General features: G+C 32.9%; 3 protein-coding genes across 4 annotated transcripts; 1 reads left to right on the top strand and 2 right to left on the bottom strand.

Moving 5' to 3' along the window:
• The first annotated feature begins 15,041 nt into the window (after nucleotides 1-15,041).
• Nucleotides 15,042-15,826, top strand: LOC114165165 (uncharacterized). Its single transcript, XM_028049827.1, has 2 exons — nucleotides 15,042-15,255; nucleotides 15,507-15,826. The coding sequence occupies exons 1-2, from the start codon at nucleotides 15,042-15,044 to the stop codon at nucleotides 15,824-15,826; spliced, it is 534 nt and encodes a 177-aa protein (XP_027905628.1).
• Nucleotides 15,827-22,054: 6,228 nt separating this feature from the next.
• On the bottom strand, nucleotides 22,055-30,952 carry LOC114166222 (G-type lectin S-receptor-like serine/threonine-protein kinase At1g11300). Its single transcript, XM_028050919.2, has 8 exons — nucleotides 30,310-30,952; nucleotides 28,885-29,661; nucleotides 28,030-28,152; nucleotides 23,572-23,726; nucleotides 23,268-23,478; nucleotides 22,892-23,132; nucleotides 22,654-22,804; nucleotides 22,055-22,558 (listed from the first exon to the last, which is right to left on the bottom strand). Exons 1-8 carry the CDS (start codon nucleotides 30,893-30,895, stop codon nucleotides 22,253-22,255), a joined length of 2,550 nt encoding a protein of 849 aa, XP_027906720.1. The 5' UTR covers nucleotides 30,896-30,952; the 3' UTR covers nucleotides 22,055-22,252.
• A 13,292-nt stretch (nucleotides 30,953-44,244) lies between these two features.
• On the bottom strand, nucleotides 44,245-47,337 carry LOC114167598 (uncharacterized). 2 transcript variants are annotated; one of them, XM_028052702.2, is made up of 5 exons: nucleotides 47,156-47,337; nucleotides 46,998-47,073; nucleotides 46,093-46,520; nucleotides 45,437-45,665; nucleotides 44,245-44,549 (listed from the first exon to the last, which is right to left on the bottom strand). In XM_028052702.2, the coding sequence occupies exons 1-5, from the start codon at nucleotides 47,171-47,173 to the stop codon at nucleotides 44,530-44,532; spliced, it is 771 nt and encodes a 256-aa protein (XP_027908503.1). In that variant the 5' UTR covers nucleotides 47,174-47,337; the 3' UTR covers nucleotides 44,245-44,529. The 2 variants fall into 2 exon arrangements, with proteins under 2 accessions (XP_027908503.1, XP_027908504.1); XM_028052703.2 differs by having other exon boundaries at nucleotides 45,437-45,662.
• Nucleotides 47,338-60,948: the final 13,611 nt, after the last annotated feature.

Raw genomic sequence — 60,948 nt, 5'->3', positions numbered from 1 at the left:
CATAAGACAACAAATTGAATGACATTAACCTTAGTTTAATTATAATTTTCGTTTTGCATCATTAATCCCACATTAAGACACCAATTATTGGCCAATTAAGGGAAAAAGAGAGAGGTTTTGTGGCTGGTTTTGTTGGATGGGTAGAGGAATACGAAAATCAGAGTAAGGTGAGTGTTTGAGTGAGGCATTGAAGCTAAGTTGAGGAGAACTAAGGAAGGCTATTGGAAGTAAGGGAGAATCAAGGGCTACTCAAGTTTTAAGCAAAGGAAACCAGGTTAGGGGAGCTTTACACGTTAAAATTTATGTTTAAGTGTGAATTGCATGATATATATTGTGAAATGCATGAATACTTCCCGTTCTACTTGAATTTTCGCGTTTCTGGAAAATTCCCAGAAATCGCCGGGCAGGCTACTCGTAGCCGCCAGGCGACTCATCACTGATATGCAAAAAATTGGGTTCTTAAAGAGGAACTGCCTGGCGGCAGAGTCCCGGCCGCCAGGCGACGCAAGGTTGCAACCCATTTTTGGGTTTTTCTTGATAAACTGCCTGGTAGTGATGAACACCTGCCAGGTGACGTAAGCTGTCTTGGTTCCATTTTTGGTTTCTTCGAGTTCTAGGCTATGTTTGATTAGTGGACCAGATGTGAAAGTCATTAATTAATCAATTGGAAGGAGAGAATTCGTAAAATTCGTGAGAAACTAAGGAAAATTGGAGGGTGGTGGCATACTCTTGTTTTAGGATTAAAAAAATTGGGGAATTGTAGATTTGGAATCAATTGAAGCTGGACATGGATTGGGATGGAAATTTTATATGTTGAATTACCATTAGAGTGCAGATTAGTATGTTAGGATTCGTTGAAGTGGTCAAATTTGGGTGATGGGGATTTGGGATTTGCGGATAGGTGCAGTAACAAGTGTAGAAAATTTCCAGAAAATACGACGCCGCAACATTGACATCAATGGAGTTCTGAAGGGGTCGTAGGAACCACCTGACGACACCCAATTAGTCACCAGGCGCCATACCAGAGATGTGCGTGGTGTTCTGTTCACGAAAAACGTTGTTTTTCGTACTTTTCGCGCAACAGGTACCGCCGAGCGGTATTTTAGTCTCGCCAGGCGCCACCTTCCTATTTCTGGGCACTAGGCGCCACCAATTTTTCTGGTTCGCGCAGTTTTCATAAAACTGCATTTCTCGGTTCGTTAACCGTCCGATTTGGGTGAAATTTTGACAGGTGGTCTATAACATGTGGTTCTTCACTTTGCACGGTTGAGATTGGATTTGGTGGTCAGTAGATAGAGATATACATTACTTAATATTGTTGATTTTGGAGTTTGTAAAATACATGAATAAGCCCTTGATTAGTTCAAGTAACTTCTAATGAAGCATAATTGGGTTATGTGGTAAGTCTCTATCAATTTGAATGTTCCTTTGGGTTAGTCACATATGGAGAATTGGTTTGGTGAAGGCATGGGTGTCAATATTAAATTGCATCGGTTCATAAGATCATGTGCTTAAAATTGTTAGAGTGCTGCTGCTTATATTTTGTTTGAGCGTGCTTGGGATGATATATATGACTAGGGGATGAATGCACATGTGAGATGCTATAAGGTCTAGAACATTATAGATGACAATGATTTTCATTAGGGGTACTTTAGAATGAGAGCAAATGAGAGCAACCTGTGTGAAGTGTGCTTGAACCTGAACTAAAACCAGTAATGTGCAAGTACTAGTGTAGCGATTGGCGGTATGTGTCCCCCATCAGGCGATCTGGAAGTGGCAGCGCCTGGTGGTACGTGTCCCCCGCCAGACGATTTTGCTGTAGCTGATTGGTGTTATACTTTCTATGATGTGCATGATCTACAAGGCTTCTAGGATATCTTAAAGGTCGACTTACTGGTGTTCCTTGAGTTGAGCTCAGAACGTATCCCTTGAGTTGAGCTCGGGATAGGGGTTAAGCACGTGGCATTCTTAGAGTTGAGCTCAGAATGGCATCCCTCGAGTTGAGCTCGGGATGGCGGATGAACACGAGGAACCCTTGAGTTGAGCTCGGGTTGGCGAGTGTTGCCGGTGTGAGTGTGCTGGTTGTGGCCAGTACAGATGGGTCCAGATAGATTGCCTCCTCAGTAGTTAGCTGACGAGTTTGGTAGTCTTGGGACGTTACAAACTATGTTTGTATTTGGGAACTCCACCTGGCGTTACGGTATACGATCCATAGCAATGGTTTCCCGCACGTGTTCTATCTATTGTGGCCGATAGGTATGGCAGCAAGACACCTTGGGGTACTCACTAGAAGACGTAGAACATGATTGACATGGTTGTGGCCATGTGGTGTGGAATCAGGGGAAAGGATTCCTTTGGGTGTGTTTGTGTGATATATATATATATATAAATGTGTTTATATTTATATGTTTGTTCTGTTAGCTCACCCTATCTGCTTGTGTTTGGCGAAGATCGTATACGCAGTATACGTGAGCAGATGGTGTTGCAGGTGGATCTGGTTAGGCATAGAGCCGGAGCGGGGCTAGTTTTGGGGAAATTTTCTCAAAGTTTTTACATGGTTTTATGATTTCAAATTATTTGTAATTATTAATATTACTAGACTTTTTGTTAATGGTAATAGTAATTATATTCAAGGATTTTGAAATTATTATTGAAGTAAATAAAGTTTTGAAATTTCCCGCGTTTTTGGGAAATGAATTTATAATTAATGAGTTTTTATTTTCTTATTTTATTTTATTATTTAAACCCGTAATATCCTGACGGGATATTACACTTGGAATGGGTGAGAAACTTAATTAATTAATTTATGCTTGTTTGGTCAGTTTAGATCTATCTAGAAATTAAATAAGTAATAATCATATGATAATTGATGAAGAATTCAACTATGCATGAACTAGAGAATCAATTTGTCTTTATATATTTGTTTTATTTATATTGCTAATAACAAACTCCCTTTTGGCTGTTATTTCATGTTTTTATGCTTTCTACAAATTCTTATAAGTACTAGTTTATTGAGATTCCCATTGAAATCGTTGGAAGACAACTTGGGTTGATTAACCTTATCTATACTTACATTTTAAATAAAGTAGATGCTCCACTGGACAATCTAATCAAGGATTAGACGATATACTTCTACTTAATTTGATGATAGAAACGACAATGATAAGTGAAACTTAATTAGTTGATCGAGAAATGGATGTTGTTTGTGTGATAAGATGAACTAGTATAAAAAAATCGTGTATACTCTATTTCTTTATCTTTTTGCATGTTATTATTTGTATTAACATAAAATGGGAGATGTTGAAAAATACAATTAACGAAAATTTTCTATAAAAGAAGTGAATATGTTAAAGTCCAACTCTTTCTTTAATACACTTTATCAATTAGACGATATTTGCAAAAGGTGTCAAAAAGTTTTAAAAACACAATCTCCCTCCTTTCTTATGTGCTTTCGTTGTTTTCATAGTGTTGAGCTTAGTAGTTGTTTGAGAAGATAAGTCGGAATAAGCCCATATTTATGAGAATTCAAGCTTAAATTCTTTGTCTTAGTTTTTTTTCTAAGTAGGAGAGATAAGCCTTACAATATTCTTCATTGTATAATGACACATCCATGTAAGGAAGTCTTCATTGTATATCCTCTCTAGATTTATTCCTTAGGTTTTAACACTTTTTCTCTATAGCCAAAATAGTTCAAGATTTAGAGTAAACCAATATAAAATAATTATGTCCTTCTTATCATATGGATGATTCATCATTAGATGATCTAGCATTCTAAAATGAAAAATAAAGTCTTGTGCTCTATTTAAACCACTTTCATAGTTTGATTGTTACTTTAGGAGAAGATCCTATGAGATTCATGGGAACCAAAGGACAAATTATAAATAATTATCCTTATTTTAAAGTAATCAAGTTTGACTATTGGAAACAAATAGATGTTAGCATTCCTAGAATACTTCCTCATTAATATGTTAGACATTGTGGAAAACAAATACTAAATTTTGTGTCATATTGATCAAAAGCCCCTACTTAATTGTGTTTGAAAAGATAAATAAAAGTAGGGGTATTTTCTTAACTCAAGTGCTAGGACATTCTTATGTACATCATCTCTAAAGAAAACAATGCTAAATTACTAGCTTTGAAACATATCAAAGAGATAAAGGATAATCTTGTAATTAATTATGATGAGAATAAAAAGAAATAAATTGAGTCTCTTAACATGTTAATGTGAAATTTTTCACATGGAAAAGGATGAAACTGGAAAAAACAAGTTAAACACTTGTATTCTAATAAAAAATTAAACTAAGCTTATTAGTACAATTAAATCAAAGATCATGAAAGCTCAAGAAGAATGATTATGCACCGAATCAATTTTTAATATGAGCAGAGAATGGAAAAGAGAGATTGCACAATCAATTTTATACTAGTTCACTCTTCCATAGAGCTACATCTAGTTTTCTAGCGACACTATCCAAGCTACCACTATATTAGAATGTTTACAATTACAAACAAAAAAAATTTCTCCCAAGACCACATATTTTGCACCTTACAAGATGATTTTTTGTCACCAATAATATCTTGTTAATGAGCTCCCATTGGAAACTCTATCTAGAAGCAACAGTACACTCCAAAAAAGACAATACTATAACACAATTTCATGTAAATGAATGTTGAGTTTCTCCTTTCACAGTTGTATGATCTTCATAAACTCTATAAGATCGTTCTAAGAAAATTTTTTATGCTTAAGTATTACTCTCTCTCAAGAATGCAATGTTAGAAATATTTTAATATAATTTTAAAAAAAAATAATTAAAATAAAAATTCTACTGCTACTCATGTTTTTATAGACCTTTAATTTATGGGTTAATATTTTTAATGTCTAACAACTATATTCTTATTACTATTTACTTCTTTGTCTCCCTTTTCTACCTATAAATACCACCTAGGTGCATGGCGAAAGACACAACAATAGAGACAACAAACACTAGAGTCTTTCTTAAAAGTGTTATTCTTTTCTTCTCTATATTAATGGTGTTCATAAGGTTCGGAGATCTTTTTGCTGCACTCGATCGATCTGACGGTTTGTTGTATCTTGGGAGAGAAACGCATATGATAAGAAACACATATGATTGTGTATTGTGTATTTGTATTGCCCTGTGCAGTGGGGGCATTTTCTATCTAAGGATAGCGCTATGCGTGCCTCAACCCAGGATATTTCTACTCCTTTCCTTGATTATTTTTTATTTATTATTGTTATTATAATTGTTGATCTTTGATTAATATTCATTGTTTTATATATATGTCTTTTAGTATTACTATTGATTTAATAATTATTATTATATCATTTTATATTTTTATTATTAATAGTATTATTTATGTAATCATTTTCTAACATTCTTAGAGAGAAAAGTTCTTGTTATTTCTATTTTTGATTACTCATTTGTATTCATTTCTAAAATTAAAAACAATATAGAGCTGAAGACTAAAAACACATTTTATGAACTAATGTGTTTGTTATGGTTATAATCAAATTAATTTCAACTAAGCCTAAAAATTTATGTATATAATTGTTTCTATTTGTATTGGTAACAATAAATGAAATTATGGATAAATAAAATTCCTTCTCATTGAATATTTTTTTGCGATATCTATAGCTAATGTTTTGACTGTTATATTAATTTATGCTTTAATATTGTCTATTCTTACCATTGTTAAAGATGTTATATATCATGTATATATTTTAAGTGTTTTGTATGAAAATAATTATAAAATAATTTGTCTTACTAAAACTACTATTGTGTTATGGAAAACACTTGAACTAAACTTTGCATTTACAAAGAAAAAAAAATTATCTTGATATTTATATGAAAAAAAAATGATTGATAATAAATATAATCCTTATCAAATTTATGAATTTAAAATTATTATTTATGACATGAAATTAAAATGAATTATTTTAATTGATATCATGTTTAAGATCATATAAATGCTGATAAAAGAAGAAATTTTCATATAAAAAATTGAAGGGATGGTCAAGTAAAAACTACACTTGTCTTCCACCAATTATTTAAAAAAAAAAGAAAAAGAGTTTTTCATGTTTCTAAATTTAGAAACTTTCTTGTGCTCAACAAGGTTATGAAGTGGTTTCCAAGTGCAATAAATTATTAATTCTAGACATGTGCTTTGGTTGGTAAATGATATTTTTGTGTTGATTTGTTTGAGTTAAGTATCTTTATCTTGTAATGAAATATTTATAAGTTTTCTTTGATTATTACAAAATGTTAAGTTGTGATCTATGACATGCTATTGCTACAATTGTTGAGAAGTTGAGAAATTATGGTTAAAGACCATTCAAATTATAAAATTTTGAGGTGCAAAATTAATTAAATAGAGAAGTGAGGGTACATGTCTTTACAAATGAGTGTTTTTATGTAAAATTCATGGTATAATTCATTAAGCAACATTTTCGCACAGTGTTAATCTAATGGTGCAATGAAAGAAAGAAACAAAATGTTCTGATATGATAAATGTTATTCTACAAATTCTAGCTTGCCTAACATTATATTAGTGAAATTTTATATCTTGTTTACCATATTTTTAACACAAAAGATTGTGATAAAACTTGTTATGAGTTATGAAAGAAAGAATAACCACATTTAAAATATTTCAAAGTGTGGGGGTGTCTTGCAATGGTTAACATACCAGTTAATAAAAAAAAATCTTGGTTATATATTATAAAGTGAATGAATATATACCTCACTTTTGCCATCTAGTGTAATATTATTTGTGTTTCTTCTACTTGTGACAATATGTCCAATTTCTTGAGATGATTGAAGGATAATGTAAATTGGATATGGATTTTGGTGACAAAATTAACTACTGGTTATGGTTATGTTCTATACTCTGGATGGAGGTGCACTATCATGAAAATATGTTAAAAAAGTTGTTGTTCTATCATGATCTACTATGCAAGCATAAATTATTCCTTTTTCCAATGCATCCTGATAATTAAATTGTTATATTTAAAGTTTTTAGTAAAAAATGTCAATGAAATTGACATATGAGAATGAGAGACAAATATATTAGAAACTTAATTACTCATGATATTATCTCTCTTGACTTTGTCAGTTCGGAAAGAAATATTGTAGATATGCTTATCAAAGGGTTGATGCATCAACAACAAGTATTTAAGTCGTCGAGGGGAATGAGACTATAGTCCATAAATTAGTTGCAACAATGGACACCCATGTCCACATGAATGGCGATCCCATGGAATGAAGTTCAATTGGTAATAATGAAGTTGTTGTTGACTAAAGTACACCAAATAATTTGATTAAATTTTATGTCTCATTCCTATGGCTATGTGTACTATAAATTGTGGCAATAATAAGGTTGACGAATGCGCATTATTATGCTTATTTTATAAAATACCTCTTAATAAACCCAATGGTTGAGGTATGTGCATTATTTTATAAAATACCTCTTAATAAACCCAATCACAATTATTGTAGGGGTGTGAGTCACAAACCACCTTTTGAGGGTTTACCTAGTGAGTGTGATTGTAGGGCCACCATTATAACATCCCTAAGAAATATTACTGATATAAAATAAATAAAATTCGAATTTCATTAAAGTCCACATTGATTATGAACTATTTCCCAAAAACACGGGAAAAATTGAAACTTTAACAATTAAAATCTGTAAATCCAAGAATCCATAATTCATAAAAACTAGAATAAAAGTCAACGGCTCCAGCCGGATTTACATAATATTCTCAAAAACAAAACAGTAAAAGTATACATATGTATCTACAAAATTATCCCATGATAGCCCCTGCTCCGTGTCTACGCATCTCCTGGCCCACCTGTCACATCATCTGCTCCCGGATAACAAGTTATCCGATCATCGCCACACACACACAAATAGGGTGAGCTATGTAAAATAAAACATAACAGATATATATGAAGTAAATATGCTTCCCCACCCAAACAATATAAGTACAAAACTCATAATTTCCAAAACACCCAACCATGACCTCATAGTCCTTCATGAGTCATATGCATGAGCTAGGTCTTGGGACTTCCCTGTGCTCCCACGAAACTGACTCATTCGTGGTCCAACCCTATGAGCCTATCTCGCTCATAGTCCTGCCCTACAGACTCCTCGTCTGTAGTGAAAACATCCAAGTCTCACACTTGGACCCTGGCACGCATGCAATCACCATACTATGGACTCCTCGCCCAATAGTAGCCGACAGGAACATCACAGTTCCTTGCCCATCATGCGCCCGACACATGCAATACCATACTAAGGACTCCTCGCCCAATAGTAGCCGACGGGAACTCAACCAGTTCCATGCCCATCATGTGTCCAACCACCGAGCACATCCCAAACCCCTAATGGACTTAGTCCTTCAAGCCCAACACACCACAACACATGCATATACAATCTAACCATAGTATAACAACCAAACACACTCACAAGCACATAAAAATGTAGTTAATCACATAAACTCGCTTAGGCTAGGGACCCCTCGCCCAAGCTAAGCCCTCTGCTTCGCTTAGGCTAGTTCGCCTCGCCTGGACGAGCTTAAAACAACCACAGCTACACTTTATCTCGCTTAGGCAAGATTCCCTCGCCTGGGCGAGTTGCACCATCGCTCAAAGCAACACCCTTACCTCGCCTAGACGAGGAACCACTTCACCATGTCATTTCACATCGCGACCTCGCTTAGGCGAATGTCTTTCGCCTGAGTGAGACAGAGTCGCTCAAAACACTGATACTTCTCGCCTGGGCAAGATATCGCGCTCAAAAGCGCTCAAGTCATCTCGCGACCTCGCTTAGGCGAGCTGTCCCTCGCCTGAGCGAGATTAAGTCGCTCATCACCAAACCAAGGTCGCCTGGGCGAGCAGCGCGACCCCAAATCAGACGTGAGGTTCTACAACTCTCGCCTAGACGAGATAGACTCGCTTGGGCGAGACTTGTAGAGTTCCCTCACTGTCACACACGAAATTTACCCAAAACCGTGTCAAACCATCCCCCAAAAGCATACTACAAAACATGCAATCAATACCAATGTATTTGTAATAGCAATTAGAGCCCAGAACCATACTTTTCTCACAAAATTGACAATCACATTGGAACATATAATGATCAATAACCAGAATGGTCAAAACCCTCCTCCCACAACACATTACCCATACATGTTCATGCATCAAAACTCAAATACCCCTTTTTCCAAATCACAATACATCAGGTACGAATTTTTCCCAATCAAACAGGACTCAAGTGGAACCTCAAATTCATAACACAAAACAGATTATTGACATAAGTAAAGTATAACTCCCCTAACCTGGTTTGATTGCTCAACAATTGTGAAGGCAGAACCCCCTTGACTCAAAACCCTTTCTTGCTTCAACCCTTGCACCTCAAAACTCAGTTCACCCTTTCCAACTCGTGCTCCTCTCCCAAACCAATTCCAGCAGTGCCAAAACCCTTCCCTTTACCTAATTTTTGGCTTTTATAGGTGCCTTTAAAATAGGTATAAAAAAATAAAACGAGTTTTGGGCCTTTAATTTCCTCTTCAATTTTACTTATTAGATAAATTCTCAGCCCCCTTGGTTGTGCCCAGGCTTTTCTTTACCCCTTCACATTCATATCACCACTATTAGTTAGCAAAAATAAAGCTTATTATTTGCCCACCAAGGTTTGAACCCATGACCTTCCACTAATAAGGCTATATCACAACCACTATACCAAGTCACATTTGGTGATACTCATAAATCAACAATATCTTACAATACTAATCACATACTCATACATATCCTTAAAAATCACTAACAAAAACAATCACACATAATTGGCATACATAGGACTCGAACCCAAATCCTCTCACACAATCAAAGTACTCTCAACCACTTAAGCTAGTACTTTTCCACGTCACATTATACCGCAATTAATGTCATAAAGACGCCCTCCTCCCGCATTTATTAATTAATTAATTATTTAATTAATTAATTTTCCCGGGTCTTACAACCATTGTGAGATATGGGCAAGTCTCTAAGTGTTACTCATGAAACAAGATACATGCACAATGCTGTAACGTGCACCCACTGATTAGAACCTATAATGAACACCGATATTGTATGTGTTATTTACTAAAACTCGATCATAGGGGATGTAGCTCAAGGCAATTAAGTCTCTACATTTTTTCGGGTGGAAGTTTATAAGCACTAGATGTAAGGGTCAAATCCGGAAGGTTCCTTACGCTGAACTACAATATTTCGTTTTAAAAGATAATATATTTTGTTTTATTTTTTAAATTATGTGGGGATTGTTAGAAATATTTTAATATAATTTAAAAAAAATAATTAAAATAAAAATTCTACTTACTCATGTTTTTATAGACCTTTAATCTATTGGTTAATGTTTTTAATGCTTAACGACTATATTCTTATTACTATTTACTTCTTTGTCTCCCTTTTCTACCTATAAATACCACCTAGGTGCATGGGGAAAGACACAACAACAGAGACAACAAACACTAGACTCTTTCTTAAAAGTGTTATTCTTTTCTTCTCTATATTATCTTTAAGACAATGGTGTTCATAAGGTTCGGAGATCCTTCGCTGCACTCGATCGATCTGACGGTTTGTTGTATCTTGGGAGAGAAACGCATATGATAAGAAACACATATGATTGTGTATTGTGTATTTGTATTGCCTTGTGCATTAGGGGTGTTTTCATTCTAAGGATAGCGCTATGTGTGCCTTAACCTAGAATATTTTTACTCATTTCCTTATTTATTTTTTATTTTTTATTGTTATTATAATTGTAAGGCCCAGTTTTCTGCCTTAATGTTTTAAGGGCTGTCCTTAGCCTAATGGGCCTAAGAGCTGGCCCAAGGAGTAAAAACAGATCCCATCTGCCTTAACGTTTCCACTTCCCTCACTTTCAGAAATAGTGCCTCCTTGCCTCCTTGAACAGCTGCGACGCTTTGCTAGGGTTTTGCCACAACCATTCTTCGGCTAGCTCAAGCCAGGTTCCACCCACGTAAGTCAACTTCGAACTCTTACGTCACCTCTGGGCAAACTTTTACCGTTAGGGTTTGGTAGTAACTCGTGCTTATTTTGTCTTACTGTTTATTTCCAGCTCTTTGGTCACCTTAGGACAATCGTGCTCGTTGTGTGCGTATTGGGGGTTTTCCACTTAGTTCTTCCAGGTAAGGGAAGCTAGGGTTTACGATTCACTTAGGATCTTCGCATGTTTTCTGAGTTTAAGTTATATTTTTTGAGGTGTGCTCATGATTTGGCTGTTTGATATTGGTAAAAATGTGGTTTCGATGTGTTTTCTGTGTTTTGCGCGAGAGAACAGTGGCGAGCACTGGTTTTCTTGCCCAAGCGAGCTTGCCTCGCCTAGGCGAGATTAGCAGAGGCTCGCCTAGGACCGCTGCTCGATCTGTCGCTTAGACGAGGATTTTTTTTTTGAGCGAGGAGTAGTCTCGCCTAGGCGAGAAGGGACTCGCCTGAGCGAGACCTCACATAGTCCGCTACTCCCCTGCTCGAGTTCTCGCCTAGGCGAGATGGGGCTCGCCTGAGCGAGAGGACTTCCCTCGCCTGAGCAGGACCTGTTAGCTTGGGCGAGACTGGGGGTAAGATGTGGTACTATTGTTGAATGTTGCATTGATGTGTGATAGCTTATCTAATCTAAATGCTTTATTATGAGGGATGATGCCATGATTGATATATGAGGTTGTGGTGGAAATGGTATGTTGTTTTGTGTTATATGAATTGGAAAGCATGAGTTGCATGATGGGATTGTTATACATGATGTTAATGTTATGTGAAATTCTTGATTGGTGGGTGGAACATGTATAAAGTGTGGGTAGGGCATAATTCCATGACTCTTGTAGTGAGAGATCTTGGTGGCGCCTCATCTGTTGGACGTAATTCCATGGACCCTTTTAAGGGGAGTTCCTGGTGGTGCCTCGACAAAAGGACGTAATTCCACGGGAGGTCGTGGTGGTGTCTCAGGGCTAGGGCGTAATTCCACGGAAGCCACGTGGTGGTGCCTCTTGTAAGGGTATAATTCCGCGAAGGCCTCGCGGTGACGCCTCATTGCTAGGACATAGTTCCACTGCCACGTGGTGGTGCCTCATTATGCGTATCCGGATAGTCAAGTCTTGGGGTCTCATATGTTTTGATAGCTCTGGTGTGATGCTTGTTATTTATGCTTGGCTTTGAGATTACATGTGGACTGTTATAATATGAAATGTTTGCCCCCAACTTGTAGGCTTCAAGAGGTGCAACAACTGTGGCAAAGAAGGACACTTTGGGAGGGACTGCCCCACCCTTGCTAGGGTAGTGACATGACCTCCAGTACAGACTCCTGCGTAGAACCAGCAGAGACACAGAGGCAACAGGCCTCAGGCGACCGGCAGAGTGTATGCCATGACCGAGGCGGAGGCAGCATGTTCATGTAAACTCGTTAAAGGCCATTGTTTGATAGTTGGAAAAGCTTGTTGTGTGTTGTATGACTCTGGAGCGACACACTCATTTGTGTCAGATGCATGTGTGAAAAAGTTAAGTCTGCTGGTGTGTGAGCTGCAGTGTGAACTTGTGGTGTCTACTCCGGTATCGGGTTTGGTCAGAACATCGTCCGTGTGTGCTAGGTGTCCGGTGGAGGTAGAGGGACGCAAGTATAAAGTGAATCTGATCTGTTTACCTCTACAGGAGTTAAATGTGATCTTGGGAATGGATTGGCTCTCTGCCAATCGCATTCTTATAGATTGTCGAGAGAAGAAGCTACTTTTCCCCAACTCAGAGGATCCTGAGTTGTTAACCTCTCAGGGAGTTGTGAAGGAACTACAAGGGGGTGCACATTGTTACATAATCTTCACGCATCTAAAGGTGGAGAAAGAGGAGGGGACGACCGTTATATCAGTCGTGCATGAATTTGAGGACGTGTTCCCGGCGGAGGTGCCAGGTTTACCTCCCAGTAAAGAAGTGGAATTCTCTATTAACCTGGTACCGGGAACCGGCCCGGTGTCGATGACCCCTATTCGGATGGCGCCGGCGGAGTTGGTGGAACTCAAGAGTCAAATTGAGGAGCTTTTGGGAAAACAATTCATACGACCTAGTATGTCACCTTGGGGAGCACCAGTGCTGTTGGTAAAGAAAAAGGATGGGAGTTCACGCCTGTGTGTGGACTACAAACAGTTAAACAAAATGACGATCAAGAACAAGTATCCCCTCCCGAGAATAGACGACCTGATGGATCAGTTGCATGGGTCATCGGTATTCTCGAAGATTGACTTGCGATCGGGGTATCACCAAATATTGGTGAAGGCGGATGGTGTGTAGAAGATGACCTTCAGGTCCCGGTACGGACACTATGAGTATGTGGTTATGCCTTTTGGGGTGACCAATGCTCCAGCGGTGTTCATGGACTACATGAACCGAATATTCAGACCGTTCCTAGATAAGTTTGTCGTAGTCTTCATAGACGACATTCTTATCTATTCCAGGACTTAGGAGGAGCATGCCGAGCACCTGAGGCTAGTGCTTGGCATTCTGAGAGAGAAGCAACTATACGCCAAATTGTCTAAGTGCGAGTTTTGGATGGATGAACTACAATTCTTAGGCCACGTTATATCAGCACATGGCATTGCAGTGGATCCAGCGAAGGTGGATGCAGTGGTTAAATGGGAAAGTCCCAAGTCAGCGACTGAAATCAGAAGTTTCGTGGGATTGGCTGGCTACTATAGGAGATTCATAGAGGGATTCTCCAAGATAGTGACACCTTTGACACAACTCACACGAAAGGACCAACCTTTCACTTGGACAGATAAGTGTGAGGAAAGCTTCCAAGAGCTTAAACGGAGGTTGACGAGTGCTCCTATCCTAATGATCCCCGATATTGGAAAACCCTTTGAGGTTTATTATGATGCCTCTCACCTAGGGTTGGGTTGTGTGTTGATGCAGGAGAGGAAGGCGGTGGCCTACGCTTCGCGGAAACTCAAGGTGCATGAGAGAAACTACCCCACTCATGACCTAGAGCTGGCAGCTATAGTTTTCGCCTTGAAAATTTGGAGGCATTACCTCTACGGTACACAGTTTCGCGTGTTCAGTGATCACAAAAGTCTAAAGTACTTATTCGATCAGAAAGAGTTAAACATGAGGCAGAGACGATGAATGGAGTTTTTGAAGGACTATGATTTTGAGCTGCTATACCATTCGGGAAAGGTAAACGTGGTGGCCGATGCTCTGAGTAGGAAGACTGTACATACTGCTCACCTTATGATAAAGGAGATGGAGCTATTAGAGCAGTTCATGGATATGAAGCTACAGGTGGAATTGGGATCTGAGTTCATCAGGTGTAGCAACTTAACTATATCTAGTGAATTCTTGGATTCAGTTAGGGAGAGGCAGTTAGTGGATGCTAGCCTGCACAGAGTTAGGGAGCAACTGGGGTCAGAAGAGGCAAATGACTTTACCTTGGGCAGTGATGGCATCTTGAGATTTCAGGGCAGGATATGTGTACCCGATGATGTTGAGGTGAAGAAGTTGATCCTAGAGGAAGGGCACAAAAGTCGTCTTAGTCTGCATCCGGGCATGACTAAGATGTACCAGGACCTCAAGAAAAACTTCTGGTGGCAAGGTATGAAGAAGGATGTGGCACAGTACGTGTTTGCCTGTCTGACCTGTCAGAAGGCAAAGGTGGAGCATCAAAGACCCGGGGGGATTATGCAGCCCTTAGAGATACCGGTGTGGAAGTGGGACAGCATCTCGATGGACTTTGTGACCCATCTACCATGGACATTTAGGGGACATGACACCATCTGGGTCATAGTGGACTGACTGACCAAGGGTGCACATTTCCTAGCAATGAACCTGAGGATGTCTATGGTTAAGTTGGCTCAACTGTACATCAAGGAGATCGTGAGGTTGCATGGGGTGCCTTCGAGCATTGTATCAGATTGAGATCCACGGTTCACATCATGGTTTTGGCAAACCTTGCAGGGTGCTTTAGGAAACAAACTCACGATGAGTTCAGCCTATCATCCTCAGACAGATGATCAGTCTGAGAGGACGATCCAGTCATTCGAGGACTTATTGCGGACATGTATACTAGATCACTTAGGTGCTTGGGATGAAGTGTTACCGTTGATTGAGTTCACCTACAATAATAGTTTCCATGCAAGCATTGGGATGGCACCGTATAAGGCTATTTATGGTCGGAGGTGCAAGACTCCCTTGTGTTGGTATCAAGATGGCGAGGCAGTGTTAGTTGGGCCATAATTGTTGGAACAGACCACCGAGAAGGTGAGGTTGGTGAGGAATAGGATGCAGGCTTCATAGAGCAGACAAAAGGCTTATGCAGACTGCAGGAGGAGACCCTTGGAATTCGAGGCAGGAGATCACGTGTTCTTGAGGGTGACCCGAACCACTGGTGTGGGAAGGGCTCCCCGTTCAAGAAAGCTTTCTCCTAAGTTCCTTGGCCCCTATCAGATCTCGAGGAGGATTGGGCCAGTGCGTATGAGATAGCCTTGCCCCCTCAGTTGGCCAATCTTCACCCTGTGTTCCACGTGTCACAATTGAGAAAGTATGTCTTTGATCCCTCTCATGTGCTAGAAGCAGAGGATGTACAGATTCAGGAGGATCTTACCATGGAGGTACCACCAGTGGCTTTAGAGGGTAGCAAAGTTGAGGAACGCCGAGGAAAAATAGTCATCCTGGTCAAAGTCATCTGGGATCGGAGAGCAGGCGACTCGACTTTGGAGTTGGAAGACGATATGAGGAAGTCACATCTGCATCTGTTTCCCTGGTAAGTCTGTATTTTTGAGGACAAAAATTTTGTTGTTGGGGAGAATGTAAGGCCCAATTTTCCGCCTTAATGTTTTAAGGGCTGCCCTTAGCGTAATGGGCCTAAGAGCTGGCCCAAGGAGTAAAAACAGATCCCATCTGCCCTAACGTTTCCACTTCCCTCACTTTCATAAACAGTGCCTCCTTGCCTCCTTGAACAGTTGCGACGCTCTGCTAGGGTTTTGCCACCAACATTCTTCGAGCTAGCTCAAGCCAGGTTCCACCCACGTAAGTCAACTTCGAACTCTTACGTCACCTCTGGGCAAACTTTTACCGTTAGGGTTTGGTAGTAACTCGTGCTTATTCTGTCTTACTGTTTATTTCCAGCTCTTTGGTCACCTTAGGACAGTCGTGCTCGTTGTGTGCGTATTGGGGGTTTTCCACTTAGCTCTTCCAGGTAAGGGAAGCTAGGGTTTACGATTCACTTAGGTTCTTCGCATGTTTTCTGAGTTTAAGTTATATTTTTTGAGGTGTGCTCATGATTTGGCTGTTTGATATTGGTAAAAATGTGGTTTCGATGTGTTTTCTGTGTTTTGCGCGAGAGAACAGTGACGAGCACTGGTTTTCTTGCCCAAGCGAGCTTGTCTCGCCTAGGCGAGATTAGTAGAGGCTCGCCCAAGATCGTTGCTCGATCTGTCGCTTAGACGAGGATTTTTTTTTAGCGAGGAGTAGTCTCGCCTAGGCGAGAAGGGACTCGCCTGAGCGAGACCTCGCAGAGTCCGTTATTCCCCTGCTCGAGTTCTCGCCTAGGCGAGACGGGGCTCGCCTGAGCGAGAGGACTTCCCTCGCCTGAGCGAGACCTGTTAGCCTGGGCGAGACTGGGGGTAAGATGTGGTACTATTGTTGAATGTTGCATTGATGTGTGATAGCTTATCTGATCTAAATGCTTTACTATGAGGGATGATGCCATGATTGATATATGAGGTTGTGGTGGAAATGGTATGTTGTTTTGTGTTATATGAATTGGAAAGCATGAGTTGCATGATGGGATTGTTATACATGATGTTAATGTTATGTGAAATTCTTGATTGGTGGGTGGAACATGTATAAAGTGTGGGTAGGGCATAATTCCATGACTCTTGTAGTGAGAGATCTTGGTGGCGCCTCATCTGTTGGACGTAATTCCATGGACCCTTTTAAGGGGAGTTCCTGGTGGTGCCTCGACAAAAGGACGTAATTCCACGGGAGGTCGTGATGGTGCCTCAGGGCTAGGGCGTAATTCCACGGAGGCCACGTGGTGGTGCCTCCTGTAAGGGTATAATTCCGCGAAGGCCTCGCGGTGACGCCTCATTGCTAGGACATAGTTCCACTGCCACGTGGTGGTGCCTCATTATGCGTATCCGGATAGTCAAGTCTTGGGGTCTCATATGTTTTGATAGCTCTGGTGTGATGCTCGTTATTTATGCTTGGCTTTGAGATTACATGTGGACTGTTATAATATGAAATTCCTTTACACTAGCTTACCCTTTTGCTTGCTTGTATGTTGTGTGTGGTCTCCTCTATTGCAATGATCATCAATTTTATTGATGTGAGCAGATGTGAGGACCCCTGGCAGTGGTATGGATAACAGGGATGCGACAGCTTGATGGATGGGATGAGTATTGGGCCCACTGTGGGGCCCATCACTGAAGGATTTTATTTAATTATGTTTCTTTTGTTCGCACAAGACTTAGTATAGTTATTTGCTTTTCCAGTGTACTTTGTTTAGGCCGTGTGGAGCCTCTTTTATGTAATATGGGGAAATGCATGGCGTACTGTATGCCTGCATACTCCAAACTCCGTACTCTGTGATTATTTATGCATGTGACGTTTTATCAATTTGAGGTTATCCAGTTTTTGGGACGTTACAATAATTGTTGATCTTTGATTAATATTCATTATTTTATATATATGTCTTAGTATTATTATTAATTTAATAATTATTATTATATCATTTTATATTTTTATTATTAATAGTATTATTTGAGTAATCATTAAAATCCAAAGAAAATTTTCTCTCAAAAACTTGTGTAAAAAAGAAGTCAAAATGAGAGAACTATATATAGATTGTTGATTATATACTTTAATGGATTAACAGCTTATTTTAATTTATTAATTTTACTCGCTCGCAAAATTAATACGTTAAAATTGTTGTAACAAATTAAAATAAAGTAGTCAAAAATCTCTGAAATCACATAAAGTTTAATCTATTAAAATATTTTTTTAACAGATTAAAATCTTTTTATTATAGTTGAGCATGGGTTTATGTAATTTTAATAGATTAAAAAGAATAACTAATCAATTAAAATGTTCTCTGTTAAACAAATAGGAACATTTTAGTAGATAGAAAACATATTTCATCATCTTAGTTAAGCTCTAAAACAATTTCAATAGCTTTTTAAAGCTACTTATCAAATTAGACCATGAAAAGGAAACTAAGCAAAGATACATTCTAATCAAAACAAACTTCTCTAAACAATAAAAAGCCTTTGTTATCGTCAAAGTCTTTCAATCTCCAAGGCAAGAAGTTTTGATAAGGTTGGATTAAAAAAATCTTCATATCTTCATCAATGTTTTGTGTACTACAACATCAACCTTGCAGCCATTAATTGTGACCGTAGAATAAAATCTTTCGATTATTATATCTTAATAATACAGAAAATCAAAACAACTTGGATTCATGCTGAATATTCTTTTTCGTTAATCTTTAATTTGACGATACATGTTATACAGATCACGAAAGGAAAATATAAAGAAAACACAAAGTGCATCTCGTGGATTATAATCATATATTTCCTTTTATATGTGAGTATTTGAATGAGATTGTTGTTATTAGATGATTCATTTTAGATTAAAATTTGTGTACATAGTCATATTATTTTGGCATTAATTTTAAAGAATACATAGGATTTTTTAAAAATATTATCGCATTGGATATTGATTTTACTTTGAAAAACTTGTTGATGAATCTATTAAATATTTTTATTAATTGTATTCAGTTTTACCATTTAGGAAAATAACCGTATCCTATATATTTTCTTATTTCGTCTAATGTCATGAAAAACCTCAGTATGTATAAAAACTAGACAAACTATTATTCTCTATCATAAAATGTCTTATTTATTATCAAGTTATTTTAACCCTTTAACTCTGAATTGACAAATTACTATGAATTTATTATTACTTGTATATATCTTAATTAATTTTTAGTGCTTCAAAACTTAATTTTTATTTGTTATTATCGATCCATCATTTTTTTATCTCTCAAGCACTACAAGAAAAAGTTGAATTTTTCATGGATAATTATCCACAGAATAAAATTCATATGTAAATTTTTGTCACCTTCAAATTTACCTATAGATTTGTTACTATTAATTAAAAAAGAAAAAAAAAGGAAAACTGGATTCATAAAAGATTTACTACTGAAGGAGGAGAGTGAGAAAAGAAAATTCATGGATAAAATTAATTAATTCATGGGTAAAATAAGAGTTAAAAAATTAAATTAAAAACAAAAATGTTAATCTTTCCTCCAAAATCCCTCAAAGAGGTATAAATTTTCTACACATTTTCTCCGAACTCATTGATGCTCGAAATGTATTTGAAAAACAACAACATTCTGAACAAGACAAGAGCAACAACCACCACCGAACCAAGAACACAGTGAGCATGCATAACAAGAAAATGAAGATGATGATTATGCTAATTATTAGGAACTTAAAAAATTTTGACTTTATTTTGATTATATATAAACTTTGTTTAGAGTATATTTGGATCACTCATGTTAACTTCTGAAACTTAGATTATGTTTCAATTTCATTTTCAATTTGGTTGGTATTTTAGTTTGATTAAATTTGATTTTTGATTATGTTTGATTTGGATAGTGTTTGAAATTAATTTTGAATTGTCTTATAGTTGAATAATATTGTGTTTAATGACAATTGAATATTAAAATGATTGGAGCTTTTAATGCATTGGTATAATGATAACGTTTAATATATATATATATATATATATATATATATATATATATATATATATATATATATATATATATATATATATATATGCTTTTGAATAAATGTATATTAACTACCCACGAATTTAAATTGGTAAATAAATTTTATCCACGAAAATTTAGTCATGGAAAATTATCCATGAATTACAAATTGTAAAAACTTTTATCCATGACCTTTTTGTGGTGGGAATTTACCCACAAATAATGGTCTGTCAACATTATCCACAAAAAGTAAAGCCATGGAAACTTATCCATAAAAGGTGGTTTGTTTGTATTACTCACATAATTTGATTGGTGGGATCCTATGATGCACCGATACTTCAATTTGTGTCACATATCCGTGTCTGGCACATATCTGTATTCCATACTTTAAGATACTTTAGCAATACTTATCAATGAAGTATCTAATATATAAACCAATAATAATTTTATGATGACAATAATTTATAAAATTTATGTTGAAAATATTTAATACATTTGATTTTAATTTGGATTCACACAAGAATAATCATATATTTCTCATTTTTTGTTAAAAAAAATTGTACATTTTTCAATATGCATATATCACGTGTTGTGTCCTATTATTTTCAAAATTAGCGTATCTTGTGTATCAAATACATGTCGTATATACATATCGTATTTGTGCCTCATAACTTACCGTGAAAGGTGGTCTGTATGTATTACCCACAAAATGATATTTTTCACGGACCAAAAATCCATCCAAATTTATCGACGCCACAATTTCATATGGATCTTGAGTTGTTAGTAATCCGTAGGTAATTTTTTATTACCTACAAATTTTTGTTGTAGGTAAATGCAAATTTTTTTGTAGTGATAAGACATGAGATCTTTTTTTTTTTCAATCTTCATTTTAGTTTATTTCCATGTAGATTATGCATATAAATATCACAAACTTATTTGAGTTTATATCCATGTGCTTAAACATATAAATGTCGCAAACTTCTTGAGATGCTTGGAATGAACTTGTGATAGGTTACCCATGACCATCTCATAACAAAAAGTTGAAGAGCTTAAAAGTTTTTTTTTTAAGTTTTTAAAATAGGAAAATCTTTGGCAATAAACATGAGAGGGTAAAAATTACTCAAGCAACTTTGTCTTATATTTATCAACAACTTCTCATTGAAGGTTTAACCAGTGATCTTAAAGCTAAAGAACTTATGACAATATTGATCTCTTCGAATCTTGGTTTCATCATGGTGATATAAATACACATTTTCTCCTTAAGATGATTGATTTAAAATGCATTGTGAGTGGTGCCTTAAGAAGATGGTAATCATGCTTTTTTTTAACTAAACCAAACTTAAGATTTTTATCTTACCACTTTTCCTTTCCCTCTATGTTATCGAGAACAACACTACTATTAATAATTTTCCAAAATCTTATACCTTATTTTATGAGTAAGAGGATTATGAACTTTTGATAGATATGCCTAATATATATATTAGGTTAAACTAGTTGTTTTCGCCTTTAATAGCATTTGTGAACCTAATACTTACGGATTTGGTGGTGCTTTCTTAATCAATAATTATAAGATATTGTTGACAATGATGTATATTGAGTTGTTATTAAATTCTTCAAATAGGAATTAATACTTTCTGAAGTAAATTCTACTCTAGTTTCTCTTATCCCAAAAGTTGAACATAAAAAAAAAAAACTTGTTAGTTTTCGAAATTATAGGTGAAAATGTGCTTATTAAATTTGATATTACAAAATCTTTTAATACACTTTATTAGTTTTCAAAGGCTTTTAGTTTTGAACATAAATGATGTAATTAAATTAGTATACCTTACATAACAAGCTTGTGGTGTATGTCTTTAACACAACTAATATTGTTTCTTGGACCCTGTGGACTCTTTGCTTGAAGATTTTATCCTTCGATTTTCTATTTTCATATTTATAGGAAATATTTTTGAATATAAATTATCCAACTATCGGGTGAATCATAAATAAAATTTTATTTGGTAGAATTATTTGTCTAATTTCATGATATGTGATATCTCTCTCTCTCTCTCTCTCTCTCTCTCTCTCAACAATGGTTTACATGTTACAAATAATGAAAGAACCAAGGACTCTCAATCTAAGACAAAATATGAAAAAAATAGACAACAAAATGTACAAAATCATTGAAAATAATGTCAAAATATACAACTAATATATATTTTTTTCAGTAAGTTGTAAATTTCTAAGAATATTTAACTCTTCATCATTTATAAATAATTAAATTACATAGAATTTATACGAGTCAAGAAATTTCATGTAAGATTCCTAATAGTACTTAAATTTAAACATTGATAATTTCTCAAGTATACAATAATAATTAAGTTATAACTTAAACATAATAAATTATTGTTAATGATAAAAATGTTGAACCTAATTGTTATCTACCTTGAATTTCACTTAGAGTTACATTGTTGTTTGAATTAAATTGACTTTTTTGAGAAGACTCCGAACTTTGACAATTTTGTTTTTGAACAAAAGCAACTTGTCTTGGAGGAGGAAGATGTGTAATCTCACTTATAAGCATCAAAACCACAGTCGATATAGATGGCCTTTCTTTTGTAAGTTCTTGCACACACAAAAGTCCTATGTGTATGCACTTCAACATACTTTTTTCAAACATTGGATCCCATATCTCTGGATCTATTATAGTTATAATGTTGCCTTCATTCCATAGTCTCCATGCCTAAAAAAAACAAAACTTCATTAGCAAAAATAATAATCATTTTGCTTAATTTGTAGAAACTTCATTAGAAAAAGGAATAAGTTCTGGAAACTTACAAATCCAACAAGGCTAAGTGATTGCTCATCATTATGAAAACTAGTATTTCTTCGTCCACTTACAATCTCTAGTAATAATACTCCAAAGCTATACACATCTGATTTTTCTGAGAAAAGTCCCTCCATTGCATATTCAGGTGGCATATAACCACTGCATGTAAAACAAATATTATAATCAACAAATAATAAACTATTTGATATTGAAAAAATAATGTATAGTATTAAAAATGCTACTTACTAAGTTCCAACAACCCTTTTTGTGTTAGCTTCATCATCATCACCTCCTCTAACAATTCTTGCTAAACCAAAGTCTGATATTTTTGGATTCATATCATTATCCAATAAGATGTTGCTTGCTTTAAGATCTCTATGTATAATTCTTAGTCTTGAATCTCTATGAAGATAAAGTATTCCTCGCGCTATTCCTTCAATTATGTTGAAGCGCTTTTTCCAATCTAAAACTTTCCTTTGGAGTGGATCTAGAAAACATAATGAATACATGAAAAGGATGAAAAAAAAACACTAAATGTTATATAGAAGTTAATAGTATATCATAATTATTTAAATCAAAAAAATACCATTAAGTAGTAGTTTAAAAAGAGGCAATAACTAACCGAATAGAAATGAATCCAAACTTTTATTTGGCATAAACTCATAGACCAACATTGGTTCGTCTCCTTCTATGCAACATCCAAGAAGTCTTACTAGATTTCGATGTTGAAGTTTAGAAATCACCACGACTTCATTCATGAATTCTTCCAATCCTTGTCCAGATGTTTTTGAAAGTCTTTTTACAGCAACTTCTTGTCCGTTCTCCAATTGTCCCTAAGACAGTAAAATGTCATTAGTACTAATTTATATATTATTATTATTATTAATTTTAAAAATAATAAAAATATTTTATACAAAGAAAATTACCTTGTATACAGGACCAAAACCTCCTTTTCCAAGCATGTTACCAAAGTGAAAATTGTTTGTAGCATTTGAAAGCTTTTCAAACTTAAATAGGGGTAACTCTTCCAATTTAGTAATTTCCTTTTTCTTTCCGGTAATCACGTCTTCAGGCACACTTCCTGAATTAGCAATATACGAATTGGTAATACAACAAAAAGTAACTATGTACAATTCATAATATTTTTTATATTTGAAAATTTAGTTTTTTACATGTAATAATGAATATGATAGTGCTCATATTTAACAATTAAATTGACAAAAGAAGTGCATTTAAATTTCATTTTAGTGTCAATTAACTTTCATAACTATTTAAAATAAAATTAATGAATATATAGTCAATTCACTGGTCTAAATTAGTTAGATGTAAAATTTCTTATCAAAGAAAAATAAGTCATGAATGATCTTGATTATGCATCGAAATGTCAAACTTTATTATGGAATGACAAAGCTAAAATGCTTTGGTTCAAGGATGGGTTAATTTTTTTTTTCATTTTTGTGATTAAAAGTGTTTTAATGCTAGTGGGATTTATAGACTTGTGGAATGAGGTTTAGTTATGGAAGATCCTAAACATACTGAGGAACATGTTTCACATTCTACAAAAATCTAATTTTGTCTTATGTATTTTAGGCAAAACATTATTGCCAATCACATTCCTAATGTTGTTTCAGAGGAAGGGAATATATTGTTGATCAATTATCCTTCTAATTACGAGACTAAGTTATTTTTAATATCCAATAGGGCAGCTAGTCCAAATGGTTTTGGTAGCTTTTGCTTTCATGCTTGTAAGGATATTTTAAGGACTGATGTGTGCAATGTTGTCAAATAATTCCTTTCTCAAAATTGGGTCTTACTTGGGATGAATTCTAATGTTGTTTCTCTTATTCTTACATTTTCTAGTGTTTAATCTACTAAAAACTCCAGACCTATTGTGGTGGCTAATTTCATGTTCAAAATTATTTCTATTTTTTTTTCTTATAGATTGGCTACTATTGGTAAAAGGATCATTTCTCCTAATCAAAATGGCTTTAACAAAAGGAGGCACATTAAGGAAGGCATTGGTGTCACTCATGAAGCCATAAATATGTTGTCTAAGAGGGTTAAAGGTGGTAATGTTGTGTTAAGATTGACATCTCTAAGGCTTTTGATGGTCTTAATTTGGATTTTAAATTTCTCCTTTTGATGCTAAATTAGTTTGTTTTTCATCACAATTCTTTGATTGGATTATGAAAATTATCCATTTTTCTCATCTTTCTATAAGTGTGAATGGTAGTCTTGTCGGTCATTTCTCATCTTTCTATAAGGATCATTTATCTCCTTTATTATTATGTCTTGCAAAAGAGGTCCTTAGTTAGGGGATTTCTCATCTTCTTAACTCTAAACATATGTTGCTAATGGCTAGTCTGAAAGGGGTCATCTTTCCTTCACATGTTTTATATGCTGATGAAATTTTTGTTTTTTGTTAGGATAACAAAAGAATTCTTATCAGTCTTATGAATTTCCTCTATTCCTATAGATTAGCCTCTAGGCAATGGGTCAATTTTTATAAAAGTCATTTTTTCATTGCTAATGAGTCTTATGGTTTTAATAAGAGGATTAAGATGTTTGTAATTGTAATAGAGGTGTCATTCCCTTTAATTACCTCAAAGTTCCTATTTTTCTAGGTGCTTCAAAATCTAAGTTTCTTCAACCACTAGCTGCTAAAGTCAAATCTAAGCTTGCCTCTTATAAAGGGAAATCTCATAACAATTAATTAATTATATTATTTTAGGTTTTATGTCTTACTATTTTTAGGATTAGAAAATTCATCATTTTTCACTCATTGACACAAAAATTTGGTTATGTTTCATTGAGAAGTTGAAAACATATTGTTCTTTTAACCATTGATTAATTTGAAGTTTAATTATTAGTCCATGAGAGAAAGTTGCATCAACAAGACAATGTAGAGTTAACATTAAAAGTATTATCATATCATTCAAGTAAAAGAGATGGAGGATGTGGATCAACCAACAACAATAGAAGTCAAGGTAGAGGATATGGCAAAGGTCGAGAGGAAACTATGGTTATCAACAAAATCAACATCAACTAAAACAATCTAAAAAAAAAAGGGAATATAAGGAGGTGGTTATTAGGCAAAGTCAACTGACAAGACAAATGTAGAATGTTATCGGTGTCACAAGTATGATCATTATCATATGTTGATCAAATTTTCCAAATGCACAAAGTGGAACATCCAAATTCATAGAAAAGAAAGAAGAGCAATTTGGAGAAATCTCACTCTTGATGATTTGTCATGAAAGGGATTCAACCAACAAGAAATTGTGGTATTTAGACATCGAGTGCAACAATCACATGAATGGAGATAATTTTGTATTTTCCATTCTCGATGAATCCTTTAGAGGTAATGTGAAGTTTGGAAACACTTCTACAATCTCAATCATGGAAAAATGGTAGGTAACTTTACTAACTAAAAGTAGTGTTGCTCAAACCTTGTCTAATATCCTTTTTTCCCCATATTTAAAGACCAATTTGTCAAGTATCCTTTAGTTGAAAGAGAAAGATTACAATATCACAATTAAAGGAACTATGGGGATAGGGGTGGTTTGTCAAATACTAGATGACATATTGGGATTGATCACTCAAGTGGCTATGACAATACATCAGATGTTTCCACTTTACCTCAGTCATTCTACTTAATTATGTTATGCTACAAGTTTGAACAATCAAGCGCAACTATGACATTTTTGTTATAGTTATCGTGTTCTTGGAGGTTTACAAACACTTCAACAGTAAAATATGATAATTGGTCTTCCTTATTTTCTAGTTCAAAGGACACATGTGAGGAATGTATTCTCAACATGCAACATCGATAACTATTTTCCAAATGAAAATCCAAGAAAGTAAGAAAATTATTGGAGGTTGTGCACTTTAATATTTATTGGCCAATTAATCCTATTTCTAACGGAGGTAAAGAATATATTATCACTTTCATTGACGACTTGAGTATGCAAACTTAGGTTTACTTTTTGAAGGAAAAACCTAAAGTTTTATCAACTTTTAAAAACTATAAAGCAATGGTTGAAAAACAAGTAAGACAACCAATACAAGTATTGCAAAACTAATTGTGGGGGAGAATATAATTTGCTTGAATTCACAATGTTTTACGAGGAGCAAGAACATTAAAAGGAAATTGAGAACATCATATACATTTGCAACAAAATGACACATCCAAAAGAAAGAATCAAACCATCTTTAACGACGAGTCAAAGTTTCAAATTTTGACCAAAATTGTGAATTGGAACATTTTTAGATTTTGCAAGATACAACTGAATATGGAAGAAAGATACACATTCTTAATGTACGTGTTTAGAATTAGTAAGACAAAGATTCTTACTTTAAAAACGATATTAGAAAGTAATGTCACTTTAAGGTAAAAATTTGTTAGATATTTTAACCTTGTTATAACATATTTTACACTGATTAGTATTTAGTTGTTATGCTTTTCAATATTGTTAGGAGTTAGTTTCCTATCAGCTAGTGTGCTTTTTTACTTAAAGTCTATTTAAAAGGTTTTTCTTAAATAAATAAAGGGTTAAATATGTTTTTGGTTTTTCAAGTTTCAGTGAATCTTGGAATTAGTTTTTCTTCGAAACTTTATACCAATTTAGTCTTTCATCTTTATAAATGCGTGAATTTAATCCTTCTTACCAAATTTTGTTAAATTTATTTGATATTTTAAACGCATTTTATGATAATATTTGAGTTAACATTGAAGCAAAAATGTGTCAAACGGGGTAAACAATTCAAATACTATCATGAAATACGCTTGAAACGTAAGATAAACTTAACAAAATTTGGTTAAAATGACTAAATTCACGCATTTTTAAAGATGAATAACTAATTTAGTCAAAAGTTTTAAAAATGGACTAATTCCAAATTTTACTAAAACTTAAGGGACTAAAAACATATTTAACCCTTAAATAAATAAAGAGTATTTCTTTAAGAAGAATATCCTGTTGACATATCAATTATTATATTTATCAAATTTTGTGGAAAAACATTATACCATAAAGAAGAACTTTGACTTTAATATTTGTAATAAAAAAAATTCAACATTCACGGCAGAAAAGCAAGGTAGCACACATGGCTACAGCAACCTATTCATCGTATCTTCTTCGTACTATATTCCTGCTCATAAAGATTCGTTCAAATTTGTCGGGCGATATTATTTTAATGTTTTTGTTCCCCTTTTACCGAAGTTTCCCTATCATGGAGAATGAGTAATGTCCACTCCTTTTTTAAGTAATGAAAGAGAAATAATCTAAAAAAAGGGAGAAGATTGGAAAATAGTAAACGTGATAAAAAAAATTAAGGAAAAAAATTAAATGATTATTCAGATATAAATATAAACAAGACAACTTTACCTGTATGCTTAGGAGTAAATTTCCGCCACAAAAGATAAGCGCCGATTGCAGTTGCTAATGCTCCAATTGCTACCACAATACCGATTATTAATCCCTTCGTTTCTCTTCTCTTTTTACCACTAGCTGCATGTTATTCAGAATAAAATAAAATAAAATAATGTTATTTATTTCTTTAATTATTTATAAAATTAAGTAACGTGTTTTTTTCAACCGGTGAGATTAAATTTAATTTATATTTACATGGTCAGTTTAGAAGATAAAATTTATACGTTAGAGTTGACGAAAGATTTTCAACATAATCTAAAACTTTAACATGAATTTATATCTAATTTAACATAACAAAATTAATTTTATATTATAGCTTATGTATTATAAATTGGTTATCAACATATATCTCAAACATTTTCATGGTATAAAAGTTTGGAAGAAAAGCACTCAAGGAAAAAATAAGAATTAATATCAAGTTTTCCACTACTTGCTCGTGACGGAGTTTCTTTACTCCTATAGTACTTTGACTCTTCCATTTTTTTTTTACATATAAAGATAAAAGTAATATTTTTTTAATTTTAGACTTTTTGTTATATATTGATCTCCTAAAATTTTTGTACATTCACTTTGATATCTCAAAACATTTTCTAAAAACCATCATACTTATATTATATATTATATTATGATTTATATTTAATTACCATATAATCTTCCAACATCTTGATATTATAAATTATAAAAGTTGTTGTATACAAAACATCAAATATGAAAATGAGATCAAACAATAAGTTTTCATACTATAATTAGTGTAATAGAAGATATCATTATACCGATATAAAATATTGTGAGTAAGGAGAGAAAACATACGTAGAAGTTGTGATGGAACACGAATGAAGAGATCAACCCCTCCATAAGGAAATTTCTGCAAATCAATCAATTCCCTACTCCAATACATGCAACCAATGTAAGAATCATATGCATAAGCCAAGCAAGAGCAATTTGCCAAGCAATCTGCACCACATTTTTCTTGGTTTCCATCTGATCTCTCTGCAAAATCAGGCACTTTCATGTTATGTTTCTGCAGAAAACTATCTCCTTCTTCAACTTCACTCCCATTTCTCAACTTGCCACAATTCAGTGGCACACTCCTCACACACCCACTTGTCCAATTTCCACTGTTCCATTCCTCTGGCTTGCGTGCCTCAAACCCCTCAAAACAGCTGCAAATTGGTGCTGTGGAGTTATCACAGCTTCCAAAGGGTCCACACTTCCCATAAAAGTCACATTCGTTTTGATCCACCTCAAGTTCCAGAAACTTGGTTCTGTTCAAAAACTCTACCAGTTTCAGTGTGCCATGTGGGGTTATGGTAAGGATTCCAAACATGGCAGGTTTTTCGAAGTTGTAGGTTAGATATGCTGTTCCATTATCATTAGGCTCAAAACGCCACCCGTATAAGTACTCAGTTAACATCCTTGGTGATCCTAGGAACACTCTTCCATTCCATGGACCAGTTCTCCAATATGGCTTTGTTTTGTTGTACCAGAAAAACACCTCTGGTGCATCCAACCTTTCAAGGCTCCCAGTGAAGTACCCAGTAGAAGGATCAGAACTGCTTTTCCATGACACATACTCGATTTTCTCACCTGTTATATCATCCACAGATTCCACATCAGATATCTTCGTTTACATGTTCTTTTGTTTCACATGGCTGTATTATAGGTTAAATATACTTTTAGTATTAGAAACTTATATGTGAAATTATAATTCATTTCTTTCTTAGATTTATTTTGGTTCGTAAACTTTAAAAATAAATAAATATAATTCTTTTAATCTAATAAAATTAAATTTTTAGACTTGTTAAGTAGTGTTTGAGACTAATATTTGAGCCGAAACATATAAAACGATGTAAATAACTCAATCGTCATCCTAAAATACGTTTGACATGTCAAAACAATTTAACGTAATTATGTTAGAAAAATTACATCCATTCAATTTTTAAGTTTGAGACTAAAATGTATATCAAAATTTAAAATATAAACGAATTCCAATTTGAGGAAAAAAAAATAATAACTTCGAAGTTTGGATATTTTACAATGAAAGATATCATGATGAAGTATCTTAGAGTATAGTATCAGAATCAAGTCTTTCAATGAATATCTAGAAGAAAAAAAAACTGTGATTGAAAGAGAAAACTTGTGGATACTTCTTCCAATGGGTAAAAAGAAAACACAGATAGAAAGAGAGAGAGAGAGAGTAGTAAATGAAAGTATATATGGTGAATCATGGCTTACCAGTGATCCTATTGGTGGCAATTTTCATCTGTGGCACAGCAATATCAGCAGGGTGTGTGAAACTGTCCCATAATGGTGTTAAACTTGAGTCACCACGCAGGATCAGATTTCCTGAATTGTCAAGTTGAGCACTTGTGTTGGTACCACCAACTGATACATTTGTTGACCATATCACACTATTTTCTCCATTCAGCACCACAAGATTCCCATCCTCGTGGATTTTGAACACCCCAGATGAATCCTTCAGTGGTTCATCTCTATTTCCTACCCATATGATGTTGGTCTGAGAGAGATACCAGATTGCCACATAGCGATTTGTGGAGTTTTCAGGGCTGAAAAATCCAACCTTGAAATCACCGTTGCTTGAGCTTGTAATCTGAGAGTCAGAGTCGCTGATGAATCTGGTTGATGTGATGGTATCATTCGCAGAGATTGCACCTAAACAGAAGCTGGAAAATATGAGCAGAAACAAGTGATTGATGCTGGTTGGAAAACCCATGAATTTTGAATGTGGGAAACTTGGTGTTGTTTGAATGATGATTTTCTCTTTGTACCACTTTGGGTTTGATGAGGTTGATTCCACCATGTTAGTCTTCAAAATTCATGTTCATGTTGTGCACCAAACTATGTTCTCTTAAGGTTGAGTTGACTTTAGTTACGCGTTAAGCATGCTAAGTAGAGTGGAAAAAAAAAATCTGTATTCACACTATTTTATTCAGAAGCCAACTTGCATGTACCTTGTAACCCAAAATTAATAATTGAACTAAGACTACAATTCATTTTTATTTCAATTAATTATGAGTTTTTTTTGGCCTAATGAGATTGACAAATTAATATATATATATATATATATATATATATATATATATATATATAAAAGATGAACAATGTAACTGTTTGAAAAATTATACTAAAGTATGTTATAGTTAGTTTATAAGCAATAAGTGGAAGCCAAGAGACAATGTATGTTATTATTTGAGGTTACTTTTTTGGACATTAATCTATGGAACTATTGAATGGGTTCATTATTTTCTTTTTGTTTTAGGATATTCAGGATATTGAATTCCCATTTATCATTAGAAAAATAATTCTTTTCTTTTTTCTGTTTTTATAAGAATTGGACGGGACATCATCATTCACATGATCACAAACATTATATATAATAATGTGTATTAGAATTTAAAAATAAAAAATAAAATAAATATGATTACAATATTATTATTTTGAGTTGTCAAATAGGTATTATTATCTTATCTTGTTACTAATACGTACTGTCTTTATAAAAATTTCTCTTTGGAGGTTTAATAAATATTGAATAGATGTTTATCACCTTCCAAATTGAGATTTCTACTTTTCTCAAAGTAAGAAATTAAACAAAAATCACTTTGGTTAAGTGAGTTATCTGTTGGTAACTAAACTTAAATTATTAATCAAATATGACTATTATTTTATAAAATCAGCCAATCGAATTAAATCTACTTAAATTGAAAGCCAAATGAACTAGATAAAAATAATTCAATTCAATTTAAATTATAAATTTTCGAATTAACTTGTGGAATCCAACTTTTTTGAATAACTCTATTTTTCTATCAATTAATATTTTAACAAAAATAAATCAAACATGATAATTCACATCAGTCTAGACTAATTATTTCAAAATAAACCTTGTTTCTCGCAAACTAAATATTTTCTATGCACAAGTTTAAGAATAGAACGACGGAAATCAGGATATTAATTAATTTATTTTAGTTGACTCTTGATAATTTATTATTGCAAAACAAAAAACTCGATAGTTTTTTTATTTATTTTTGATGGATAAGAATTGAATTCCGATATAAGAAGAGTCACAATAACTTGTGCACATACTTAACTAACTGATTAAGACTCTTTTATACTTAATATATATTAAGGTTGTCATATGGAAATGAATTAAAACTATTCTATTTTAGCATAAACAAATAAATGCATGTTGTTGCTACCTTGTAATTATTTCTTGACTATGTCATCACTAAATACAATCTCATAAACTAATAAAGCACTAGAGAAATTACAACAATTGTTAGCAAGTTAAATAGTTTTCTGATATAGAGAGTCCACAAGAGAAAAGTGACACCTTAATCATTTGTTTTCTTTGTGATCCACCACTTTCTACGGGGCATTTTGTTTTGTTTCCCTCCCCAAAACAAAAACTTAGGTGAGAATCAACTTTGTTACAATGTCACTTCACTATGACTTGGTCCAACTTCTCTTTTTCTATTTCATAATAAAGAGATACAAATTTAAATTATGAAAACACAAATCTAGTAGTAATATCTCTATTATAGTTGTAGAATCAACAAAAGAATCACATGTAATTTTTTGAATTTTAAGAAAAAGTTCCGATAATTGAACAATTGGGTTATTAGTATCATGATTTAGAATATATATAAAAAAGTTAAATTTGTTTTGTTTTCATTTTTACAGATAATTTCTCTTTTATCACTTTTAAAATATGAATTTGTTCTTTTATTCTTCATCAATATATATTTTTTATTTTAAGTTTAAAATTAAAAAATAATTTATTATAATCTTATAAAAAATTGAGAGGTAAATACTAAAAGAAAAATTCATGATAATTAAGCTACAATTAAAATTGGTTATGAAAAATACATAGTACAATATTTTTTTCTTCTATATTCATATGAAATAAATATACAAAAGACTCGTGAGATAAAAAATAATATTAATTATTAAACTAAAATTTCATTATCAAGTGAGACAAAAGATATGTATTTCTTTTTAAGAATAAAAGAGAACAAATAAAAAATGGGATTAGAAATAATGAAAGAGAACAACATGAAAAACTCAAAAACAAATATAAAATATCTTAATATTTTTTTTATTTTTTTACTATATTTGGTTTCAGATTTTATTATTAATTAACATTAAATATTGATTTATAAATGAAATAAAAAATATTTAATTTAATTCTCATTGATTTCTCGTATAATAATACACATAATTTAAAAAAATTTAAAACACTATACATCATTAAAAAAATTTAAGAATTTTAACTATATAAATTAAAAAAAAATCAATTTTTTTTGGGAACCACTACTCCCTCTGCTCCTCTTATTCTCCACCACTGGGTGGTGAAATCTCTATTTTCTCTTTTTAATATATTTGTTATTTCTGATATAAAAAAATTCTAGAATTTAATATAAAAAATACAAATCACATAAATAGAATATATATTTAACATTTTGAGATATTAATAAGTCTTTATAAAATATTTAAATCTATAATTGAACTAAATTGCAAAATTAGCATGAGAAAGTGTTCTAAATACTTTGCCAAAAGAAAAAAAAAATTATCATTGAAACTTTCAACGAGTTATGCAAAAATTACTTTTGCTATATAAAAATAATACGTGTTTGAATGTGGATATTGTTTACTTTAAAACTTGGAGAGGAGGTTCAACGTTTTAGATAATATACTAATTCTCACCACATATCACGCATTAAGAAATTTTAAGGAAACTAACCAAGGTCATTACGACTAAGGTATTTATTTATGAGTTTAAAAATTGTAGAATAAAAAATATTTTTCGAATTGTGGATTATGATGTTTTGAAGGGAATTGAGAATTGGTTTCCTCATTTTCTTAGTTTGACTTACAAAGTATTTTAGTCCAGAAAGGGATGATTTTTTTTTTTTTTTTGTATTATTATAGATAGGGTGACTTAATTTTCTCTTGCGTCAATTATTAATTTTGACTTTTCCTTCTTGTAATCCATTATTTTAACTGTATTTTCGTAATTTTTAAAATAATGATTTTATTAATAATTTCAGAATGATGTTACAAAAATATTTTAAAACAAGCGTTTCATACTTTCGAGCACATGATTTACATAATAGAGTTTTTAGAATATGATTTACGGAGTAAGATTTTCGAAACACACAACTTGTATGAAATATAATTTTAAATAAGTTTTTGGATTAGAATTTTCGGAACAAAATTTTTATAATACATATAATATTTTGAAACCAGAGCTTTTGGAAATATATGAAATACGTTTCGAAGAAATATTCGTATATTTATATTGTGTTTAAGATTTTGAAATTCAATTTTTTTTTCCTGTAATTATTAAGACTGAGATGAAAAAAAACAAAAAACATTAACTCTTCTACACGCAGATTTGACTGCACTAATGGTAGACCTAGAGTGGACTCCAAGAGGAATGATGTAGAAATTTATTTTGAAGAAACTATGAAACGTAATGAGGTTAAATTATTATATGCAATTGAAAAGTAAAATTGGGAATGCAAACGATGAAAATGATTGAGTGGAAATTAATCCAAATTAAATCTGATTGGGCTAATTACTTGAATTAGACTTAGTTTTTCTTTTTAAACTATCAACGTAATTCAGTTATAATTGAACTTAGTTATAATTAATTAGATATAGTTAAATGGGACAGGTTGAGTAATTAGATTATAATTGAATTGATATAGTTAAACCACTGCAATAAGAATCTGATGAACTAATTTTTTCTCTTAATTTCTTTTTCAAATACCGAAGCAATAGTAAAAAAAAAACAAAATATGGATCTTTTTTATGATTTCAAACGAAATGATTAAGAAAAATTAACCACTTTGAATTAACAATTTAAAGATAAAAAAAAAGTTTCACTAAATAAAATAAAATGAGTTTTATTTGATACGAAAAGTGAACATAAACTTATCTATATGATGGACAAGATCCTTACACTGGTTAGACCAATCCAATAAGTCATATAATTAACTAATATCCATACAAGTCTCAAATTACAAAAGTATAAAATGAAATAATCAGACTCAATACAAACTATAAAATTTCTATCTTTATCCTCAAGTCTTTAATCAATATACTTATATACTTATGATACTCCTCTTTTCGAACTTCAAATTTAAATTTTTATTATCTTCAAACTAACGAGCAACATATGTGTTAGACGTGTCTCGTTGAAAATCTAAGTGTGAATCTAAATTGCACATTAATATAAATAAGAAAGTTGAACTGCATAAAAGGAAGAAAACTCATTGTCTTAAAGTTTTGAGTTAGAGGTGATGTCAATCCATTTTGTGAGTTGGGTTCATATTTCATTAATTAGTGTTATGTCCTCTCCGGTAAATCCTCCTCAAAAGACTCATTAGTGTCAAGTTATGCACTAAAATATCTTCTGGTATATGAATAATTGTTTCACCATTTTCATTCAAATCCATTTGCCCATCTCCATTTTGTAGAATCCGATCAACAAATTATTTTATATCTCTTGCACATTTAGTTGATTTGGCAATATTTAATCTTAAGTTATGCAAAAGTTTTAAAACTTTGCAACTTTTTCACAAATCAGAATAATTTATTATTGATTTGACAACATCATATCTCGATCACTTTTTCACAAAAGGCAAGATTTGTCTAGAGTCACTACCCAAAACGACAACTTTTCCACCAAAAGGTTTTTGAACTTTCAAGATATCTCTCAATGTTCTACCAAAAGCCTTAAAGCATAATCTATTCATCATTAGTACTTCATCCCATATAATTAATTTTTCTTCAATCAAAAGTTTGGCATGAAGACTTCCTTGAGTGATGTTGCAAGTTAATTCTTCATTTATTAATAATGGAATACAAAATGTTGAATGTGCAGTTTTTTTTGCCACGAAGCAACAAAGATGCAATACCACTTGAAGTTACATTCAACACAATTGTTCCTTTTGATCTAATGGTGGTTGAAAAAGTCATCCATGTGAATGTTTCTCCTGTACCACCATAACCATATAAAAAATAGGATTTGCCCTCCTGTGAGTCCACTACTTTCATGATGTCTTGGCAGACAACTATTTGCTCAATAGTAAGAGATTTCAACAGTGATTTGTGTTCTTTTGTCATGTCTTCTTCATTATAGTTTAACTCATCAATGATAAACCTGTTTTGGAATCGTATTGTCTCTAAAATATCAGGTTAGGGTAAAAAAAACACAATCTTTTAATGATCTACCATTTGAAATCAAGAACTTTTCAATTTCATGGAGACAAAGCTTATGTAGGTCAATCTGTCCAATGTGAAGACCTCCATAAAAAATTGCATGATATAAAGAAGACTTAATTACTCGAATAGTCCCCACTTTGGGAGGGGTGTGTCAATTTGGTCCCCGCTTTTCAAAAAGTTTCAATTGCATCCCAACTTTTGAAAAAATGCCTCAATTATGTCCATTTCAAATAAAAATCACTACATAGTCCCACCATAATGCAACAATACCAACTAAACAACACAACCAAAAAAATAAAAGAGACAATAAAAAAAACAACAAAAAAAAGTAACACAAACAAAAACCTCAACAAAACGCTAAACAACAACCCAAATTGCAAAAATAATCATACAAAACGCAAAAAAAAAGGGAAACACGTAATTTTTTGCATGTTTAACTAACCACCACACACAGGGAGAATATGGTGGCACGCGACGATGGCTAGCAGTAGGGAAGAAGGAATAGGAGCAACGGTGGGGCGAGAGATAGAGAGAGAACATGTCACCTTTGAGGAAAATGAATAGTTGTTGGCAATTGACGATGATTGGTAGTGTGGAAGGAGGCACGATGGTGGTGGTCCTCGACGGTGAATACATGGAAAGAGCAGCGCGGCAGTGGTAGGCATGGAACCTAAATGAACATGGCAACGCTCGACGATGGTTGACGGCATGGAAGGAGGCACGACGGTGGTGGCGTGGAAGGAGTAGCGGCAGCATGAAAGTAGCAGAGAGAGAACCGAGCAGGTGATCGAAGGTGGAAGACGAAGAACAGTGTTATCACGAATTTTGAACCCTAATTAAAGTTATGGCCTCGGTTCAATTTTGAATCGAGGCAAAAATGTACTTTTGGCCCCGGTTCCCTTACCACCCGAGGCCAAAAACCATGCTCCCAGTGGAATTTTACAAATATTAACCAATTTTTCATCTTCGAATTAGTAAAATCGAAGCCTATAAGAACTTTTGACACCGGTTATGTGGGAACCAAAGTATAAAATCATGTTCTGCTTTCGTTATTAGGTAAACCGAGACAAAAAAAAGTTGGCAAGAATTCCAAAAATGCCATCACGTCGTTATATGTTTCAGTTTCAGAAAAACCAAAACATATAACGTGATGCAAAATCACGAAAAACTGGTGCTTGTATAAAACTTCATCGAGTGTGTTGATCAATAAATAATGTGTTATGTGTTTCTTTTATTGGTATTTTATTTTCTCCCTTTTGAAACACTAATACTTTATTTTATATTGTCTCCTGTGATCTTATAGTCTAAAAAAATAACCAAACTACATTAAACATCCTATCATTTACAGAAGTTGCAAAATAACTTCAGAAAATTTTCTCTAACATACTGAAAAAATTACTTGTAACACTTTGTGAAATACTAGAAAATGGTATTTTAGAAGTGACAGAGGTTTAAAAAATAGTGATTCTCGATTATTTTAATATTAAAAGGTTTTAATATAAATAGAATCGTTCTAAAAGAGTTTCATTATTTTAAAACACATTATCTCTCTAGAAACCACTTTTCTAGAGCTCTCTGACTTCTCTCTAGGAGTTATGTCTCTCTAATTGTCTGATTAAAGAACCAAGATCATATAATTGATCCTCTCGACGAGCTCTTCAAGTTAGACCGATCAATTTTTTCGTTCGCGTAATTTGAGTTTTTGCCATCTTTTTGGTCTATTTCTGTTTTCTGTCACATGTGATCCTTTTCTGCTTGCATGCATCGTTTTAATCATTAGTATGATTACTGATAAGTGATCATAACTGTATGTCCTGATCGTTCTTGTGATGTTTCTATAGAGAATCCTATGAAGTTAGAGACATTTAATGTTTATAGAGCGACCTAAGAAGGATAACAGGTAAGGGAAGCTAATAGCTTTTAGAGTTAGTGAATCATATCTTGTATGATTGTGAAATATCTTATATGCTATGATGAATTATTGATGCTTGTGATTGTGGTATGTTGATCTTTTAAATGATTGAATTGAAATTGATTGTATTGTTTGAATTGAGGGCAATTGAGAACGATGGAGTTGTTGGATCATAAATCTAATTGGTGCGACCTACTATAATTTAAAACTCTTTTTGACCACTATCTATAGAAGAAGTACCAATTGGAGTAATGAAATAGGTCCAAATTACTCAAAAACCTTAAATTTGATGTTGTTGATATCTGATACAACGCTAAGCCTCACGTGGTGTAAGACCCGTGAAATTTAATTAATTAAATAATTAATTAATTAATAAATGCGGGTCGTGGAAGCCTTTATGGCATTTAATAGTGGTTGATGTGACGTGGAAAAGTGTTAGCTCATGTGGTTGAGAGTACTTTGATTGTGTGAGAAGACTTGGGTTCGAGTCCTATGTAAGCCACTTATGTATTATTTAATTATTATTGTTTTAATAATATGAATGTGCGTGTTAAGTAAGAATATAGTAATGGAGTTATGTTAGTTTAGCATGGAACATGAATTGGTTAAATGGTTGTGTATTGAGTTGGCATTGGCATGGTCATGGGTTCAAACCTTGCTTTGAACAAAGTGATTTTCTTTTTGTTAAAATCTACACTAGCATGGAAGTGAAGAGGCACATAAACCCTAAGGCGTGTGGCAGGGTGGCTCGAAACAGAAGGTAGTAGGCGGCCATGAATGGTAAGAGGAAGATAAAGGAGGCCCTTGGTGATCAAGGAAAAAGCTTGCAATCTTCAATTTTGGCAGAGGAAACCAGGTTAGGGGAGTTCTTATTGTATGTTTTATTTCTTTCGTATGAAGATGTATACTGGATCATGTTTGAATTGTGAACGCTTGAATTTTCAGTGTTATTCGCGTTTTCTGGATTTTTCCAGAAACCGCCTGGCGGCGCATGAACTGTCGCTAGGCGGCACATGTGGTTATACTCGTGTTTCTGGGTTTGCGGATGAACCGCCTGGCAGCCAGGGATGAACTGTCAGGCAAGGTACTACTGTTATGGGTTTTCTTTCATGTTGATTAGTTGATCAGTGATGGTAGTGTTAGTATTGAATTCTAGTTGCACATATAACAATTGTATGATGAATTATTGGTTGCAGTGACTAAATTAATGGGAGTTGCATGAACTCAAGAATAGAATTTGGGGTTAGGGTTTATGCGGGAATTGGGAGTAAAATGCATGAAATGTACTATGATTGGTGTGTTGATTATCCAGAATTGACTTTAGTATGAATGTTGTACCAACCCTGTATAGTGTGTGCATATAAAACCTGGGGGATGAAGGTGGGTACTGTAACTGGAAAAGAATTGGAGTGCAGTTTGGTACTGGAAATTCTGGGTGAAACCCAGGGGTATATGCATCGCCTGGCGGCGCATGAACTACCGCCAGGCGGCCCAACAATGCAGTCTATTTTGGTTGATTGATAGGGATTTCGTGATGTTGGCTCTTCAATTAGAAAATTCATTATAAATATATATGTCTAAATATGGAAAATGATAGATGAATATGGTATGTAGGGACTAAGGAAGATTAAAGATAAAAAAGATAAAAAGGGGAAGAAGTGAGATAATGAAATAGATGTCATAAATGTTTTGCTGTATGTGCTAAGATATATTCTAGGAAGCATGCTAAATTGGTAAAATGAGAAGTGTGAATTTCATGGGCATTATTGTTAGAGAGATGGTATGCAAATAAATGATAAGAAAATGTTAAACGCAATGTGTGAATTTCAATTCAGTTTTATGAAAGTGTAAGGATGTACGAAAATTATGCTTATTGGGTGTTGTAGATAATATGCTATATTGTTTGTGTTATTTTAAGAAATTTGTGCGACATTGGTAATTACAATTTACAGGATTAAAAAGGTGTGTATGATATTCAAGTAATAGAATTATGTTTGGTGTGTCCTAATTGTTCTATAAGTTGGTGTGTGGTATGAATTAAGATCCAGTGGGATCTGTTTAAAGTGCCAAAAACCAGTAACATTGCGCTACTAGTATGGCGCCTGGCGGCAAGAGCGAGCCGCCAGGCGGACGGAAACAAATCTGTGGCAGTGGCCACTGTTGATGCTTGGTGCCTGGCGGTAGGTAGGGTTCCGCCAGGCGGAATGGTGTAGCAGAGACCCTGACAATGTAGTGGCGCCTGGCGACGCGAGAAGGGTGCGCCAGGCGGTGGCGGCGAGTGGCGCCTGGTGGCGTGGTGGAGTCCGCTCGACGGTGACGATGCAGTGATGATGCTGCAGGCGCGTGACGCTTGGCGGTGTGTGATGCCCATCAGGCGGTCTGAACCTAGTGTGTGCCTGGCAACGTGGGATGCGCGCCAAGCGGTTTTGGTTCAGTGATGGTGCGCGAGGAAAGCTTTCTACACAACTTTAGGGGATGTTCATGATGCGATGCTTTGGCTGGGGGCCCAGTTACGAGTGTAATCTTGTATTGGGGTAACACGTGAGCACTCTAGGTTGTAGCCTGGTGGTTTGGGAAGTCCAGTGGAGTGTGCGAGTTGTGGCTCGTACGGCGAGTTTCGGGTGATTGCCCTCTTCAGAGTGATTCTCATAGAGCTTCGGTAGTCTGGAACAGCTACAAACTTCATGTTTGTTTCGGGGAACTCCACTTGGTGTCATGGTGAGATGCTGTCACTAGTGCAGAATTGGATTTTTACCTCGCCTTATAGGCCTCGGTTGGCCAGGAACCGAAGCCTATAATGGCGCGGTGGCAATTTTGCAATTATTGGCAACTTTTATGCCTCGGTTCCCCAACAACCCGAAGCCAAAACCAGTGATAGGCCTCGGTTGTAAAAAACCCGAAGCCAAAAGCCCTGTTAGGCCTCGGTTAAGAAGGCCCGAAGCCAAAAAGGATGCCCAAAATTTCAAAAATGCCATTCTCGTTTTGACTTATAGGCCTCGGTTGTAAAAAACCCGAAGCCAAAAGCCCTATTAGGCCTCGGGTGGTGGGGACCCGAGGTAAAAGGGTGTATATGCCTCGGTTCTAAATTGAACCGAGGCCATAGTGTTTAATTAGGGCTCAAAACTGCAGCCCCTTTCTTTCTCGCGCGCGCAGCTCCTCCATTTCTCTCCTCCATTTCTCTCTGCAGGAGCAAAACCAGCGGCAGTCACTATGGCAGACTACTCCGGCGAGCGGTGGATTCACTAATCTGGTTTGATTTGCTTCCGATGAGGGCATGTGGTGCTACTGCGTTAGTGAAGAAGTTGCGTCTAGAGTCATTCACAGGGACGCCACAACCTGAAACGCCATGGCAAAGGCGACGAAGGTGCCCTCGCTGTTGGCCTTCTCGAGCAGGTCCTCTGTTGTTGGCGGAACTGTTGGAGGAAGACGAGGATGTCGGTGAGGCAGGGGGAGTCTGAGTACTGAGGGGAGTGGTGGGTGGATCTGCAGTCAGGGAGAAGGTGGGAGGGAGATTTGATGAGGTGGCACTGGGAGGGGCAGTGGGAGCAGTTGGGGAGGGAAGGCGGCGAGCAGGGGCGGAGGAAGGAGAGGCGGGAGCACGTGGCGGCTGAGACACGAAAGGGGGTGGCGGAGAGGTTGATGGGGCGGGTAGGAATGAAGGAGAAGGAGGGACAGTTGGGGTGGGGCGTTGGGTTAGGGCGAGGGGAGAGGGTTATGGAGGAGGTGTTGGAGTTGTAGGAGAGTATGGAGAAGGAGAGGTTGTTGATGGAGATGAAAGAATGGGGGCTGGAACAGTGTTGCAGGGTCTGAAGAGGGAGAGGAAGAGGAAAATGATGACGATGGAGGAAGACATGGACGAGAGAGAGGGTTTCGAATTTTAAAAAAAAAAAATAAAAAGCAGCTCATATGGCCTCGGGTGGCACAGAAAACCGAGGCCAAAAGGTGGGCTCTATGGCCTCGGGTTCGTCTGAACCGAGGCAGAAGGGCACTCTATGGCTTCGGGCCTTAACCGAGGCCAAAAGCTGTGCTCTTTTGGCCTCGCTCCAATATGCTTCGGTTCGCGAACCGGTGCAGAATATGATAAACAACCGCTGCCAAAGGCCCTTCCTGCACTGGTGTGTGGCAATGTTATTCCCACGTGTGGACTATCAGGTGGTGGCCTATAGTCGGAGGGGCGAGTAGACACTCGTGTAGCAAAGATCGATCATCGTTCTCACCTAAAGGGTATAGAAATGATAGACGTCTAATGAAAGTATTGAAAGTATTGAAAGTGGAGAAGTAAGGAACAAGGGAGAAGAATACTAACTCGGGGTTTTAAGGTTGCGATGTTGTATTTAATATTTTATGTGTTTGGTTTTATTTAAATGAGCTCACCCTATCTGTGTGTGTGTGGCGATGATCATGTAACTTGTTACATGGGAGCAGATGATAATGCAGGTGAGCAGGCGAATACGTAGAGACAGAGTGGGGATCGTGACGGGATTATTTACTCAGTTTTATTATGATTTACTTTTGTAATTTTTATGGTTTGATTTTGTAATAACGAAATAGTATGATTTTAATTACTACGGAAGCTATGTTGAACTTTTAATTTTCCCACGTTTTTGGGAAATTACAAGAATAAATGCGATGTTTTATAAATCTTATTTCTTATTTATTTTTAAATAGTAATTTTCGGCTAGGACGTTACACGTGGTAGCACTAAGCGCTCGCTTTTGTGAATCAATTGGCGATGAGTGCTGGCTAGGTGGCACTGAGTGCTGGTTTTTCGAATTGATCAGCGTTGGATGCCACTTTCTAGCACTGAGCTCTACCCAGTTTTCAACACTGCGTCTTATTGGTAAAATGAAGATTCTCGCTTCGTTAACCGTCAGATTAAGCTGAAATTTCGACAGTTGATCCTAAACACGTGAATCTTCATTTTGGCCGGTGGGATCTTGTTTTTGAAGTATGTGGTTAGAGAAATGGTTTTCACCATTTTGATGTATTTCATGTATAGTGCCAATTGCTTTGTTTTCCTATTTTTGTTGTTTTGGTCACTTTGGATGTTCTATGTATACTTGAACTAGATTCTATAGTCCTTATTCCTATGAATTGAGATAAAAATGTTATTATGTGTATATAAGATGATAATTGGTATGAAATGTTGTGTGAGCATGCCTAGTTATGATGTTTAAAGAATTTCATGGAGAAATTCTGTGTGGAGGTTTTAGTGTATGCATCAGCATAAGGATTCATTATTGGATTGGTATCCTTTCTCTAATAACTACTAAAGCTCAAGTAGATCAAAGTAGATTATGTGGTGAAGAGATGAAGGAGATCCAAGCCACTGGACTGGATCAAGTCCTAGGCGCGAAGGGGATTTACCTTGTTGATTGTTGGGTGATAACCCCTTGAGGCCAAACTCTGCACATTTTGGGAACCATTAGCAATGCAGGCCGCCAGGTGATCCAATTCTATATGCATGTATCCGGATAATTAAGTTTAGTGTCAACTACTTGTGTGATGATATATTAGAGTTATGTTTTATAACATGTTTGTAAGTATTTGGCATGATTTAATTATAAATACGTATGATTATCTCTTTTGCACATTAGCTTACCCTTCTTCTGTGTTTTTGTGTTATTTGTCCTTCTTTTGCGATGATCACCTATTCGATTAGAGCAGATATGGTTACAGTGTCAGAGGCACCTATGAAGGATGAAGAGCCATCTTTTGGGGTGGTGGAAGGTTTCTGTGGGAGTTGTAGTAAGTGGTTCGTGCTTTGAATTAGAATTGGTTTTTAGTTAGTTTGTATAGATGTTATACTTTTATAGTCCTATCTATTCTATAACTGTATTAATATATTTTATACAATGGATCTTCTATTTTGACTACTATAGTTAAACAATCCTATTTTATTAGTTTTTTTTAAGCTATTAAAATTGGGACGATACACACTCTCCTCTACATGTAAACTCTTCGATATTATTTAAGCCAATTACAACTAAATTTATCTATACAACATGAAGTAGATGCCAAACATATACTCATTTCATTTCCTAAAACAAAAACATAGTCTTTTCATACACACGATGAAAATAAGTACGATGAACATCAGAAGAAAATCACAATATGCTGATATTACATTTCTTTTTTTCTTGCCAATCAATCTAGCTATTTTTAGTAAGCCACCAAGAATTCCTAGAATATCCACTCGATATACACGTAAACCGTAGACATAATAAACTCGTAATTGTTTGCTGAAAAGTTCTCCATCTATGTAGTAGTAGAATACTTTCCTCACATACTTTTCTTCATAGTTCCAGCACCACAACTGTTAATCCAACAAAACGAGGATTAGTCAAGCATTTAGTTCATGTCAAATATCACACGTATAGGTAGGTCTGCAATAAATTGTGTTGTAAATACGTACAAAATAATCAATAAGGTTTTAGTATACGAAATTATGTCTCATTTCATAAAATCGCACAAATTAGTTTGCAATGTGATATTTGCAATCCAGTTAAATACTATGATTTAATCATGTCAATAAAGTGAAAATTACATTTACTTATAACTAAAATGGTGATTTTTCTTTTATAACTATAAAAGTGTATAGGTTTTTAAAAAATTATTAGAATGGATGAGTATTCTCTGGTAGCAGGAGATTAGATAGAAAACAAGATTCAGTAGTGGTCAATCACCATACATCCGAGGTATTTTTTATTTTGGAACATATGTTCCGTTAAAAGGGAAAGGAGAAAAAGATATTTAAATTGTCTTAGGTTTCAGTTTCTAAGCGATGTGATGCGGTAGGAACTTAAGTCTCCGTCGAAGTTTTAGGAGAATGAGTGCATCATCTCCAATGGAGGGTTTAAGAGACAAATGATTCTGTTAGTGGTCCTATAGTAGACATCAATGTTTCGATCCCAAATCCAATGATAGAATAAGTATCAATCACCAAAATGAGGTATTGTTGTTTGTATTGGAGCGTGACAATTTTATGTTTAAAAGACGTCTAGGATGATAGGAGGAGGAAGAGTATTTAAACCGCTTCAGACATAGCTAATTCTAAGTGATGTAAAACTATTATACATTATAAATTAGTCGTAATTGGGACATAATATCTCCTACAAAGTTTCTCATAAACTATATTTATGATAGTATTGTCTTAAAAGGTGGTGAAAAAGGATTGATGTTAGTAAATTCAAGTTGGCTTACATTCAGAATCTGTGGTGATCCAGTTTTCTTTTCGGCAAGTGTTGTTGCGAGGGATGCAACTTTCCGATTGTGAAATGTTGGTTTGAACATTCTGAGACAAAGTAGCTAGTGAGAGAAAAGAAGGAATATCCACATCCCACGTGAAACTGATCTTTGGAGATTCACTGCTTCCTCGATCTTCTTCTGCAAATTCTCCTATGTTTCCTTCTCTTCTATACTGTAAAACCTGCTATGAAAATTTCATGATGTCCACTAATAAGTCACTCGATCATAGTATACTCAACAGAGAAATTACATAACTGAAAGTGTTATAATCAAATTCTTAATCATAGTTTAAAAATTTCAGTTCACAACCACAATTTGAATGGATTATTGTAATGTAAAGATTTCTCAAGTTAGCATATATTATATCCCAAAGGATATTATATTTACTTACCATTCTTCTTAAAATAACTAATTATTCGGTCACTAACATATATTTATGATGATATAATGAATGACCATATATATTTTTCAGAAAAATGATTACCCTTTCAAATATACTGGTGTAGTTTACATTCATAGACAGTTATTTTCTCTGTCATATGAAAGTAATAATGAAACTATAGTAATGACTTCAACAAGTTTATTTTGAGAGTGAAAGGCTCTAATTTTACCTTATGTTCATAGAATTCTTCTATTTTGTCTTCTTTTGTTGAAGCAACTCTTCTGAGTAGCTCTTTCATTGTTGAAATGGGTTTCTTTCTACTATTACCTTCAGTTGGATACTTTGCTTCAGCATTGAAACAATAATTTTCAAATGTTTTAGTTGTTTTGGAGAATGATTCCTCTGATATAGGTAAAACCTTGTTTCCTACATGAACAGAAAAATCTTCCCTCTTCATGTTCACAGAGCGGATAAAACTCTTTCTTCTGTTCAAGTTTCTTATTCTGTTTATGTTGGTGGTTCTGTAAAAACAAGCCTTTGGAATGTCTTTTCCACAGATAAAAATAAACAGCTTCAGGTTCTTGCTGCGAAGCTTCCTCCCTTCGATTCCCTTTGTTCCTCTAAGTGTAATCATATTTTTTCCTTTACCCTTTTTATCTGAGACAGAAAAAAAAACATCAGAAAAAACACTCTTCACTTTCTGATACAACTTTTTCATACTATTTTGAACTTCACACTCAGAAATGGGTTAAAGATTTTTGTAAGATACTTATCAAGTAAAAACATCAAACTTTATACTTTTTAAATCTTATTCCTTATATTTTACCAAAAAAAAATACAGTTCTTACCAAAGTACTAAGGATTTTGAAGTGTGAAACTCCGTTACGATTCTATTCTTAGAAGAAAAAAAAAATATTTAAACTTACCAAAGTACTAAGGATTTTGAAGTGTGAAACTCCGTTACGATTCTATTCTTAGAAGAAAAAAAAAATATTTAAACTGGATTTAACCTCGACTTCGAACGATATGAGATTATTGGGTGTACCGACAATTAAACATACAGTTTTCTACTAACAGATTACATTTACAACGGATATCTCAACCATAAACGAAAGTTATAAGAGTGGCTGTTACCTCTTATCATTGTTTTCCAGTTGCTGCTCCTCCCTATTTGATGATCAATTTGGCCTTTAGAGACCCATTGAAGAATCTGTAATAGAACATATAAGCTTTATTCAAGTAAATAATTTCCACCATATGATAAACATACCAATACACAACAAAGCATATACCTGCATTGTTAAGAGCATATATACTACTTTGCAACTATATATGTTGTCTTCTTTGAGCGAGGGTGTTTTCTGTGCTGTCTGGTCTTTGAGGGTGAGACAAAAATTAAATTGAAGTTGCAATGATTTGAAGGAATGTGGTGAGACAAAGTGACAAAGCAGGTTGTGAGTGAGGAATGTTTGTTGATGATGATTTTGATTCACATGAACCCTATATATATAGTTATATATTGGTTGATCGAGTGGTGTGTGTAAAGGTAAAAGGACTTGATTTAATGAGAATGTTTCAGCTTATGTGGAATGTTTCATAGCCATACACTTGTATGTTGTGATGTGGAGAACCCAACTAACATGAATTGAAGAGTCATAAATAGTATTTGTTCTCTTTCGTGAGAAAAAGAAATTAAATACACTACAATTTGATTGCTGCAAAATTTTAATTTCAGATTTTATTGTCTATTTTTCAAGATTATGTAATTTTGATCTATTGTTTGTTTATAATTTAATTGTTAACAAAAAAAATGAATGTATTCATTTAAATTATATTTACTAAAGTTCATTGTGGAACTAAAACTTTATAGGTACCAAAATTACGCATTTGTGAAATTATAGGGATAAAATTAATTTAAATTGAAAAAATTATGAGAAAAAAAATATAAAATGAAATAGTTATAACTAAAAGTGATAAAAAGAAATAATTTTGTAAAAATATATTTTATACATATATGCTTAACCCACGATTAATTTATTTGAGAGTTTCCAAAGTTTATACAAATATGCTATTTGAATAGACTTTGCCTTAAATAAGAAATAAAAAGTTAAGAAAATTCTGTATGTAAATTGTAATTTATTTTAAATATAAATTAATTCAATTGTTTAACATATACATTGTAGTATATAGGGATGACAATAGGACGGGACGGGGACAAATTTCGTTCTTCCATACTCATTCATAGAGAAAAAATTAATTCCCATCATCATATCCAAACACAATGGGAGCATTAAATTTATGTCTCATCCTTACCTCAATAAGGTAACTTGTATATACTCGTACCTGCTTTTTAAATTTTCAATACCAATTAATTAATTTTTATAAAATAATAAAAAATTACAGTAAAAAAATATAATATTATCAAATATTCAATATTAAAAAGAGAGTATTCTTCTTTCTTCAATATCAAATAATTAGGAAAAAAATTATAATACTATACATTTCAAATTAAAATACCAAATAAAATTTCATAAGAGGCAAAATATTTATTAAATTTACAAACGTTAATGTAACCAAGTTGATAAAATTTAAAAATATTTAAAAAAAAAATTAAATTAAAAATTATTTTAAATGTATGTTTACTTCAATTTTTAAATTCTAATAATAATTGAAATTTAACTGATATGATAATATATAAAAATTATTTATACAATTATAGTTATAAAATTACACATATGATAATGAGTTAGAAAATAAAAATAATTACATTAAAAATATCAAAACAGTATTCTAGAAGATAAAAATAAACAATAAATAAATATATTAAGAAAATGATTTAATGGAAACAATTTGATAGATCGTTGAATGAAATCATTTAAAGGAAAATAAATGTATAGTTAAGGATATCATAAGATGAAAAAGACCTTAGAAATCTAAGAAAACATTTCAAATATCAACTTAGTTGAACGATTGAGAGATAATAAAAATTGTTTTAGCGAAATAAAAGTTCTTCAAATGAAAAAAAACTAATGATAATAGAATAAAGAAGATAAGTTTTTTTATATTACTTAATAAATGAAAGGTTTATATTATATTATATTATATTATATTATATTATATATATATATATATATATATATATATATATATATATATATAAAAGTTACTTAATATACTATGAGTATTTTAATAATTTAAAGGGGGACGGGATAAGGTATGGATGGGTATTACAGCGACAGAGACAAGACAAATATGTACATCTCCATCACCATCCACATACCTAATTGAAAAAGTTAGGTATTCCCTATACCCATACCCAGTCAATATGGGAATTTCCTGTTAAAATGGAGACGAGTTGGGACAATATCCACAAGACAAATTTATTTGTCGTCCCCTGTAGTACATAGACATTAAATTGTAGTAGTAGTGATCTCTTTTTTGCTATAAGCATGAAATTGTAGTTAAAATATTCTAACTTTTTAAAATATGGTAGCTTAAATTTAGAAAAGTAAATTAAAAAAAATCTAACTTTAGAAAATAACTTAACTTTATTTATATAAGTATTAAGATGATAACAAATTTTACACATTTTATAAATATACCACAATCAACGAAATGAAGAAATTGATTCTCATGAGGTAAAATAAATATGTTGTCTAGTTTTAAAGAATATTAGGATGAAGGGACATTACCATGAGCAATAACAAGGATCCACTTGAAGGACTTTGAGGAGCTATGAAAAAGGCTAGAGTAAGAAAAAGGAAGCTCTTCAATGAGTGTTGTCCATATTATTTGAATACAAACCCAAGTTTCGAGGAGAAAAGACCTAGGTGGTGAATTGCATTATGGCCCAAATAGAGGAGGACTAACACGCCACTTTCTTTCAGTTTTTAAGTGATTAGTTTGTTTAAATAATGGTCCAACCCTTTGCAAAATTAGCTAACCAAATTATGTTTTAGGTTAATCAATAAATGAACTTTTATTTTGGTTTTATTTCAAGTTGTAATGAGGGCTCAATTGACAACTTAAGCATCAACCTTTGGGAGACCAAGATGATACATAGTTAGGATGCATAGTTGAATGCTTTTGGGTGACTTATGTTTGCCACAATTTTAGTTATAATCAACCATTCAGAAGTGAGATTATTATTAGCTTAAGTGGGATGTAATTTCAATTAATGGGTCTTTGTAATTCTTATGGCTAAGCTTTTATATAAGCTAAACCATTTTATCAATAAAACAAGTTTAGTTTTATTCAAAAATATTAGAGTTCAACTCTTTTACCTTAGTGAGAGTGATTTTCTTAAGTTCATGAGTGATTCAAGAACCCCTTGGCTGTACTAAAGGACTTTCCCTTCCTTTGCTTGTTTCATCTCTTGGAAAGAGTGATTCTTTCCTTCCACCTTTCATATTCACCTCTTATTCTTCCTTCACCCAAATTTTGAAAAATCACTTTTGTCTAGATTTTTCTCGTGGTTATATATCTCGTTTTACTCTCCCAAATCATGTGTTCTTAAGCCTAAATTGAAGTTTAGAACGTGAACTTTCACCTCATTTCACTACAAGAATGTGATAAATTAGCTTCCATAAAAAAGTGAGGGCCTAAAATGGGACACTATAAGAGACAGTCTAGCCCACACAAAGGCAAGATTGTTATATATTTTTAAGTGGGTTAAGCCTACTCTAATGTCATGTTAACAATTTTTAAAATAAAATATAACTTACATCATCATTTAATCAAATTAAAAAATTAGGGGAGGACAAAATAATATGATCATAATGTGGCAAATTATTTATTATACGTGTGAAATTAATTTTTAACTCCATTTCTTATTCTTTCTTGCGTGATGACAATTTGAGTGGTGCTCCATTAGTGTGTAATGGATGGAGGAAAAATAAATGGTTTTGTTTTAGTTGGAATAATGTATTTAGAAAATGGATGAAGAGATGATGGTTAGAAGCATGTTCTCTGGTTTATGTTGTGACTGTTGATGAAGGATGATGAAGTTGTGTTTGTAGGGATGAATATAGAGAATGAAAAATGGAAAGAAGGAGATGAAGGTTGTATGTGTGGATCATGAATGGATGGTGATGGTGTTGGAAGTGGAGAACGCTGGAGAGTCAGGATTGGAGCCCTCACATCTAAGAGAGAATAAGAAAATGAAGGAGGAAAATTAATTTCATATATGGAATAAATAATTTGTCACATGTCCAATAATGGAGTCTTAAAATGGTACATTGTTTGCCATGTCAAAAAAAAAATTAACACCATTTGGCATTGAGGACTAAATCCTTGCATTTCTTTAAATAATGGGAAGGATCAAACTTTGAAATAGGGAATAAAACCAAAATCTCATTATATTTTGAGGACCAAAAACATAGTGAACCCTTAATAACAATTTTTTTTTCTAATTTGTATTCATAGGTATTATAAGGAAGAATGACTTCAAGAAACTTCAAATAGGATCCCCCAACGTGAGGATGAAAAAATTTCTACGGAGAGGAATAAGTGTTTGAAGAAGTTTTTCGCAACTAGTGAGGATAGGCAAAAGCTTGCATTTGAATATCTTGATTTCTCATCAAAATTAAAAAGCTTTTGTTCTTTTGACACAATTGAAGATCAATGGATATTAGATCCTAAATCATGGTGGGTGATGCATGATTATTTTGACCCTCTCCTTCAAAAGCTAACATTGAAAATTCTTATGCGACCTTGCTCATCATCTTGTTGTGAAAGAAATTGGAGTAGTCATTCATCCATTCACTTATTAAAAAATAATAAGTTGGATCTTAAAAGAGCATAAGACTTAGTTTACGTAAATACTAATTTGTGAATTTTGGCTAGGAAGAATGAAGAATACAACCAAGGGAACAATAAGATGTGAAACATTAATGGAGATGCATGAGATAACTTTGATGATTTTGAAAATCTTAGAGTGACGAAATTCTCTTAATAAACCAAATATGGAAGTTATTTTATATAGCAATGATAATGAAGGAGAAGATGAAATTCACTTATTATTTTTTTTTTCCTTTTTCTAGGCAATAGGCAAAAAATAGTGATTTAGAATTTTTATTTGTTAAAATGCTTAAAATTATAATTTGTCATTTCTAGTTTATGTATACAATTAATTTTAATAAATTTAGCATATTTAATTTAGATAAGATATTACTAAGTTGTCAATTTTGGTATGATTTAAAAAAAATTATTATAGCATCATATATTTTTTTAATATAAAATGAATCGTCGTATCTAAAATGTGTCATATCCTTATTTTTTTTAAGTAAGATGAATTAATGTATCCATTACGTGTGTTATATCTAATACTCGTATCACATTCATATATGACCACAATAGAATTTTATATATAAACTAAAATTACAATTCAATGTTTATCTCTTTGTAAACTCTCGCTCATCTATCACAAATTATTTATTAATGTAGTTGAACAACAAATAGTTCTTAGGTGACTTCTATACACAATACTAGTATTAGAAGTTAAGAGAGTAAACATTCCATTAAAAATATCTACATTAATAATTGAAAATACTTCTACTAGATAGACAGTTGGAACAATTCCAGATATAGTCTAGCAACCTTAAAAAGATTTTATTGCACAAACCTTCACAATTAAGATAAAATTAACATGTTTCTTAAATATTAGAAATAAAAAAAAACATTTAAATTTTTAAAATATCAGATTAATTGAATTAAATTTGTGAGCCACCAAAAATTTATATAACACTGATTTTGCAGGTGTATTTTTAGAGAAAGAAATTTTGATGACGGTTAATGTGGGCACAAGGTGGGAAGCCATCGAAGTCAGAAGTGAGTGAAGCAGACTCTAGAATTTAATTAAAAATGTTTGATCACAATGACGTACATTTAATGAAAAAGCTATGGAAGCCCGTTTCACAAGCACTTGTCAGATCCATGAATACCAAGGCCCATCCTCAACGACGTGTTTCTTTGTCCACCACTTCCAATGAATCATGATCGAGGTGGCATAATTTCAGCGACAAAGATTTTTCTCCTAGCTTATCAGATTTGGAGGTAGGGCCGGTAATTAGGGTCTGGTCTGTCGGACTGGCATGTAGATTTTTCTCCTAGCTTATCAGATTTGGAGGTAGGGGCGGTAATTAGGGTCTGGTCTGTCGGACTGGCATGTAGGTTCGCAAAAAAAAACTTAGGGTGGGCTAAGATAGTAAGCCCGCAGGTCCGCAGTGGTCCGGCTCGCATAAGCTTGCAACCCTCGTGGACTGGTCCTGCGGCCCATACGTACCGACCCACAAGCTTGCATAAAAATTAAAAAAAAAAACAAAAAAGCTTGTACTTGTGTATATTAATTACTTCTTTTATGGACTCTTGCATTAAAGCTTCAAATTCTTGTATAACTGGAAAAGACAAGACAAGTATTAGGTATTTTTTAATGTGCTAAAATTCAAAGAATACATTGTGTATGTCATAGTATGAATATGAATATGATGAAAATATTGAATTATCAATTTATCATCCAATTCCTCAAAATCTTTACTTAATTTTGTGAACTTTTTAAAGTTTCCCAATTTTTAAATATTGAAAATTTTATCATAAAAATAAAAAAAGCGGACCAATCTGCGGGCTCGTGGGCCAATGTTTGCAGCCCGCATAAAGTGTGCAGGGTGGGATGGGCCAGCCCGCGTTGTGCGGGCCTTATGCGGGCCGGGCCTAAACAGGGCGGGTCGGCCCGCATTGCCATCCCTATTTGGAGAAGTGATTTTGGGTAGAAAAACTTTAACTAAAAAGGTGTAATTTAACTAATAAAAAGGATAACTTTAGTTTTTCTTTTTATTTTTTTCACCTAAATATATGTATTGAGAAACTGGTATAAATAAGTTATGAAGCCCGGATATGGACACGAACACAAATATGACACGGACACGGACACAGACACGGAAATACGGTTAAATTGAAAAATATAAAACACGGGACACGACATGTATATACATATTAGTTTCAAACTTTCAACTAATAAATTGTCAACTAAACAAAAATGAATCTAATTTATTAATCTAATATCCAAAAAAGTGAAAAGTAATGATCATATAATATTTTTTCCCTTATTTTTATAATCATAATAGAAACTTATGTGATAAATTTACAAATTTATAGGTTTTCTTAGAAAATCATTAACTTTATAGTTATTAACATTGTCTTAGAGTCATGTCAAAATCATATTAAAGACAATAAGAATATCTTTCAAATTAGACCCTTAACTGATACATACGATATATATGATATAAGTGTCGTGTCCAATATTTGTCGGACATGGGACACATTATTGATAAAGCGTGTCCGTGAGTGAATGTTTATCTTAACCTATTAGATATAAAAGATAAGTTACAGCAAATAAATAACGAAAATATTTTTTAGTTTCTGACAGTAAATGGATGTTACACATACTTTAGGCAAGATTGAAGTTGTATAAAATCTAATCCAATTGAGTCTTAAGAAAAGAAGACCTAAAATACTTCTAGTTTATATAAAACCTTCCATTCACTTGAATTAGTGCGTGGGTCTTGCGTTTGTATGGTCAATTAACAATGCCTTTGTATGGTAATATTAAAAATCAACAACTTTCTCCACAAAATTGGATTGATCACTCACTACTAAAACCTCACTTATTACCTGCAAATTTCTTTATAAAAATATTTTAACAAAAAATTCATGCATATTTTTCTTTAAATTTCTTTTTTCATGAAATTCATTTGATTTTTTATACAAAATATAATTAGCAGGAAATATTTAGAATTATGTCATGAAATATCTTTTGCATTAAATATCTGCAAAATTTCTTATATTAAATTATTCGCAAGAATATAATCTAAAATTACCTACAAATTTATTTTTGTATTTATCTATTTTATATCTTTTTCTTACTAATAAACTTTTATAAGAAATACTTATAAAAATTTTTATGTAAATGTATTCGCAAGAAAAGAATTTAAAATTTTCTACATATTTTAAATTCTACGTATTTGTCATTTTCTACGTATTTGTCATTTTTCTTGCCAATAAAACTTTGTAGAAAAAGTATAAAAAATTTAGAAAATGAAAGAAATGCTTTTCTTTTTTTTCAAATTTCTTCTGCGCAGAAAAGTAAAACAAAATATTATGTTAATTTATTATATTTAAACATTTATTAAATTTTATACAATTTAAATTTAACTACTAAAAAAAGTTATTATTTATAAATTTTTCTGTAAAAAACTTATTCATAGGAAATATTTACAACTTTCTTACAAAAAAATATCTATCAATTTTTTAAATTACTTCACAACAAACTCATTCACTCACATCTAAACATACAAAGACATACCACTCATAACAACTCTCATTCCCTTCCCTCCCATTTCCATGAGTAGGAATGATAACGAAGCGGGGTGGGAAAAGGTTTGTAATCTCATATCTATTTTCATAGACAAAATTCATCTCAATTCCAATATCCAAATTCAACAGGTATCAAACTTTTGTATCATCATCATTTCTACCGAGATAACGGGTATATTCTCGTACCCATAACCGTACTCATTTTCTTATGATTTTAATATTAATTTTTATAAAATAATAAAAAATCACAGTAAATGAAATATAATATTGTCAAATATGCAATATTAAGAGGAGAGTTATTTATTCGATATCAAATATTTAGAAGAAATTATAATTGTATACTTTTCAAATTAGAATATCATATAAAATTTCATGAAAACAAAACATTTATTAAATTTGCAAACATTAATAGAACATAATTGATAAAATTTAAATATATTTTAAAAAAAATATATAAAACAAAAATAAATATTAAAATTAAAATATATTTCAAATGTTTGTTTACTTCAATTTTTAAATTATAATTATAATGAATATCTTTTTTATACACTAGTAAAAGTTATAAATCATCACTTAATCAAAATAATGTAAAGAACAAATATTAAACTACTATAATAAAATTTTAACATAGATATTGTATATTTTGAACTTCAATATATGTTGGATGATATAAAAAAAAAATTATGGCAATTACATTAAATTTTTATATTATAGTAAATAAAATTTAGTTATACAATTATAGTGGCAAAATTACAGTATGATTGACCATGAGTTAGAAAATAAAAAATAATTGTATAAAATATATCAAAATAGTATTCTACAGGATAAAAATAAACAACAAATAAAAATATTAAAAAATTATCAAATGTGTCTTAAAAACAACTTGAGAGATTATTAAATAAAATTGCACAAAGAAAAATAAATGTATAATTAAGGGTATGATAAGATGATTACCTTAGAGATTTAAAAAAACTTTTCAAATATCAACATAGTCGATGGTTGAAAAATAACAAAAATTATTTTAACGAAATAAAAAAAGTTATTGAAATCAAAGAAAAATTAATAATAATAGAGTAAAGATAATTTTTTTATATCCACTTAAACACTAAGAAAACAAACTACTAGGGAATAAACCCAAATGCCCATATTTAAAATTGTGACAACAGTCCCTAAATTTGATTTTTTTGCCATTCTATCCCTGACTGTGCTTTGTTCTTATTTTACCAACTTAGCCCTGCTTTTTAATTGGAGAAAGGTATCTTGAATGAAAAAATGGTCTCTCAAACACCCTTTCATATGGCGCCAAAACTGTAGACAATTGATGTTTTTTGGCTTTCATTTGTGATGGTTCAGAGTAGTAATTGAAATGGTAAAGAAGGATTTCAAATGCAAATGTTTATCTCTCACGGCAGTTAAGAAATGTTTTCCCTCTTCTCTCACAGTAGATGAGTATTGTCCCCCGCTAATCTACAGGTTTCGGTTTTCATCTTAAAAATATTGCTTTTGACTTTTATAATTGCTTTAAATCTTTTCTCCTTCTTCGTCCACAAGTCCCTTTATAGGTCTATAACAACATTGTTATCTATCAGTTGTTTAATCTTTTGTTTATTAAATTTCTTATATCCTTTCCTAGGTTCTTCTTCACATTTTAGGAGTTTTTTCATTTGACGAGCACATAACAACAAAAGGGTTTTCAGATAAGCAAAAGGTAAAATTTTTTCTTTAATATTTTGTTTATTAAGTTTATTTTATACATTAATTTGTTGTTCTTCAATCTTTATAAGATTACTTGCATTTTCTGAGGATTGCGGAGGTTGAAGAGTGGAAAGTTGGACTTAGTTTTAGGACGAACACACTTGATTTTTTATGTTTCTAAGTCTCCATTTTCATTCCATGAGCATCAAAATAAGTTATTTAATTAGTTTTTTTTAATTGTTTGTTGATTTGTGTGGATTCATATATTTCAGTGTATTGTAGCATACTATTTATGTGTGGAAGATCAGTTCTTTGTGTTTCTGGTGGTTAAGTTGGAGGTGATTTTTAGGATTTCACATTGTGTTTCTTAAGCTCTGCATTTTCTAATATTTCATAAGTTGTTGGACTCTATTTTCTGATTACGACATTTAGCTATGATAATGATTCTGAAATACAACATTTTTTCTAATTTTTGTGTATATTCATAAATAAGACCCTTTAAATGCTGGCCAATCTCTTCAGATTTTTCATTGTACGTTGTTTTTGTTCTAACAATCTTAGATGATCATTTGCTTCATACACTACTAGAAATTCTCATATTACTTGGGATTTTTCATGCAAATTTGTTAAAAAAAGTTGCAAGAAAACACTTTTTTCTGCCATTTTTTCTAAGAATTTTAATTGGCAGGTAATTCCTTCGTGGGTAATCATTTCCTACAAAATTATAAAATTTGCAAGTATTTCTACAAGATTTGTTGCGAAAAGTATTTTTTACAAAATATTTTGCAAGAAAATTGGTAGCAATTTCATGCAAGAAAATTGGTAGCAAGATTTGTTTGTTGAATTTGAAATTTAAAGGGAGATGTGACTAACATATATGGCATGGCAAAATTGTTTAACTTTTAACTTATAAAAGCACAGTTTTATAACTCCACAACAAATTAGAACCTACCATTTGAGTTTTGAACGTTTACTTTTGAGAACAATAATATGCAATTGTAGGTTTGATATATGTTTTTCACTTCACCAGATTGAATTGAAATCTATTTTTTTTTATTGTTATATCACAAGTTGATATAATTAAAAGCAAGGATTTCAAAAAATCAATACTTTCAATTTTTTATTGTTTGTTTTATTTTTATTAGCTATGCTGATATTATTATTGACTTTTAATCTTATTCATCTTTCAATTGTGCATATTAATTTTAAATATTTGTTAATGACATCAATACTAATATTTTGTATGCATTTTAGTTTATTTATAGTAAAGTTTGTACGCATTTAGATTTGTGAGAGTTATTTGGATTCCCATATCCATTATGTGAGTATCATAAATGATTTAATTAGTTTTTTAATAGTTTGTTGATTTGTGTAGATTCATATATTTCAGGTACTGTAGCATACTATTTGTTATCGGATAATCAGTTTTGTGTTTCTGGTAGTTATGTTGGAGCTTAGTTTCAAGAGTTCATGTTGGGTTTTTTCAGCTCCTCATTCTTTAATATTTGACGACATTATCTATTTCAACGTGTGAATGCTTAATACATTTATTATGTTAAAGTTAACAAATAATTTTTTTCATAAAATTTATGCTTTCAATTTTTTATTGTTGTTTTATTTTAATGACATCAATACTAATATTTTGTATGCATTTTAGTTTATTTATATTAAAATTTGTACGCATCTAGATTTGTGAGAGTTATTTGGATTCTTATCTCCATTCCATTAGCATCACAAATAAACTATTTGATTAGTTTTTTTAATTGTTTGTTGATTTGTGTGGATTCATATATTTCAAGTATTATAGCATATACTATTTCCTATCGGACAATCAGTTTTGTGTTTCTATCGTTATTGGACAATCAATTTTGTGTTTCTGGTGGCTATGTTGGAGCTGAGTTTTAGGAGTCCATGTTAGGGTTTCTTAAGCTCCCTATTTTTTAATATTTGATAAATAGTTGGACTCTATTTTCTAATAATGTCATCTAGCTATGATGATTTTGAAATAAGACATTTTTTTTAATGTTTGTGTATGTTATCCTTACGCAGACTGCTATATGTTTAGTGAAAAAACACCTAATGAGAATCATTCAAGGGAATTGATTGATGGATTGAGAGTTTAAGTATGATCATTGTGTTTCAGGACTTAAAAAAAGAAAATAAGTTTTTTATTCATTTTCATTTGCTTATTAACAATCTTTCTGTCCCAATTTAGGTAGTAGATGAGTTGCTCAATAGGCAGTAGGAAAAAATGGTAAGTTCTGTAATTTAGACATGTATTAATCCTTTGGATTGTGTTTTTTTATTGGTTATTTGTATTATGTTTGATTTGTTATGTTTGATTGTGTTCTTCTTCTTTGGTCTGAAGCGCGAGTTGTTTGACGTCGTTTTGGTCTCAAGCGCAAATTTCTACTGAACTTTCATTAGGTGAGATTTTAGTGTTTGATTAGAGTGCTTGATTATCAAGTTGGATTTTAGTATTAGACCCTTCAAATGCTGGCTAACCTCATCAAATGTCTCATTTATTTTTGTTCTAACAATCTTAGATGATCCTTTGCTTCATATTGGTTTAGATTAAAAGCTTGGGTATGTATTACTAATTGTTTTAAGAAATTGGCTTCCTCTGTGTAGTATTAACATTATTTACAAATTATTTTCATTCTTTTAGACATATTGTCAAGATGCAGATTTAATTTTTTACATTATATTTTCTTATCTTTTGTGGCAATGACAAGAGCTCCTCACTATTATGTTGTTTGTTGAATTTGAAACTAAAAGAGAGATGCGACCAACATATATGGCGTGGTAAAATTGTATAACTTTTAACTTACAAAAGCAAAGTTTTATGAGTCCACAACAAATTAGAACCTACAATTCAAGTTTTGAACGTTTAATTTTTAGAACAACAATATGCAAGTGTAGGTTTGATATATGTTTTTTACTCCACCAGATTGAATTGAAATCTATTTTTTTTATTGTTATCTACTTAAAAACTAAGAAAAAAACTACTAGGGATATTACCAAAACACCTCAATCTGATTAAAAGGTAAGATTTATGGTTTTCTTTGTTTGAGAAATCTATTTTTTCTAATTTGTTGCTCTTGACTTTTTTTTGTCCTTGATAATTTTGATGCTGGAATATGTTGTTACTGTTTCAATTGTGCTATTATTAAAAGGTAAGATTTATGGTTTAGGTTTTAATTTTGAAAATTTATAGTTTTGTTTGTTTCTAAAATCCAATTTTTTAATATGTTATGTTCTTGACTTTTTGGGTGCTTCTTTTTCTTCTTTCTCAAGGACGGTTGCCACTACTATTTTTAAAGGTAATATGTTGTTTAGCTTTTAGATTCTTTGAGAATATCACAATTACATTATATAAATACTTAAGTATATTAATTGTGCTAGATTTTGTATAGTCTGATTCTTTTCCATACAATTTTTGGCTTTCTTTATGTAGTTGGATATAAAGAACCGATAAGCCAATCTAATAAAAAGGTGAGATTTTTCTTTCTCTTTCTTGAATGTTGGTTCCTTCTTTGTGCTTGATTTTCTCTAATTTTAATGCTTGAAATCTTCTACAATAAAGAAGAGGTTTTGAACCCAAAAAAAAAAATATTGTGAAACAAAAGTTACCCAGAAACATGTAAGCTTCTATTCTCAATCTTTGCCCCCTGCCTTTGGTCCTTAATTTATTTTTGTTTCCCTTACTCTGTTGGTTAAATTTGTGGTTTGAATATGTTTTTGTTTAGTCCAAGTCTTTCGTCGACACTATACCCTAATAATGGCAATGCTTTAGTTTTCTATGTTACCTTTCTAATTCTTTATTTTAATTCTCATATTCATTTCTTTGGTGGGTTCTATAAAACAACACAGTGTAAATTAAGATCGAAAGGGCCAATTTGTAGTTAAGGGTAGATACTTCCCTATGACCATCAAGAGGTAAAGCTTTTTCATCCTGAAAGCAATAGTTTACATATACATTATACTTTTTTATATTTTCTAATGGTTGATTTGGTTCCAT

This window comes from Vigna unguiculata, chromosome 10, assembly GCF_037176805.1.
Source record: "Vigna unguiculata cultivar grain cowpea cultivar isolate G323 ecotype 2 chromosome 10, ASM3717680v1, whole genome shotgun sequence".
NCBI lineage: Eukaryota > Viridiplantae > Streptophyta > Magnoliopsida > Fabales > Fabaceae > Vigna > Vigna unguiculata.
This window is presented reverse-complemented; position numbering and strand designations above follow the sequence as displayed.

What these genes read in the sequence shown, in the direction of transcription:
- LOC114165165 (XM_028049827.1), top strand. Translation starts at nt 15,042, where the DNA reads ATGAGTTCAGCCTATCATCCTCAGACAGATGATCAGTCTGAGAGGACG. An exon ending in GAGGTGCAAGACTCCCTTGT is followed by an intron (nt 15,256 to 15,506) that starts GTTGGTATCAAG and finishes GGCCCCTATCAG; the next exon opens with ATCTCGAGGAGGATTGGGCC.
- LOC114166222 (XM_028050919.2), bottom strand. Translation starts at nt 30,895, where the DNA reads ATGGTGGAATCAACCTCATCAAACCCAAAGTGGTACAAAGAGAAAATC. An exon ending in AAAAGGGTTGTTGGAACTTA is followed by an intron (nt 22,805 to 22,891) that starts GTAAGTAGCATT and finishes TTTTACATGCAG; the next exon opens with TGGTTATATGCCACCTGAAT. An exon ending in CACTTAGCCTTGTTGGATTT is followed by an intron (nt 22,559 to 22,653) that starts GTAAGTTTCCAG and finishes TGTTTTTTTTAG; the next exon opens with GCATGGAGACTATGGAATGA.
- LOC114167598 (XM_028052702.2), bottom strand. An exon ending in CTGGAAAACAATGATAAGAG is followed by an intron (nt 46,521 to 46,997) that starts GTAACAGCCACT and finishes TTTCTGTCTCAG; the next exon opens with ATAAAAAGGGTAAAGGAAAA. An exon ending in AAGAATTCTATGAACATAAG is followed by an intron (nt 45,666 to 46,092) that starts GTAAAATTAGAG and finishes AAATTTTCATAG; the next exon opens with CAGGTTTTACAGTATAGAAG.